The sequence below is a fragment of the Lethenteron reissneri genome, chromosome 11 (assembly GCF_015708825.2).
Source record: "Lethenteron reissneri isolate LAM-NWPU_2019-01 chromosome 11, ASM1570882v1, whole genome shotgun sequence".
In the NCBI taxonomy this organism is placed as follows: domain Eukaryota; kingdom Metazoa; phylum Chordata; class Hyperoartia; order Petromyzontiformes; family Petromyzontidae; genus Lethenteron; species Lethenteron reissneri.
The window spans coordinates 6990806-7050847 of record NC_083789.1 but is presented as its reverse complement, the minus strand read 5'-3'; the positions used below and the strand labels follow the sequence as shown (position 1 = coordinate 7050847).

The following is a 60042-nucleotide window of genomic DNA, read 5'->3' as shown; positions in this document are numbered from 1 at the left end:
TGAAACGTCTGCGGTGAGGTGGAAGGCAGGTAGTATGTACGGATGTATGTATGTATTAGGAGTACGTTGAACTTCTTTCGCACCGTACGTAGCCGACCGTGCTCATGGGAGGTGCTGTTGTTCACACACCGGGGATCAAACAGCGAACCGCTCTGCTAAGAGCTTCGGCTTGGCCACGTCACCGCCGCCAATGCCACCTTACAACAATCCTCGACTCAATCTACATCAGTGGTTCTGAAACCCTTAAGTGCAAGCCTTGCACCCCTTTGGTTCTCAATTGTAACAAAAACAATTACGATGTTAATAAATACACAAGGTTTGATTAAACAAAGTAGTTGTACTTACTTACTGCTTACTTTGTGTTTCGATGATTTATCTTCGAAATAAAATCTGCCCACGTCTCGCACCCCCAGGTTAAGAACCACTGATCGACAGAGTGGTCCAGATGTCTTGTGACACCCCCCCCCCCCACCCCATTGGACTCTATAAAACGTATTATATTTTAAAAGTAAGGTTTATTTAAAACAGAAATTAATACTCAAGGTAGAAACCATCACACTTTACAGGCCTACCTACAAGTCAACACGCAGATCACAAACTACCAGTCGACACGTTCATCTGTAGGCAGGAGGATAATAGAACACGACGTCTGAAACGCTCTTCCTTCCCATACTATGAGGCCACTGGAGCTCTGCAATTTAAAATTGAAATTTAAAACTCATTTCTTTAGAACTGCTATTTGTGTTGAGTTTGTTGTCCTTCCCCCACACCTCCGATTAACACGGTTGGGTACGTACGGTGCGAAAGAAGTTCAACACACGGTACATACAGTATTTCGGGCCGTATCTACGGTTGTCCACCTCACCATAGTCCACTTAAGCTCACGGTGATGTTGGAGGGTTTGGAGCCGATGGTGACCGTGATCTCCTCGCTGTAGTTGAGTCCCAGCCGCGTTTCCCAGAGCACCGCACTGGTACCGCAGCCACAGTCATGCGAAATAATCCCACGGCTTAAACCCCTCGCTAAATATTTTACAGGTCGCTGGTAAGTGGCGCGTGATTATTAGTAGCCCACAAACCGTAGCGAGAGGAGGCATACTGGACGCGGTGTGCCGGGTTGCGCGAAAAAGACGTTTCCCGGGTCACCGAACCGGACTGACGGACATCCCTGCCAATGGCGGAGCCAGGATTTTCAGGTACGGGAGGCAACCCCTCCAGCAATGAAAAATGATAGAGGAGTTGTTAGTAAGTAAGGACTTGTCCCTTGCTTTTTATTCGACGCGTGTGCGGCGATGGCGCAGCCATCGATCGAGGGTCGAATTCGAACCGCGTGGTGTGATCGGCATCGTGCTCGCTGAAGGTGTTGATGCCTTCAGGGAAGTCGTGTACTATCTACGCAACTGCGCACAATTCTGAGTCACTTATAACTGCTTTGCCGTTACTTAATGCCAATTATAGACTCAGACTATTGTCATCTCATAGAGTCCCTGGCAAGTAATAATATGCTACACAGTGGCAGTGGGGGTCGCAAAATGCCTATTTATTACTAATAAACCCCAATGATCCGATCGAAATTAGGGATTTCGAACGCATCATTGGGGGGGCACGTGCCACCCCCCCCCCCCCCCCCCCCCCCACTGGTGATCACTCCCCTCGCTCGAGCCAGGCGTCGATGGCCTCGAGGTTTCCCCGCGGGTCCTCGGCCCAGTCGCGGTACCAGCGCAGGCCCGCGATGGCCTCACGGTAGCGCGGCCCGGCGGCGGCGCGCCACTCGAGGAAGGCGTCGCGGTCGTAGCGGCGCGCGGTGCGCGTCACCGCCGGGTAGTCGATCAGCGAGCGGAGCGCCGCTTCAAGGCGAGAGGTCAGGTGGGGTCGCGACGCCGACAGGTCGAGCAGCTCCTCGGGGTCGGCGACGAGGTCGAAGAGCTGCGGCCGCGTCGCGGAAGAGGAGGGCCCCTCGCCGTAGGCCACGAGCTTCCAGCGCGACACGCGCAGCATATACGCCGACTCGTTGAGGTCGCTGCCGTGGAACTGGCTCAGCGCCCAGCGGTGGCCGCGGGACAGTTTGACGAGGTCACGGCGAGCGGAGGAGGTCGCCTCGTCGTCCTGCTCGTTTTCATCGGCGTCGTTTTGAAGGTTGCAGTTGGTTGCGTTATGAATGCGGTGCTGGCGACGATGAGGACGACGACGGCGATGTTGAGTTTGGTGTCGCTGTTGGTTGCCATCAGCGGCATGCTCACTACCAACGGTGATGGTATTTTGGGCAGCGTGATGGCGGTGATGACGGTGGTAATTATTTCGATGCCGTTGAAGAGATTGAGGTGCGTGAAAATTTCTATCACCGACGCCGTCATGAAAAACGCCACCGACATCATTATCACGAACGCCGTCACCGCCGCCCTTCCGTGCGCGTGCCGTGCGTCCCCGTCGCTCCAGCAGCTTGAGCAGAGACGTCCCATTGAGACGCGGGTCCACGGGCAGCCCCGCTATATCCATCATGGTCGGGTAGATGTCCACGAGGGACACCAACGTCTGCTCGAGGACTGACCTCGTCGTCCACTCACCACCGCCACGACTGCCAGCAACACCAACACCAGCACCACCAACACCAGCACCACCACCAACACCACCAACACCAGCACCACCACCACCAGCACCACCACCAGCACCACCAACACCAGCACCACCAACACCAGCACCACCAACACCAGCACCACCACCACCAACACCACCAACACCAGCACCACCACCACCAGCACCACCAACACCAGCACCACCAACACCAGCACCACCAACACCAGCACCACCAACACCAGCACCACCAACACCAACACCACCAACACCAGCACCACCAACACCAGCACCACCAGCACCACCAACACCAGCACCACCAACACCAGCACCACCAACATCAGCACCACCAACACCAACACCACCAACACCAGCACCACCAACACCAACACCACCAACACCAGCACCACCAACACCAGCACCACCACCACCAACACCACCAACACCAGCACCACCAACACCAGCACCACCAACACCAGCACCACCATGACCACCACCAGCAGCACCTTGACCACCAGCATAGCTGCAAGTGCCACCTCGACCACCACCGGTACTTTCGCCACCATCACGACCACCACGACCACCACCTTTACTGCCACCGCCACCGCCACGATCGCCACTACTGCCACCAGCACTACCGCTAAAACCACTGCCGCCATCACCACCACCATGCTCACCATCACCGTCATTGCCACCACCACCAGCAACACTACCGTCACCACAACCACCGCGACCACCACGATCGCCACCACGGTGCTGCGTCCGCGGCCGCACCCTGGGCCCGGCGATGACGAGCGGCACGCGCGCGCTGCCCTCGTACATGCTCATCTTGTAGTACTGCCGGTGCTCCAGCGCCAGCTCGCCGTGGTCGCACGTGAACGCCACGTAGGTGTCGCCGCGCAGGTGGAAGCCCGCGGCGCCCAGCGCGCGTACCACCGCACCCAGCATGGCGTCCGTCTCGGCGCACATGGCGTAGTAGGCGGCGCGCACCGCGATGACCTCGTCGTCGGCGAAGGGGCCCGAGCAGTTCTTGACGAAGGTGGCGTACGCGTCGGAGGGGTGGGTCTCGTCGGGTGGCAGCCAGCGCGGCACCACGACGGCGCCGCGGCGCACGCGGCGCAGCCAGAATGGCGACGTGCGGAAGGTGGAGGCGCCGGCGTTGGGGCCGGCGGACGGGGTCTTGTACGGGTGCGGCAGGTTGAGGCCCAGGTAGAGCGCGAAGGGAGCTGCGGAGGTGGAGGAGGAGGGAGTGGTGGAGGGGATGGAGGAGGGAGGGGGTTGGAGGAGGAGGTGGGGGTGGTGGAGGGGATGGAGGAGGAGGAGGAGGCGGGGGAAATGTCACCGGTTTCCAAAATGTTACGAGTTTGGAAATGTTGGTGGACTATATGTAACCAGCATACAATATACAAATATGGTACGGTCTAAATTGGAGTACAATAAATAAATGGCGTGTAGTGTACAATTCGCGTACTATGTACCATAAGTGTAAAATGTATTACCAGTGTACATTGTTCAAATATAGCATACGATGTATAATCAGTGCACAATTATCCAACAGCGTACAAAGTGCGATTAGTGCAGAATGTGCGCCCAATTACTGTTGTGCAACGTGTTCTCTGCATCGTTGTGTCGAATAATGACCACGTTCTTAAGATTTCCACCCCAATGCCACGCATTTAAACAATACATTTTGCTCAACCCCAACTCACATTATAGCCACGTCTTTATTTAATCCGTTCCCCAGCCCTCCCCATCATCTCCCCCCCGGGACAACCGAGAGAGTTGATGACTGTCCAAGGGTGGCACAGTCGGGTTTTTTACAATCGGGTTTAATTGTCTTTTCATATTAAACCCGATCATCTGAGATTGGGAGAAATCCGGTTTAATTGGTTCTAATTGCAGAACCGCACTTCGCCAACTTCTCAACGATGGGCTTCGTCCATTCCAAGCTAAGGAACTCACTGGCGCCCACGATTGTGGAGGAGAAGCTCGTGTTCATCAAGACCAACCTGCCCGCCGCATTCTACGACTACCCCGTGTCCGACGGCCCCGAGTACGATAGCAGCACCGACGAGGAAGCAGCCTAAGCCTTGGATCAGAGTTTCGTATACATTAAACCAGGTCTTAATTCCCCGAAATCGGGTTTAATTGTAATAAAGAAAATACCCGATGCCTGCCGCTGGAAAAATCGGGTTTTTTCCACCCGTGCGACTGTCACCGTCACCATCGTTAATTCTCGGCCAGCGCCGTCTCCAGCTGGATGCCCGAGGTGGTTCCCCACCGCCCGCCACGCGGGGGCTGGCGCCCACCTTTCCCGGGCGCCACGTCGCGGATCCAGCGGACCGCGCGGTCCGTGTTGTTCCAGTCGCGGAGCTGCACCCTCCGCGTGCGCTCGCCCCCCACGAGCTGCGCGCGGGGCCTCGGCTCCTGGCGCAGCAGCAGCCCCGGCACGCCGCGCGTCCACGCCTCCACGCGGTTGCTCAGCGAGTGTCCGCCCGACGTGAAGTCCGTCTTGCCGAACACGGCCGTGGTGTAGCCGGCCTCGGCACGCAGGCGGTCGAGCCACGTCGGGTAGCCTGGCGCGGGTCAGGGGTCACCGCCGCGACATCGTTTACCGTGACACGACAGCAAGGTGCAAGATACGGTGTTGACGTTGGGTTTCGCGATACGGTGTGCGCATCGCGTTGCTCCTGTCACCCTGCACTGCAGGTCGTGGTGGAGCTCTGCAGCAGCAGCTGCAGCTGTACGACTTGCAAGAGCCGCTCACTCCACCACTCACTCGCTCCACCACTCGCACCACCACTCACTCTCTAACGCTCGCTCGCTCCACCACTCACTCGCACCATCATTCGCACCAACACGCACTCTCTCCACCGCTCGCTCCACCACTCACTCACTCCCCTGTCCACTCTCTCCACCGGTCGCTCCACCACTCGCTCGCTCGACCGCTCGCTCCACCGCTGAGCCACGTGGCCGCTTCGCGTTGACGGCCAACGACGCGACATCCCCCCCACCCCCATGCACCTGGCGGCAGACACTTGTGGTTGTTCCACGCGGCGGTGACGTGGGTGTGAAGTCCGCTCCAGAGGGCGGCGCGGGACGGGCAACACACGGGCGAGTTGGTGTACGCCGTGGCGAAGGCCGCCCCGGCCGCCGCCAGGCGCGCAATCCACGGCAGCGGCACCGGCGACCGCGGCGCCGTCACGAGCCGCCCGTCCATAGAGTCGCAGACGACGAGCACAATGTTGGGCCGAGCTGGGGTGGAGGGAGACGAGGAGGAGGAGGAGGAGTTGGACGGAGACGAAGACGATGATGGCGCCGGACGAGACGCCAGCACCAGCGTGAGCGCGAGCGTGGCAGCAGCGCCGGCCGCTGTGAACATCGCTGGGCTGCACGGCTGCAATCGAGAGAGGATTGGTGGGCAGCGTCGAGTGACCGGGTGAGGTTTCCACCGATGGATGATCCTCACGCCGGGTGCTTCAACATGCTCGAGAGGAGGTCGCTGATTTCGGATCAACTCGAATGCGTAGAAGAGAAGCAATGTTGTTAAATGGATGTCACCACGTAAACCAGGGGTGGGGAACGTCCGGCCCGCGGGCCTCATGAGACCCACGAAATCATTTGGTGTGGCCCTGCCAAGGCAACCGCAGGCGGGACTCGAAATTCAATAAATCTCGGAGCAAACCTGGAAAATCAGTTGCGAGTAGCAACAACATCATAAATACCAGCTAACATCACACGCCTCGCCAATGAGAAGCAGTTCCAGCCATCGCATTAGGAGTGAGTTAATTAAATGTTTGACCAAATATAACAGGCTAATTTTTAAGTTGATAATTTTGTATGGCCCGCGAATTATGTTATAAATATCCAAATGGCCCTTGGTGGAAAAAAGGTTCCCCACCCCTGACTTAAAATAATGCATTGAGTAGTTTAACAACTTATTGGGTGATCCTGCTGTTGCGTTGGCAGTGATACACAAGCACAAACTCTCAACACATTCCTTCATAACACCGTGGCCTTAAGCCAACAAATATATAATCATCGACGTTTCTAGTATTGGCCCTTCTTTATGTGCCTTTATATATTAACTGGCATAACGACGGATCGCACATTAATAGTTGCAGGGGACACCCCTACGAACAGGACAAATTGTCCTGGAGCCGCAAAGGGCTCGTTGGGCAAGAGGAGCGATCAACGGAGATGCGCAAAAGTGAAGCTTGAAAACACGTGATTCTGTGAGAGAAACAAAAAATAGGTTGGGAAAACAAAAATGAGACTGAAAGAATCGGGGGACACAAACACAAGCTGCGATCGACGATGTCGTCGCAAGCAGTGGGCGCGTGGAACCAGCGGCAAACATAAATAAATCGGCGTAGTGTAGATTGGCAACTCACAAAATGTCAGCCTTTTAAGAGGAACATGGAACCATAATGCATATATAATAACATTGGTGGAGGATTTTTCTGCGGATCTCAAACTGTGTTGCCGACGAAGAGGAGGTCGTTTCAGATGTCACACCTGAAGGAGGAGGAGGATCAATTGTCCTTCACAGGGTGTGAACATGGGGAAAGCTTCTGGGACACGTGGGGCGTACAACAACTGCAGATATCATCAAAACGGAGTGGGACCCGATCTGCAAATGTTTGCAACATACCTGGAGGCCCAAGTCACCCACGTGTTTACACGGGAACTAAAAACCCGCATTCATGGAATGATGGCTGCATCGGCTATACTTCTTATGGCCACGGAGGTAGTTCACACTTGAATTAGAGACTCGTTCGCATCTTCTCCCTGTGTGTAACCACGAATGTTTCAGGAAGGTAACTGGGATCAGAAATAATGGTAACATTCAGAGGCCGACCCAACACGTTATAGGCAAGAGCTACATTGTAGAGGATATTTGGCCTACTCTTCCTCGCTGGGCCAGACATCGTATCTGGGAAGACACACTTTACTCCACCAACACGCACGAGACACCTGCCGATCGACTCACTGTGGTGTGCCCATTTATATACTGCCGGGTGGACAGAGGCGGGAAGAGGGAAAAAACAAACTTGACCCTCGTTCTAACTTAAGGTGTTTTCTTGTTCATGTTTTTTGCGGTTGCGGTTGCACCCGATTCAAGAGCCGAATGGCTCACAGGGCTATACCTAATACATGAAAATTAACCCGTAAAAAAAAAAAGTTTTTCACTATAAATCCTTTATATGCGTGGCGGCTAGAGTCCTCTCGTCCTCTGGCTTGAGATGGCTGCCGCCTATGGGTCAGATGATTGCCTGCCACCATTAAGCAATTGGTAATTAAATATAATTTTTTTTTCCTAAAAAGTGTAAAAAAATTTAAAAAAATTTCACGAAAATAAATTGTCACGCACGAGTCTGTGTGCAAAATGTCAGCTCGATTGGATCACGGGAAGTGGGTTAAAAACGACCGAAAGATTTGCACGGTCGTAAGCGCGCAAGCAAGCAAGTGAACTTAATATAAAGGATTTAAAAACTGAAACTGTGGCGCCAAGAGATCGAATGGGCAAATGCTAAAACCGTTCCAGCACGCACAGCTCTGCGTTGATGCAAACATGCACGTGCGGTGCGTGGTCATTTTAATGAAAACCCCGTACGCGAAACTAGAGAAGACAACGATATACCCACGCCTGGGAAAGTCGCCTGAACGGACTATTGGGGCAAGTGCACACAGCACAAGGGTGGCACAGTCGGGTTTTTTTACAATCGGGTTAAATTGTCTTTTTATATTAAACCCGATCGTCTGAGATTGGGAGAAATCCGGTTTAACTGGTTCTAATTGCAGAACCGCACTTCGCCAACTTCTCAACGATGAGCTTCATCCATTTCAAGCTTAGGAACTCACTGGCGCCCACGATTGTGGAGGAGAAGCTCGTGTTCATCAAGACCAACCTGCCCGCCGCATTCTACGACTACACCGTGCCCGACGCCCCCCCCCCCCCCCCCGAGTACGATAGCAGCATGGAGGAGGAAGCAGCCTAAGCCTTGGATCAGAGTTTCGTATTCATTAAACCAGGTTTCAATTCCCCGAAATCGGGTTTAATTATATTAAAGAAAAAACCCGATGCCTGCCGCTGGAAAAATCGGGGGTTTTCCACCCATGACACAGCATTCTCACGCTCTCACGAATGCGTTGCGTGCATTCAATAGCCGTCGATGTCCACCAGGCGGCAGGGACGTCACCACGATGCTCGTGCCAGGAGAGGTGCACCTTGAGGCGTTGTTTGCATGCACAGGTATGTGCACAAAGACAAACATCCCCCGTGTAGCCTTCAGAGACCGTTGGGGCAAGTGCGTTAGCGAGTTGCACCTATAAAGACCGGCACGGCGCACGAGGGGGTGGGTGGCCAGCACCACGCCCGGCCGCCTTTGTCTCCCCAGTGGTGATTTACACACCGCACCAGGTACTCATTTGAGGCTGAGTCGACCTAGGGGAAGGCCCAGGGCCAGTTCAGATACATACACGCATATATGACGAATACGTACACATGCAGAAGCACGTACAAAGCACAGTGTGCACAGAGACAGAGGCGTGCTGGGAATGAAGTGCCATGAGCGAGCACCTGTGAAAGCCAAGACTGCTCACGACAGCGTGGTGGCGTGTGGGCCAGGACCACGCCCGGCCGCCTTTGTCTTCCCAGTGCCGATGAGTTGACCACGAAGCGAACGACCAGCACATGCGCATATATGGGACAGGCACATAACCACAAATATGTGGTTTAAAAAAAACACATACAGTACGGTACAGATATATAATGAATAACTTTTATACAAACGTTTGAACACCAGACATTCGGGAACGACAGCTTGGCATTCGCCAAAGCGCATGTGCCAGGCTAGGTGCACAATTCGAGTGCCACGTGAAGTGTGAAAGGCTCGTTGGCATGAGCATTTATGCAAACAAACATAATGATCCCCCGTGTAGCCTATACAGACTTTAGGGGCAAGTGCTGTTAGCGAGCACATATCAAGGTCGGCACTGTGGAACACGAGGTGGTGGGTGGTCAGTGCCACGCCCGGCCGCCTTTGTCTCCCCAGTGGCGATGTTTACACATTTGAGGCCGAGTCGACCTAAGGGAGGGCCCAGCACCGGTTCAGATATAATCGTCACTGATGTCGATGGCCGTGAGCCAGGTTCGTAGCGCTACATTACCGCTCCCCACAACACGTAAACTATTGTGTGTGTGTGTAAATGTGTGTGTGTAAATGTGTGTGGATGTGTAAATGTGTGTGTAAATGTGTGTGTGTGTAAATGTGTGTATGCGGGCGTGGTGCTGGCCACCCACCCTCTCGTATGCCGTGCCGGCCTTTGACAGCACTTGCCCCAACAGCCTGTTAAGGTTCATACGGGGGATATGTGTCTTTGTGTGTGTGTATGTGTGTGTGTATGTGTGTGTAAATGTGTTTAAAGTTTAGAGATGTGAGAGAGAGTGCACGCGTATCTCGCGCTCTCACCGCGAACAGAGTGCAGCTTTCTTCTCGAGATCAAATCTCTCTCCCTCCCTCTCCTCTCGCTCTCCTCTCGCTCTCAGATACACAGAGATACACACACGGGCTGGTGCGTCACAACCACACAGACACACACAAATACAAAGATCCCCCGTAAAGCCTGAACAGACTGATGGGGCAAGTGCTGTGAGCGAGCAGCACTGTGGCACACGAGGGGGCGGGTGGCCAGCAACCACGCCCGGCCGCCTTCGTCTCTCTTTGTTGCGATGTTTACACACCGCACCGGGTACTCATTTGAGGCTGAGTCGGCCTAGGGGAGGCCCAGGACCCGTTCAGATAATCGTCACTGGTGTCGGCTGTTGTATCCTAACCCTTCTTCCATAATTGAGAGTAATAATATTTGATGATTTTTATATATTATCTTTTTATTTTTTTTAATGAGTGAAACACACCAAAGCGCACCAAACTGCAAAACACCAGGTGTTGTTAAGTAATGAACGAGAGGAGGGCTAGGATGACAGAATTGCAACCTTGCTTCAAGGCAAAGGCAGTGAAAGGAAGTAGAGGCGCCTTTGTCTAAGTCATAACCACAGAAAGCCAGGAATCATCACTGATTGTGTGTTAGGGATTCCGAGCTAATTAGAACACGTGCACACAGAAAGGGAGGTAGAAGCACGCCTTGTTCTCCTGCAGCTGAGGAAACAAAGATAAACCCAAAAGGGCCTTGAGTTAACGTCAGCTGGACTGCAACAACCACGGCGAGCAGAGATAGGGTGGGGCAAAGACTGCGGGCTATGAATGCAACTTCGTGTCAGTAAAGCCCTGACAAACAAGTTAAGTTAAAGACATCACAATACATAATATCGCATATAACATCAATGTTAACGCTATTCACCGTAAACTATATTCCGCTTATATAACCATGCAGGCACCAAGGAATACGAATTCCTAGGATCAAGAAACTTACCCCTTAACCTAAGATATCGGAAATAAATTAATAGTAATAAGTATATGCATGAAAAGACAAAGTAAAACTTATGGAAACGCCAGGATAACGGGATGAATCACCACCAGGTCGAATATGAATACATAATAAAAAAAAAACGATGTTAAACCCAGGGTCGGAGAGAAAGGGAGATCCCGGCCGTCTTTGTATCCCCGCAGCGCGGGATAGGAGTGTGTATACGCTCGGGGAAACACCCCCACTTGAGTCAAGCACCACGATGGGAAACGACAGACCTTAGGTTACATACAGAATCATAACTGTGAAATAGTAAGGGACAAATGTTAACTTAAAACTTTTAACCATTTCTTTGTGCGCCGGGTCGGAGAGAGCGTTGCCCCTCCCTCCAGGTGGTGCGAACAAAGACGCCTATGAGACATTTGTGACGTCTGTGTTTTGGGTTCATGGGGAAGGCCAGACAGGAGATAATGTTGCGCCCAGACAGAGAGACGACCTCGAGGCAATTTGTAACATCTGATTGTTTGCTCGTGGGTTCATGGAGGGAGTGGGACAACGGAATACCGTGAGTAATGCACACAAGGACATACGGACGTACGGACACACACATGGACACACCTGCCTACGGACAGATCCTGACACAGCAAAAATCGGAAAGAAGCCCCGCCTTGTGGGCGGGATCCAGGGGGATTTTTCGGCATAAAGTAAAGGATCCTGAGCATTGGAAATCAGTGCGACGAGAGGGTCCACTCAGGAGCGCGACCGGGAGAGTCGGCTCAGGAGGAGTGCGACCAGTGGGTCCACTCAGGAGTGCGACCAGCGGGTCCACTCAGGAGTGCGACCAGAGGGTCGACTCAGGAGCGAGGGCGACCAGCGGGTCGACCCAGGAGCGAGCTCGACCGGGAGGGTCGACTCAGGAGCGAGCTGCGACCAGCGGGTCGGCTCGACTCATCTTCAGCTCGTCAACCTCTGCCGAACCGGGGGTCTCTGCTGCCACCGGAGTGGTGAGCATCGCGATTCGGCGACAACCCAGAGCTGCACGCTGCGAGCGAGTTGTGGGCGCCACCTACCGACCGGGTTCCGAACTGCGACAGCGTATCAACAGCCATCCGAACCAATTCGCCACGGGATCGACTGATACGTATGACGCGCACCGCCCCCTCACCACACGACCACCAGGCGTCTGTTTGACCTAAAGAATCGACTCCGAACACTGACTATTCAAGACAACTCTTACCACTCAAAAACACTCGAACCCATAAGCCATCCGTGGCTGGAAAGCATCACAACGAGACCGAGTGATGGCCCTCCGTCGTTTATAAGAGTATTCTTAATTTTTATCTTTAATATTTAGTGGGCTGTACTCTTAATCGCATAAATTCCCAACAGATCCATCAATACGAACTGATTCTTGGCACCTCCTTCCGCCGAGCCACGCTCACGTGGGGAGTGGTGGCCCACCGGATCCTTATCAGGTGATCTGGTCCCCAATTAGTAAACTTGGTATAAGATAACGAGCTTCGGAAAAGGAGCACCGTCGCAGGCCCTTACTCCGAGCCGTTCTGTTGTCAGATAACCTGCCGATGTATCTGTTGAGATTGGTGCCTTTAAGAATAATAACTGTTTTTGATTGTGTTTTTTTTTTATCGCCGTATAATCTTTCAAGTATCTTTCAGTCATAATCGCCGCACGTACTCGCATCCTCTACAGAATATTCAACTGTCCCGTGACCCAAGGTGTTAACAACGTGATAAGGGTTGCGTATGGTCAATAAGGAGTGTGGTACTGTATGAACAATATTGAGTATAATCATTCATTAACATTAAGGTTTTCTTAGCATAGTATTTGCATATTTCAACGACTCTCTCTCTCTCACTAACAACCATCGCGTTATGAACAATATTGAGTATAATCATTCATTAACATTAAGGTTTTCTTAGCATAGTATTTGCGTGTTTTAACGACTCTCTCTCTCACTAACAACCATCGCGTTATGCGGGATCCATGTGCAGTTGTCAAAGTGAAATCAGACAATCGTTGATGATACTGTATTGATGCCGTGTTGACGTTCCGGGATTGAGAGTTCGCATATTATATCATAGTTAAGGTTGAATTAGTAATAAATTGATCAATACAGAAGTGGTTGTGTGATTCTTTCCTGAAATCTATGCATAAGATCTGCTTCTGCGTTGAGATTTGAACTTGGTGACCTTAATAAACACACTAATACATACTCAGTAAATGTTAAAGCGATAACGGGGTGAACCGGGGACCTAAAAATATAACCACGAATAAAAACTCTGGGAATGTTAAAGCGAGAATGAGACGAACCTAGACAACGATGCCGAGTTAATCTAAGTTAATCTTGCATACTTACACCACACCTGCATAACTGCATACGATTAATTGCCTTATTCCGATCGATAACCCACCCTCGTCACCGAGGCGGGGTCTGGTTATCATAACGACTTGTATTATCATAATTACACCCACTCGCATAATTAATCCGATTACCTCTCGAATTGGCATAATTAAAATGTGCGTAATTACATAAATTAACATATTTCCGGATAATTACACATTTGGCCAGATTTCATTTAATAATTATTATTTTCACTGAATATTCATAACACACAGGTACAACATAATAATTTCACCCACGCACGCATACAACATAACAAATTTTCTTAACCCAACATATACAACATAATGGGGGCTCGTCTTCCGGGATCTCTCGCAGACAGTTATGCATGAATTCAGGAACGAATCACTGATGTGTTAATCAAAGTGTTGTGAACTAACGTTGCCTTGTGATTGTAAACGGGGGTATACAAACAAAACGCGCTCTGAAGGGAAATACCAGAGTAGCAGAGTATAACAAAGACAGCTGGGCTGAGATTATTTGCTCGAGTTGAACTGACGCATCCTGTGATACAATTGTTTATATGCACTCTGAAAAGAAATATTAAGGTAACTCTTGCCATACTAAGATGCTAGGATTAAGAATAATATTTGAATGGGTTACGGGATACGGGGAGGTCGTATTTAAACGTACCGACCAATCTGTTACAAAGCAGTACAGTCAGAGAGACATATGGGAAGGGAGCTGTATCGATAACACGAACACACCTCGGGGGAAACTAATTGACTGGATAAAAAGTAACGAAGGCAAACACGATGCAAAAACTGCAGAGAAGGCAGGACAGGACTCATACCTTCTCACACAGGCGTACAGACAGGGATTGTGGAATGAGGGAAAATTTGGAAAGGAAACGGGAGAGAAATCGTCTCTAATAAACGACGAGAAATGTCCTCACACCCTCGAGAGGGAGGAGAAATCAAAGCTCGCGACACCAGCGAAACTCACAGACGTTGAGCCACAGAATAAATATGGAAGTAACATCAAATCACTCTCTTGGGTACGTGGACAGAGTCCAGGGATTGATCGCACAAAAGTTAAAGTAAAATCGCCAGGACATGGTACACTAAGGGCAGAGGCAAAAACTGAAGGGAAATGGCAACACGAGCGACACGGCCCTGGGCGCGCACACAGAAAATGCACACCACTTAAACACAGGAGACACAGCACAGACCAAAGTGACAGATTGCCTGATGATAACTTGTTTGATGATGACGCTGTCAGCAATCAACTTTCGGAATACCTGTTCACCAGTAAAACCCTTAAGTTGATGGACAAGGCTCTAGTCAGAATTCCCGATTTTGACCCCCACAATAAGACTATGGATATCCACACACATATCGCGACAGTGGAAGAGGAGGCAATGATTAGAGGGCTGAGGAGACGGGATGAAAAAGCGAGTTTGTTGAAACGGACCTTACATAAAGAATCTATTCCATGGGTAAAGTCACTACCACACAAGGTTAGAAATGATTTTAAACAATTGAGCCTGGCAGTGATTCGGAAGTTTGGAGAATATTCGACACTCACTGAGGGGTTTTATGCTGTAAAATCGATGACCCAGGGCATGGACCAAGATCCACGTGACTACCTCGTCCAATTTAAAAGAGCGTATTACGCAGGCGATGTGAATCAATACCACGAAGGGGATAAAATGTTCAAAATTATGTTTTTTGAATCCTTGAGCCCAGAGATTACAGAAAGGGTGAGAATGGTTTTGAATCCAGAAACCGCATCCTTACGCCGCATAGAGAGCAAGGCGTACATGGCATGGTTATACAGAGCTAAGAATCATAATTCGGATCCAGAACACAGGGAGAGGGATGAGGAACCCAGCCTCTCAGAGAGGAATAAAAATCACCGAGCAGTCCCACCATGCAGAGAGCAGCAGAAACGCACGCACACATGGCAAAATAACCCAGAGAGAGGTTGGCACGAGAATGAGAGCGGCACAAAGCCGAACATTCAGGAGAATCGCAGGAGGGGGAGGTTCAGAATAGAACCATACCAACACCCCATGCCCCGACATGCGCAAGGTCAAGATTACCCACAGGGATGGCGAAGTAACAATCCAGGAAAAATTTGGCACCCAAATGGGAAAAACACTGGGCCAAGGGTGCAGGAGAATCGTAGGAGGGAGAGGTTCAGAGCAGAACCATATCAACACCCCATCCCACGACACACGCAAGGTTCAAATTACGCACAGAGATGGGAAGATAACCACCTAGCGGGAAGGTGTTACACATACCGCGGAGGTATGGATGCGAACATTCACGAGAATCGCAGGATGGGAGGTCAAACACAATCGATCCAATTCCGACCAATTCCTCCACCGGCTATACCAGGAGGGAATAGAGGAATAACACAGAATACGGTCCAAATACGTGATGAACCATCCACAGTGATTGAGAGCGGGCAGCCCATACGCGCCACACCCGCCGAGGTGTTAAACCCGGCGCTCAATGTGAAATACAGGCAGGCTGCAAGTGACAGGGCGGGCAAGAACGTGGACAGTGCTCCCGTAAATGACGCGCGGATCGAATACAAGGACAGGGTTGCATTGAAGCGTGATCGGACAGTACAAAAACAGACAGCAGGGACACGCCCTGAGGAGCGCAGGCATGAGCCTTTGAATGGAAAATATCCAAGGGAAACCAAAAATTATGTGGATCGGAGTGCTAAAATGGAGACGAATGTCCATGACGTACCGGGAATGGTGTTGAAATCCAACACACTAGTAAAAACAAAGAGGGCAACATTACGAGGGACAGAATTAAATCGACACACTGACTCGGCAAATGTGCATGTAATCGCAGAGAGAGCGAATGCCTCGAACCAAGTGTCAAAGTGGGTCGTGTGCGCGAATTCTGGTTATGTGCAGCACAATTTTTCACCACACACTCCCACGACACAGAGAGTCAGAGAGGAAACTACAAAAACGAACCCGAAAACCGTGATCGAATTATCGAAGTGATAAGTGGTGAACGAGGCAACATGAGGAAGGTAACGCATAAATGCGTTCGAAACCGCTACCTAGCGTTTCCCAGGATTTAACAAAAACAAAAATGAATATTCGTCGGAGTCATGATGTATCAGAACCGATGTAACGCAATATCGATGTTTAACGCTTGTTTAATTTTCTTTGCTCAATTCAAATATAACCATGTTAAGTTGTGACACGTACGCACGCGTTGTAAGGAATAGCAGCAAAACTTGAGGACAATCGATGGTTCATGATGGAAGAAGGGTATACATATTTTTTTTAAAAATAACCCGTGGCCATTTGACCACTGGTCATTTTTAAAAGGGCGGAATGTTGTATCCTAACCCTTCTTCCATAATTGAGAGTAATAATATTTGATGATTTTTATATATTATCTTTTTATTTTTTTTAATGAGTGAAACACACCAAAGCGCACCAAACTGCAAAACACCAGGTGTTGTTAAGTAATGAACGAGAGGAGGGCTAGGATGACAGAATTGCAACCTTGCTTCAAGGCAAAGGCAGTGAAAGGAAGTAGAGGCGCCTTTGTCTAAGTCATAACCACAGAAAGCCAGGAATCATCACTGATTGTGTGTTAGGGATTCCGAGCTAATTAGAACACGTGCACACAGAAAGGGAGGTAGAAGCACGCCTTGTTCTCCTGCAGCTGAGGAAACAAAGATAAACCCAAAAGGGCCTTGAGTTAACGTCAGCTGGACTGCAACAACCACGGCGAGCAGAGATAGGGTGGGGCAAAGACTGCGGGCTATGAATGCAACTTCGTGTCAGTAAAGCCCTGACAAACAAGTTAAGTTAAAGACATCACAATACATAATATCGCATATAACATCAATGTTAACGCTATTCACCGTAAACTATATTCCGCTTATATAACCATGCAGGCACCAAGGAATACGAATTCCTAGGATCAAGAAACTTACCCCTTAACCTAAGATATCGGAAATAAATTAATAGTAATAAGTATATGCATGAAAAGACAAAGTAAAACTTATGGAAACGCCAGGATAACGGGATGAATCACCACCAGGTCGAATATGAATACATAATAAAAAAAAAACGATGTTAAACCCAGGGTCGGAGAGAAAGGGAGATCCCGGCCGTCTTTGTATCCCCGCAGCGCGGGATAGGAGTGTGTATACGCTCGGGGAAACACCCCCACTTGAGTCAAGCACCACGATGGGAAACGACAGACCTTAGGTTACATACAGAATCATAACTGTGAAATAGTAAGGGACAAATGTTAACTTAAAACTTTTAACCATTTCTTTGTGCGCCGGGTCGGAGAGAGCGTTGCCCCTCCCTCCAGGTGGTGCGAACAAAGACGCCTATGAGACATTTGTGACGTCTGTGTTTTGGGTTCATGGGGAAGGCCAGACAGGAGATAATGTTGCGCCCAGACAGAGAGACGACCTCGAGGCAATTTGTAACATCTGATTGTTTGCTCGTGGGTTCATGGAGGGAGTGGGACAACGGAATACCGTGAGTAATGCACACAAGGACATACGGACGTACGGACACACACATGGACACACCTGCCTACGGACAGATCCTGACACAGCAAAAATCGGAAAGAAGCCCCGCCTTGTGGGCGGGATCCAGGGGGATTTTTCGGCATAAAGTAAAGGATCCTGAGCATTGGAAATCAGTGCGACGAGAGGGTCCACTCAGGAGCGCGACCGGGAGAGTCGGCTCAGGAGGAGTGCGACCAGTGGGTCCACTCAGGAGTGCGACCAGCGGGTCCACTCAGGAGTGCGACCAGAGGGTCGACTCAGGAGCGAGGGCGACCAGCGGGTCGACCCAGGAGCGAGCTCGACCGGGAGGGTCGACTCAGGAGCGAGCTGCGACCAGCGGGTCGGCTCGACTCATCTTCAGCTCGTCAACCTCTGCCGAACCGGGGGTCTCTGCTGCCACCGGAGTGGTGAGCATCGCGATTCGGCGACAACCCAGAGCTGCACGCTGCGAGCGAGTTGTGGGCGCCACCTACCGACCGGGTTCCGAACTGCGACAGCGTATCAACAGCCATCCGAACCAATTCGCCACGGGATCGACTGATACGTATGACGCGCACCGCCCCCTCACCACACGACCACCAGGCGTCTGTTTGACCTAAAGAATCGACTCTGAACACTGACTATTCAAGACAACTCTTACCACTCAAAAACACTCGAACCCATAAGCCATCCGTGGCTGGAAAGCATCACAACGAGACCGAGTGATGGCCCTCCGTCGTTTATAAGAGTATTCTTAATTTTTATCTTTAATATTTAGTGGGCTGTACTCTTAATCGCATAAATTCCCAACAGATCCATCAATACGAACTGATTCTTGGCACCTCCTTCCGCCGAGCCACGCTCACGTGGGGAGTGGTGGCCCACCGGATCCTTATCAGGTGATCTGGTCCCCAATTAGTAAACTTGGTATAAGATAACGAGCTTCGGAAAAGGAGCACCGTCGCAGGCCCTTACTCCGAGCCGTTCTGTTGTCAGATAACCTGCCGATGTATCTGTTGAGATTGGTGCCTTTAAGAATAATAACTGTTTTTGATTGTGTTTTTTTTTTATCGCCGTATAATCTTTCAAGTATCTTTCAGTCATAATCGCCGCACGTACTCGCATCCTCTACAGAATATTCAACTGTCCCGTGACCCAAGGTGTTAACAACTTGATAAGGGTTGCGTATGGTCAATAAGGAGTGTGGTACTGTATGAACAATATTGAGTATAATCATTCATTAACATTAAGGTTTTCTTAGCATAGTATTTGCATATTTCAACGACTCTCTCTCTCTCACTAACAACCATCGCGTTATGAACAATATTGAGTATAATCATTCATTAACATTAAGGTTTTCTTAGCATAGTATTTGCGTGTTTTAACGACTCTCTCTCTCACTAACAACCATCGCGTTATGCGGGATCCATGTGCAGTTGTCAAAGTGAAATCAGACAATCGTTGATGATACTGTATTGATGCCGTGTTGACGTTCCGGGATTGAGAGTTCGCATATTATATCATAGTTAAGGTTGAATTAGTAATAAATTGATCAATACAGAAGTGGTTGTGTGATTCTTTCCTGAAATCTATGCATAAGATCTGCTTCTGCGTTGAGATTTGAACTTGGTGACCTTAATAAACACACTAATACATACTCAGTAAATGTTAAAGCGATAACGGGGTGAACCGGGGACCTAAAAATATAACCACGAATAAAAACTCTGGGAATGTTAAAGCGAGAATGAGACGAACCTAGACAACGATGCCGAGTTAATCTAAGTTAATCTTGCATACTTACACCACACCTGCATAACTGCATACGATTAATTGCCTTATTCCGATCGATAACCCACCCTCGTCACCGAGGCGGGGTCTGGTTATCATAACGACTTGTATTATCATAATTACACCCACTCGCATAATTAATCCGATTACCTCTCGAATTGGCATAATTAAAATGTGCGTAATTACATAAATTAACATATTTCCGGATAATTACACATTTGGCCAGATTTCATTTAATAATTATTATTTTCACTGAATATTCATAACACACAGGTACAACATAATAATTTCACCCACGCACGCATACAACATAACAAATTTTCTTAACCCAACATATACAACACGGCCGTGAGCGGGCCGCCGGGTTCATAGCGCATTGCGCTAACCGCTACACCACCGCTCCCCACCACTATACAGACACACCCACGCACACACAAAGACAAAGATCCCCCATATAGCCTCAACAGACTGTTGGGGCAAGTGCTGTTAGCGAGCACCTATGAAGGCCGGGACTGTGGCACACGAGGGGGTGGGTGGCCAGCACCACGCCCGGTCGCCTTTGTCTCCCTAGTGGCGATTTTTTTACACACCGCACCAGGTACTCATTTGAGGCTGAGTTGACCGAGGAGAGACCCACAACAACCGCCATTCGCCACTAAGTGGCTGTGACGTCACCACGGCGCTCGTGCCAGGCTATGTGCACGTTTAGGCCACGTGAAGTGTCGAATGCCCGCTGGCAGGAGGTCACGGGACAGACCCATGTGCCATGGGTTGACTGACTGAGATAACTGGCCTGTGGCCGCTACTGTGCCAACTTCCTGCGTTTTATCCGCCCGGCGAACCACTCGTTGTTGTGAGCGTCGCTCCTCTGCCCTCCGTTGTTGCTGGAGGGCGATTTCCTCCAACTGCCCAGTAGCAGCAGCAGCGTCCTTCACGAGCCTCCTCCACAGAGGCCGATCTTGACACCGCAACGGCGAGTCCACTCAGCTTCACATCCATCTGTACCGCATCAGCTCCATCTCTTCTCGAGCCCGTGTCGTTCAACCCCCTCCCCTATACGGCCAAACAGAAGCTGCTTGGACACGCGGTGGCTGGGCATGCAGGCGACGTGACCCAGTCAACGCAAGCCTCCTCTGCTGGAGGAGCTCACCAATGATGGGATTCTGTGTCCAGATATTTCAAGTATCTAGGAGCCTCTCACACACAGAGACACACAGAGACACACAAAGACACGCACACAGGGTGGTGCCTCACATACACACACACAGACACGCACATGGTGGAAATGAATAAACAAGACTTGGCCTGTTCCCCGTTTATTTAAATGGAAAATGTCAAATGCCACCGAGAGGGGGAGAGAGAGAGACGTGGGGATGTGCACATACGCAACAAAGTAAAAGTTGCCCCCCACCCATATAGCCTACATAGACCTTTCGGGCAAGTGCTATTAGCGAGCACTTTAAGATGTTTTCTTGTTCATGTTTTTGTTTCATGTTTAAGTTTTTTGTTTGTTGCGGTTGCACCCGATTCAAGAGCCGAATGGCTCACAGGGCTACACCAAATAAATACAACTGAAACCTTTGTCTCCCGATTGGCGATGTTTACGCATCGTACCAGATACTTATTTGAGGCTGAATCGACCTAGGGGCAGCCCAGGACCGGTTTAGATATTGGCTGTCACTGGGAATCTTAGCGCAGTGCGTTAACCGCTGCGCCACCGCTCCCCCATACTCAGCACACAACAATGACACACACACATGAGCGCACACAATGACACACACACAACGAAAACACACAACAATAAACTCGTGCTTCTAAAAGGCCACACAAATTAGACGCGATGTGTGGCTCTTTGACTTGCTAAAGCGATTTGTAAAAAAAAAAAAATCCAGAAATCCAAAATGTTTTTCAGTCGGGAATGCGAGGGTCAGGGTGGAGTGGTGGCGCAGTGGTTAGCGCACTCCACTTTTGAACCCGGCGATAGTGAGTTCGATAACGCGAGTGGCGAGTGGTATCTGAACCCTTACTGTGTGACGACCTTCAACCTGCATTGACCAGCGTGGTGAAGTATGGTCAAACACGTCCCACGACCGACGCGGTGTGGAGAGGCCTTTATCCAGCAGTGGCTTGATTACTCGGCACTATCACTGGGTGAGTGTAACGCGAAAATATGCCGTCGCCAATCTTTAAAAAAATAAACACGTACCACACACATATATCATACACACACACGTACACACAAACACAGTAACACACACATACAAAGATCCCCTTATAGCCTGATCAGACTGGTGAAGGCCGGCACGTGGCACACGAGGGGGTGAGTGGCCAGCAACCACGCCCGGCCGCCTTTGTCTCCCCAGTGGCGATGTTCTCACATCGCACCAGGTACTCATTTTGAGGCTGATGATCACGGCAATGGAAATGATTATAAATATAATCATTGACGATTGAGAGCTCATCCTCGTTCATATTTTTAAGTTAAAATGTGATTCTCTTTTTTGTTTAAATCACGGCTGCGACAACCTCCAATCTAAAATTGATGACGACGAGGGACGGGACAGAAATCACGAACGCGCGCGCGCGCTGTGCGGCTGATGGGAGGGGGGTGGAGAGAAAAACAAAAATCGATTGCGTAAAAACAGCTCCGCACACCCTGCAGAGTTGGACCCCTGCCAAAGGGGTCGGTTTCACCACCTCGGCTTTTTTGGCCGCTGAGTTAGGACTCCAATAATGTGTGACTGTTCGTCGAGGTGGCAAAGAGGGGGGTTGTCTGTGGGAGGTAGTTGGGTCTGGCGGCAGCGGGAGCGTACTGGTGGTGGCTACTGAGATGACCAACGCTGATTTATATAATTAGGGGTGGGGGGGGGGGTCAGTGAGGGCCGGGAGCAGTGAGGCTACGGCTGCTCACTAAGATGACCGACGGAGATTCATTCGTCTGGTGGGCACTTTCTGTTTGTTCGTAGCGGTTTTCTGCTCGAACACATTTTTTTGGGGTTGCTTGTATTGTCTTATTCTTCACCTTCTCTCACTCTGCTCAACACGTTTACGGCTGTCCGTGTCTGTATACTTGTGGGGGGTGGGGTAGTAGTAGGAGGAGGAGGAGGGGAGGAGGGGTCAGGTAAGGATTTCAACGTTAGAAGGTGTTCATTATGTATCCCGTAATTGGTGGCGGTCGAGAGCGTAGTGCGCGCAACGTGAGCCGCCCGCGTGATTAGCCGTGACGCGCGTGGCAGTGTGGCAATGTGTGCAACGATGTTGACGTTGGCCGCAGGGCCCTCCTCGTCTCTCGATATTTTACGAAACGCCGCTCGACTCGAGGTTGGCTTGGAATTTGGGAGAATTATATTATCGGTCGTAAGGCGCCACAGTGAACATGAATTATGATTATTATTTTTATTATCATAGCCGCTACATTGCTGTAGTTTTGCGAACACGTGTGTACTTATTCGGAGGTCAGGATAAGGCGAGATGGATCTGGCCTGGTCGAAATAATAAAAAACAGCGTTCCGGACTATTCCGGCTGAGATTAAGAATTATATATATATGCGGGCGGTAGGTTGTTTGACCATACTTCACCACGCTGGTCAGTGTGGATTGGTGAAGGGAGCACAGTTTGTCTCACCTCACACTGCGTACTGGTTTGGGATTTATTATCCAAGTAGAGCTTCTCAGGCCATCATTCAGCAGTGGATCGATCATGACCGATGATCCAAAATTATACAGGGGGTGGGGGGGTCAATCACATTCGCCTTCTTCGTGATTCGATCCCAGAATGTTTTTTTCTTCAAATAGTTGGTGAATGTAGCTGCCTCTCGCGGCTGGGGAAGATCACGTGGCATCCATTATACATACAAAATATGTATACAGATGTAGTGACATTGAATGAGTCACTGTAGCGCGTGGCGCTGGGAGATTGGTAGACAATGGAATTATGGGTAGCAGCGCGTTCTACCAGTTGGACCCGTGGGCCAAGCCCGGAGCCTTCTGGGGGATCCAGAAGGGGGCGTGGCCGAGGGCGGAGCCTGGCCACGCTGGGGAGAATAAAAGGCGAGTTCCGACTCACAGTCGGGGCTGCTGCCATCGGGAATGGAACTCGCCGTGTTGCCGTCGTCGCGGTCTTCGCTTCTTCAAGCTGTGGGTCTGGAAGCATGTTGGCTGTCCCGACCCGGTGTCCCGACCTGGTATGGAGTTATCCCCTATGGCTGTGATAACGCCTCCTACTAGTGTCTCTAAATTAGTACACTACACATGTGTAGCGTCCTCCTCGGTGTGTGTGTGTGGTGCACACACTCAGTCGGAGACGAGGTAGTTGCAGTAGGCATCGTCTCTCTCTCTCTCATTATTCCGTTATACCAACTCCGGCCTCCTCTCCCATGACCACGCTGCCATACAGCCCGGCCTAGACATCGACGGCGTCGACCGAGACGGCCAACAACTGTCCGGCCACGCAATGATCAGGCGAAGGCGGCGACGACGACGGTGAAGACGAGACGAGTCCACTCCCAGAACCGGCAGTCCGGAGCTCTCGGGCTCTCCGCTGCTTTTATTCCCTTCTCGAACCCACCAGAGGGTTCCAGGGGGCTTCCCGATGAGGTCTTCCGTGACCCTTGCCCCAGTTCCTCCGCCCTGCCGGCACACACACCGTGTATTTGCTCGGCGGCGTGTGCACTCACTGTCCACCGCAGTTGCCGCTGCTGGACGGCAGTCGGCGCTGTATCGCTACACATGTACCACTACGTGCACTTGTTCGACCTCCACGCGTTATTAGCGCTCATGTTTGGATCTCGCCCCGAGGCCCCACGAGGACCCTCTATAATAGCGGCACTTGTTGTTGTTGGTATTGTTGTTGTTGTTGTCAGGTCGCACAGGTGGCTTGCTCGGGGGTAGAGCGAGCGGCTCGCAATCAAAAGGTTGAGATTTCATATCCTGGTTGGAGGGTTGACTCAGCCCATCATTCTTCCGAGGGGGGGTCGATAAAATCACGAAATAGGTACCACTTTCTGGGGAAGTCAACAGTGGTTGGTTGACATACTGGTTCCCGTCATAGGAATATGAAATCGGCACTAGTTCAGGGCTATAAACATGAGATGAGCACCACATCGACGCTCATGTGAGCAGGAAATCACATGTGGATATGAACACTGGACGGCTCTCCCGCTCATGGGTGCGATGTCTCGGCTCGTAGTGGCCTACGGGCGACTTTTTGATTCGTAGGTAATCAGTCATTATGGTCATTATCATCACCACGATCATCATCATCACAACAATCATCAGGGCAGTGACGCGACCTAATGGTAGCGCGCTCGCCGCTTGTTCACAGTTCAATGCCATCGGCCGCCCTGATCAAATCGGAGCAATACTACACGCCGTCTGCTTCACATTGGACGTTAAAGATCTCTTGACGTCATTCGTAAAAGTAGGCCATTTGTGTGCCGGCGTCAGGGTCCAAATTTGCCAAATTCGAAAATGACACCGCAAATTACTCCATTGGGTATTCTACACAAAGACAAAGATCCCCCGTGTAGCCTTAACAGACTGTTGTGGCAAGTGCTGTTAGCGAGCACCTATGAAGGCCGGCACGGCACACGAGGGGGTTGGTGGCCAACACCACGCCCGGCCGAGTAGTGATGTTTTATACACCGCACCAGGTCGAAGACCTGTTCGTCACTGTTGTTGGCCGTGAGCGGGAATCGAACTCGGGTCGCCGGGTTCGTAGCGCAGTGAGCTGACCGCTATACCACCGCTCCCCATGCACACACACATACACACAGCAGCAAACATCGCCCCCTACTGGCAGATTAATGCCCCATGTCACTCTTGCAAATTGGACTCACCCTGGTTTCTTGAGTTCTCGCCACCTGGTTAAAAAACAATAAACTTGGGCTTGATAATTTTTAACCACTGTCACCTTTTCACCATCGTCACCACCACCACCACCAGCCTGAACAGTCATCACGGTCGTCTTTACCACCACCACGACAATTATCATGTTAAGCACCATCGTGTATTCATCATCATCATCATCATCGTGAATTCCGAATCGAGGGTCAACAAGTGGTGAAGTCACTGAAAATCAACATTGCTGCGTTTAATTATATACGGGCGAACTGGGCCTCGTCATAGGAACGTGGCGTTTCCACGAGCTGACTCGAGACCGAGCGTTAACACCAGAACCTCGTGGCTCGTGCAAGGGCGCAACTCATCTTGTACACGTGACACGCACTAAAATAACCTAAATCACACACATAAGCAATTCTGCAAAGATCAAGTTACAAAGACATTCATAACAAGGACACATTCCAGTGCGTATAACCTTTATATCGGGACAAGTGCTCTTCGTTAGCGAGCACCTATTAAGGCTATAATACTACGCCTGGCCGCCTTTGTATATAGAGTGCTGATGTTTATATACACAACAGCAAATCGTTTAAGGCTCAATCGACCTAAGTCCGATGCGATGAAGCTTGTGGTATGCCCAGGACCCGTGCTGATATCACCCGCCACTAATTGTTGGCCGTGGCCGGGAATTTAATTCGTAGCGCAGTGCGCTAACCACTGCGTCTCCGCTCCAACCCGCACGCAAAGACAAAGATCCCCCGTGTAGCCTTAACAGACTGTTGGGGCAAGTGCTGTTAGCGAGCACCCATGAGAGCCGGCACGGCACACGAGGGGGTGGGTGGCCAGCACCACGCCCGGCCGCCTTTGTCTCCCTAGTGGCGATGTTTACACACCACGTACTCATTTGAGGTTGAGTCGACCTAGGGGAGGCCCATGACCTGTTCAGATTATCGTCACTGGTGTTGGCCGTGAGCGAGAATCGAACTCGGGTCACCGGATTTGTAGCGCAGTGCACTAATCGCTGCACTACCGCTCCCCACTCACGCATACTCTCACACACGTACACACACACGCATACTCACACACACGTACACACACACGCATACTCTCACACACACGCACACACTCACACACACACACGTACACACTCACGCATACTCTCACACACGTACACACACACTCACACACGTACACACTCACGCACACACTCACACGTACACACACACACGTACACACACTCACGCTTACACACACAGGTACACACTCACACACACACGTACACACACACGCACACACACACGTACACACTCACACACACTCACACACACTCACACGTACACACTCACACGTACACACTCACACACACGTACACACTCACACCCGCATACAGCAGCAGCAGCAGTGCGCGTGTGGGGGGTGGCTCCGCTCGGTGCTGCATGCGGCAGCAGCGCGACGCGTCACTGCACCAACCTCGACCGCCTCTCTCGCCTCCTCCTCCTCTGCTGCTGCTGGGGGTGAATGCGGTCAGCGGTGGAGGAGGAGGGGGGTGCGTGGACCGTGGAGGAGGGGAGGGGGGGGGCTGGTGGTGAGTTTGCAAGGAAAGTGCAGGGAGAGTGAAAAAGAGCGAGGGTGGGGAGTGATGGAGATGTGGTGGGGAGAGAGAAACACGCAGCAGAGATGCAGAACATTTCTGGGGAGGGGAGGGGGGATGCAGGGATGGGAGATGCAGGGCGGCAAGGGGAGATTGAGCAGGGAGGCCTGGGAGCCAGGCAGAAAGAGAATGAACTATGGAATGGGCAGGGGTGAGATGCAGGGAGGCCTGGGAGCCAGGCAGAAAGAGAATGAACTATGGAATGGGCAGGGCTGAGATGCAGGGAGGCCTGGGAGCCAGGCAGAAAGAGAATGAACTATGGAATGAGCAGGGCTGAGATGCAGGGAGGCCTGGGAGCCAGGCAGAAAGAGAATGAACTATGGAATGGGCAGGGCTGAGATGCAGGGAGGCCTGGGAGCCAGGCAGAAAGAGAATGAACTATGGAATGGGCAGGGCTGAGATGCAGGGAGGCTGCGGGGTGATGCCAATGGGGGTAGTTGCACGACGTCTCGCAGGAGGCAAAGATTGAGCAGGGAGGCCTGGGAGCCTGGCAGAAAGACACTGAACTATGGAATGGGCAGGGGTGAGATGCAGGGAGGCTGCGGGGTGATACCAATGGGGGTAGTTGCACGACGTCTCGCAGGAGGCAAAGATTGAGCAGGGAGGCGTGCAGGGAAGTTGGGAATTGGAGATGGGAAAATTAAGCGGGGGCAGGGAGTGCGAGCGATGGGAAAAGAGACGCGTTGAATAGCTGGCAAGGCGACATGCGGGGAGGCAGAAAGACGCATGAGTGTATTGGTCAGGGAGAGCCCTGCTGAGGCTGATCTGGTGAGATAGGAAGAGATTTTGACAAATATTAAAGAGGGTGAGATGTAGGGATGTAGCGATTTATGGAGATGTGTTACGTGGAAAGCGAGATCTCAACGTTGCCAGATATACAAGTACGGAGGATGGGCAGGGAGGCAGGGGATCACGTGGAAAGATCAGGCAGGGTGAGACGCAGGGGGATGGAGAGATCCAGAGCCAGGCCAAGCAGGGTGGGGCGATGGGAGGGAGGAGGGGGGAGATAGTGGGAGACTTGGCACAGGGAAGGATGGAGAGATGTAGGGAGAGATGGAGGGAGGAGGAGGAGAGGGGGGGGGAGGAGAGGGGGAGGAGGAGGTTCGAGCCCAGGATATAGACGCTCAACTCGAGGCCGCTGCAGCAGAAGGAGGAACCTCGCCTTGGCACCATGGAGACCTGCACAGTCATGGAGAACCCGGTGAGACTCCGAACCTGGGCGCACGCATTCATCCCGCCAGACAAACTCCACTCTTCATCACCAGCTACCACCACGCATCGCCATAGCACGGCGCAAAGAGACAAGCGCTTTCGCCACCGATATTGTTCATAATTCCGGCAAATGGCCTGATGAAGCTGGTTGTAATCACCAGCGAAACGTCGTAGTCGAATGGTAAATGTAGTGGGTTTACTCTGCAACACACGGCCGTGCTGATTGGTTTTTTACCCTTCTATCTGGCAACAAAAAAAAAACAATTATCATATTTTTACTGGCAAATGAGGTTCCCATGGTAGTCACTATTCCTCACGTTTTGTTTTCGTGACGGACCTTGCTAATTGGCTGTGTCGGGTGGTGGTGGGGTTAACGACACATTTATATTTACGCAATCTCACCCCTTATTACGAGGCAAGCGCTGTTCGCGATCAGCTACTGAGGGCCGCACGACAACGCAACTGCAGGGGTAGTGTGACTAGGCATGACGACCGACCGCCTTTGTATCCCCCAGTGCTGATGTTGAGACACTGCCGCCAGGCAAAGCGCTCACTTGCAATGCTGGGTGGACTTAAGGGAGATAGAGGCCGAGGACTGGGTCGGGAAATCGAACCCAGACACCCGCATAGAGCCCCTCCGATTAGCACGGTGGGCTACGTACGGTGCGAAAGAAGTTCAACGGTCATACACAGACGCTTGCTGGTACAAGACTTGCCGGCTTTAATAGGTGCTCGCAAACAGCGCTTTCCTCTGCGGTCTATGAAGTGCAACACACACACAAAGATAAATGCATACTCACATTTCTATTCTATACAGTATTCAATTGCTGTTGCAATATTGATTGTACATTTTCATGCATATACAGAACGTATTTTAAACACGAAATTTAATGGAAGATGTTTATTATTTTGTAAGTTAGACCTCTTGGGTCAATGATACAATTCATACAGAGCATCTGCGTATTAGCTATTAGTAATACGTGTACGTGTGTATGATAATATTGACATTAAACAAATATAACGTATTATCTGGATTGCGTGACGCTCTAATTCCCCTTTTATTTTAAAGCAAAAGTCGTGCGGCGTCTTACAATCCGGCAGCTTTGTGTGAGAGCGATGTCATTTGTGTAACTTTATTGATACCTGGCACAGGTGATTACGAACGACATCGTGTTTCAGCACAAATATGAAATAAGATTTCCACAAATTTTTGTTAACGTATAAATCAAGTTTCACTTGATAATGGCTCTCATCTGGCTAACATACATCAGTGACAGTAGTGATTATGGGGGGGTGGGGGGCTTAATGGTAGCTGGAGCTATCCGGGGCCGAGTTCCAGAAAATATTTCCCCTCTCCCCTCCCGCCAACGCTGTCGGAGAGGGGAGGTGGCGGCATTCCGGATCGAGCCCAGATCGTGATGATTGCAAAACTTCAGACGTTGCTGAAGTCAATTCTAGCCACTTTCGGTACTTGCGCTGTGATCGGTGATGGAAATTCCATGTTTCTATGGCGGGATCAAGTATGTCCTTTACCTTATTCTCCGCCACCCCCTGTATTTTAAAGATAAAAGTTGAATGTGCGTTGTATAATCAAACTGCTTGTGTAATATCACATTCGTATAACTTTCTTGACAGCGCGCACACGTTTGGGTTAAAGGGGTTGTTTTCCGGTGCATCCGATAAATCCCGTGGATACGGCCGTCGTGAAACACGGCGAGACGCGCCGATGCTGTTGTGTGAACGAGCCTAGGATCCGTCGCTCACCCCCACACTCCTCACCCATCATCTCGGCTCACCTACCCCACGCCGCCCCACCTGTAAACCCCCTTCTTCCACCTCCCCCCCCTCTGGCCGCCAGATCCTGCCCGTGTCGCTCCCGATTCGTCTGTACCCGGGCTACGTGATCAGCGTGGAGGGCCGCGTGCCGGAGGACTCGGAACGGTTCGTATCGTTCGTGACTAATTCATCGATTGATCGGATATCGTTTTTGTATTGTTTGATCGCGATTGTCTTCGATAACGTCAACCGTCAGCTGTCGGTGGCGACCTTTCAGCGGAACCGTTCATTTTGCCGCAACGGATCGATGAGTGGCCGTGCAATCCACGATGTCATCCTCCCCTGCTCGCCTTGTCCAAAGCGGTGACGCCACGCGTCACGATCTCACACCCACGCCCTCGTCGGGAATGCGCACAGGGCATGATGCGGTGCAACATCCCATCCGATATATGCTCTGGAATCTCAGACTCGTGCACGATCCGATCTTGGACCGATCGCGTCTAATGCATCCTGTCCTGATTCTCAGAAGCGCACGCCAATCCCATTCACTCTGGTGCGACGGGATCCGATTCCGATTCGATATGATCCCATCTGGTTCTCAGACTCGTAAATACATGTATTCAATTTCATCTGATACAAATCCAATCACAGGTAATTGGATCTCATCGGATTATTAGATATGTACACGCTCTGATTAACTCTAAATTTATTTAATCTCTTCTAATTGTCAGAAATGTACGCCATCCAATTAAATCAGATCATTAAGCTCCTGCAACGATTTTATCCATCCATTGTGATTTGATCTCATAAAAATTGTATCCCATTCCGATCCCCAGGCTCGTGCACGATCCGATACAAATCGTATCCGATCAAGCAACAGATCTGCGAAACCTGTTACAAATTCCATGAGACCGGGCCGGGTCCCATCTCAAACTCGCGATCATCTTTTTTTCTTTCGATGCGAGTCCAGACCCGATGCCACTCCTCGTGTTCCACACAAACCGCGCAGGTGCGAATTAATTCACCCGCGCGTGACTTCTCGCAGGGACCCATTAGCTTCAACTTGTTAATTAAAGACGCCGGGAGACAACTGGGCCAGGGTCAACGACGCGGTCCTGGGTCGCATGGCACCCCCTCGTGATACGCGGGGCGCGGCGCGAGGCCCGTTACGGCGAACCCGAAACCACCCGCGCCGATCCAGCGCTTCATTAGATGCCAGGGTTGGTGGGTCACGGAAAGAGTTGCCAAACTCCTCCCTTTGACCGGGCCTGGCTGGGCTGCGTGCGAAGCGGCCACGGGGGGTGAACGAGGCGACACGGCAAGTAGTGGGATCGTGAGCCCGTTGTGTGTAGGCGACCTCTTTGTGAGTGCCCTCTCCTCGTATGTATAGCAATGCGTGGTGGGGTTTTCTCCGGGTACTTCGACTTAACTCCTACACTGAAAAAAATAATCGTAATAATAATGATAGATTGTTGTTATTATTTCAAACAATCGGCCAACATACCCAGGGTAACAAGACCCTCCTTAAAACGAGTCTTGAAACTCAAGCGATGCTTTCCTGGATAAATGCCATTCTTAGGACTGCATTACTAATTATAATAATCATGTTACATGCGTGAGGCCTTCATCCAGCAGTGGATTGACCGTGGCTAACAATGGCGATGATGACATGCGCGTGCACTGTAACATCTTCTGGTGTCCGTCAATTTCAATGCTGCCCGAGGACTTGCGCACGCCTTGCGAATCGTGGTGGTTATTTCGAACATACTTCACAATGCGGTTCAGTGCGGGGTTGGTGAAGGGTGGTGGTGGTGGGGGGGTTACATTTTGGCATGTGAAGGAACACAGGAGTAGAGTACAATTATTCGTTTTGCCACACTATCCACTGTTGCCAATAACGTACTGTAACAATACACAGTACACGTGAGTAATTATTGATTAGCGTAGCGTTCTTGACGCAAGCATGGCGGTTTTACTCTGACCACAGGATGAAGGATTCACGTTTATTGAGCATCTCACGTTCAGGCCACGTTCAGAACGTTTGACAGCTTGCCATTCATCTGCAATAATACACGACGGGTATGTGGAGCGGTGGCGCAATGGTTAGCGCGCTGCGCTATGAACCCGGCGACATTTGAGTTCGATTCCCAGCCGTGGCGAGTGATCTCTGTGAACCGGTCCTGTTCTGGGGTTCCCCATCCTACTTTTTCACCAACGCACTCTGCCCAGCGTGGTGAAGTATGGTCAATCAAACCCCTCTTCCCCCGTGACCGACACGGGCGGAGGCCTTCATCCAGCAGTGGATTGGCACGCGACTAGACGCAGTTCGCTCCCCGCCTTGGCAGCGCTGCTCAAAGCGCAATTAACAACGCACTGCACACACCCGTCAACGAGCCTGTGGTCTTAAAAGGCTAAATATATGCGGCATATAACAGGCGACGCTTCAAGCAAACGGCGCTTTTTAAACCGTGCCACATTAGATCGTTCCACGTCGTTTGGTTCGAGTCGAGTGCTTATTCTGTACCCACTCCGCCCTAGACCAAGGGGAGTGGGCAACCGAAATAGCGAGAAGAGACAATTTTTTGTTTGTTTCGAATATGGTAATAGAAGAAGAAGAAGAAAAAAAATCCAAACTCGATATTTCAAGATCCGTGCTGCGTGTGAATACGAGACGGTGGGTCCCTTGGTAAAGTAACGTCACGGAGCGGTCCTTGGAGAGAGCTCGCACGCGGCGCCCGAGTCGCAGGTTGACCGAGACGTGCCCTGGACGAAATCTTGGTGAAGTATAATAAGTTCAAGTTCATTGATTAGGTATAGCCCTGTGAGCCATTCGGCTCTTGAATCGGGTGCAACCGCAACAAACAAAAAATAAAAACATGAACAAGAAAACATCTTAACGTGAATATCTGACTAAGTGCAAACAGAAAATCCAAGAAAAGACAGCTAAATATTGCAGAAAAAACACCGTACACCAACGCTGTGTGCAAAAATCCCAGTGGGATGCAAGTCAAACAACAACAACAACAACCACAAGACAACTGAGATTAAGGCCATCACTCTAACTCTGTACTACAACAAACAAATATGGCTAAACCAATACACTTTTCGAAATCACCAAAATAAAGCTATGAAAGCAATGAAAAAGCAATCATAGGAACTGTGACGGAATTTTCACAATAAATGGCATAAACAACATGTACTACCAAAACCCTGCAGCCATAGCTGGCTGCATGAGTCACTCCACAACAGCAGGAGCATCAATCGGAGTATTATAAGTACAGTCAAATAACCCCCACGACGCGCGTGGCGTAGAGCAAAACTGCCACGATTTACGACGATGGACGGGCCATCGCTCACCGCCACAAATGGCAAAGAGATCATCAACTCTGAGCACTGGTGACTAACAAGGGGCGAAATCGCTCTGACTGACGCCTCTCTGTCTCGCTGCTTGCATCGGTCACAGCAATTGCTCACGGCGTATCTAAAGGGCGATCTCGGGACGAGAGATAGTACCGCGATGCAGTTCCTCGGGAACTCTTGATGGCCTGTTGCGCTATGCGCAAAAGGGCTGTTATTGTGTTTTATTTTGTATTTGCTGGGTGGGGGGCAGAACCGGCCCTAGACCTTGGGGGGCCCTAAGCAAAATTTGGTTGGAGGCCCCTTTGATGTATGATTTTTTTCACCCACTAGCTAGCAGTGACTCTAGGGAGCCCTCTGCTGGCCACGGGGCCCTTTGCAATTGCAAGGGTCGCTTAGTGGCTGGGCCGGCTCTGGTGGGGGCAGGACGAGTGGTGATGGTTCGATCCCGTGTGTCCCCCCGTGTGCCCCCCCCCCGCACCCCGTGCCGGATTATCCTCGTAGCAAAAGAAGCTACTACACATGTCGTAGCTACGGGCCCCACACTTTCAAGGGCCCCGCGCTAAATGTTTTCAAGCTATCAATTCCGGTTCAGTGACTCTGTACTTGCTCTATTACTATAGTCCTATACCGCCTTCAACTTTTACGAACGACTGGGTGTTTAAGGTCAGCGATTTGTCGTATTATCTGACTGTATAGCAAACGAAAACATCCAATTACTTTACTATGCAAGTAAAAAAATGTGTGTTTTAATATTTACGTGTTTTTTATTTATGTAGAGCCCCGCAGCAGCTTAATCCGGCACTGCCCCCCCCACCCCCACGCGCCTGCCCCAGGTTCGCTGTGAACCTGTGCGCCGCTGAGGACGTGGCTCTGCACGTGAACCCCCGGTGGGGTGCCGACTCGGGCTCCCAGTGCCTCCTGGTGCTCAATTCGCGCGCGGGCGGCGCGTGGGGACGCGAAGAGCGACTCGCGGCCGCCCCGTGGTGCCGCGAGACCGACTTCAAGTTGTCCATCGCCGTGGACGACGAGGGCTACAAGGTGAGCGGTGGAGCCGTGGGGGGTAATGGAGCGCTCTGAACGCAAGGCTGCGGGCATGGATACCGTGCAGGAGGAACAACAATCAATGTGTCCATCGATGTTGCATGGTTACGCTGTGAGGGGATGTATATAGTGGTGATTGTAGCCTAGCGCAGTGTTCCTCAATAATTTTCAGAGGGGGGTGGGGGGTCGGGCACTTTCGCCGATAAGACATCATCAGTGTGAGGACCGCCACACATTGGACATCATTTCTGGGTTTGACATCAGCACGATGATGATGATGGGGTGATGTTCTCACGTGTTGTGTACTGTCGGGGGCTGCACGTCAGGGGCCGCACTAAAGGTCACCAGGGGCTGCCAGTGCCCCGCGGGCCTTGCAATGAAGACCACGGGCCTAGCGGGTTTCAAGCCATTCAGGGGGGAGGGGGTGGGGGGTTGGGTGGACGCAGGCTGCGGCATGTATACCGTGCAGGTGAAGTTTCTCGAGCTGATGTTGGGCACTGGGGCCAGTGGTCTTGATTGGGTTGGGGTAGGAGGGGGGGCACCCTAACACACTCTTACACTCTCTCAAACAAATATAAAGAATCCCCGTATAGCCTTAACATACTTTGGGCCAAGTGCAGTTAGCTCGCAGCTATGAAGGCCGGCACTGCACACGAGGGGGTGGGTGGCCAGCATCCACGCCCAAGTGGCGATCTTTACACACCGCACCAGGTACTCATTTGAGGCTGAGTCGACCTAGGACCGATTCAGATAATCGATGGGTGCAGCGCGCGAACCCGCTACACTACTACTCCCCCCTCTCATACCCCCTCTCACATTCCCTCTCACACACCACACGTTCTCCCACTCGACACGCACACACGCACACTGCCTGTCACCCTCCCGACCTCTCCCACACGCAGGTCCTGCTGTGCGACTCGTCTCCCGTGCTGGAGTTCGCTCACCGCTGCGCCCTCCAGACCGTCGACCGCCTCGAGTTGAAACCCACGGCCCACGTGTCGCTCCTGCGAGTGCTCGCCCCCGCCTGTACGGACGTGAGTATAATATGGACACATTTTTATTTTTTTTAACCAACTAAGGTCCACTTGAGCTACCTATAGAGCTCTTTTTTCAGGAGCGACCTGGGCCACAAATGATAGCTCGACGAAGTGGCGGAATGGACAGTAGCCCAAATGCTCGAAATGCATGTTGATTGTAAATGTGGAGGGGGAAAAAAATTGGAGGACCCGGAGGAAAAATCTACGCAGCCAAGGGGAGAACATGCAAACTCCAAATATACAAGCGTCAGCTTCGGGATTGAACCTACGACCTCCTGTATACTTGGCGAGGTAGTTAACGTCTCGCCACCGTGGCACCCACCCACCGCCACTACTCACTCATCCCGGCCTCTCTGTTTCTCGTTTAGTGGGGGTGCCGGTGTATTTGAAATCACGGCGAATATCGGAATTCCACGGGACAGCCACTTGACAGTTTCGAAACGCGGCAACTTTTTTCGCTTTCCTCTCGGAGAGAGAGAGAAATTGCTCAAGAGGTGCGAGGAGGTGAGCTGGAAGGCAACAGCCACGCCGGTGAAGCCGGTGAAGCCGGTGTCCACAATTGGCCAAGCTCTGCGGTCCTGTGTATATGAAGGTGTTTTCGGCCAATTAGTGAGTATTTATACGTGGGCAAAAACCGGAAAACCCGGAAAGAACCCGCGCGCGATGGGGCAAGACTCAAACCAATAAAGTGTACTCACGAAACTGGCGAGGTCCTCATTTGCCGTACTGCCCTCCGTTGGCGAGCCAGGGTCTGGAACCTCGACGCCCTTGGGAAGGGAAATTCGCAGCATCTGTGCGATGATCCAGCAACACTCGCTGCCTTTACAGTGCTGGGTGACAGGCCGCACGGTGTATATAGTCACCACCGCCCGGACTTTTATAACTTTGTCTCTTTTAGAGATAAACGTGTTTGCACGCGAGAATGCTTGGGGTTAACACGCGTCATCTCTGCTTGTCTCCCTGTGTCCCCCGGTGTCTCTCCCTGTCTCCGTGTGTCTCTCTCCTCATCTCCCTGTGTGTCTCTGTGTCTCTCTGTATCTTGCTCTATTTGTGTGTCTCTCTGTGTGTCTCTCCTCATCTCCCTGTGTCTCGCTCTATTTTTCTGTCTCTTTCCCCGTCTCCGTGTGTCTCCCCGTGTGTCTCACGATGCCAGGAGGAACTCCCTCCGCCAGTGACTCCGGACAGCGGCGATTTATCGGTAACGGGATTGAACCGGGACTCTAAACATTTCATTACATTTTTCTTGGGTCTTTTGGTAAAGTCACGTAGATAGGTTCAAAGAAAATAATCAAATATAACACAAAACTACGACATTTCGATCGCAAGGCAAGCGGTCGTCTCCCTTTTCTTGAAGTCGACCGCTCGTGTTGCAATCGAAACGTCGTAGTTTTCTGTTATTTTTTATTATTTTCTTTGAACCTATCTACGTGACTTTACCGAAAGACCCAAGAATATGAATTCTTGCAGTCACGAAAGCTTTAAGTCAAGATTGTATTACATTGACACAGTTTATCTTGCATTGAACTGCATTGCTCTTCATAAACACACACAAATACAAAGACCCCCGTATAGCCTTTAACAGACTATTGGGGCAAGGGCGCAAGTGATCTTAAGTGAGCACCTATGAAGGTCGGCACGACGCACCCTGGGACGATGTGGCTAGCACCACGCCCGGCCGCCTTTGTCTCGCCAGTGGCGATGTTTTACACATCGCACCAGGTACTCATTTGAGGCTGAGTCGACCTAGAGGAGGCCCAGGATCGGTACAGATAATCGTCACTGGTGTTGGCCGTGAGCGAGAATTGAACTTTGGTCGCCGGGTTCGTAGCACAGCGCGATAACCGCTGCACTACCGCTCCTTCACCCACCTACTCACTCACCCACCCACCCACCCGCCCATTCACCACATTGCAGGTCACTTACACTGCTCTTCAGTGTCCCTGCACTTGCACTGCTCCACTGTAAAATTCCATCCCAACATCATGAGCATCATCGTCTCTTTTGCAATAAATAATAACAATAATAACCGTGCTTAATTCAAGAAACGTGCTCATCCGTATCCGTCACGACTTTGAACGGTGCCGTTTATCTGCCGGCCCGCTTTTGGGCCCCGTGCTCGACAAACTGTTGCATCTCTCCGTTTCGCCCGCAGCTGCAGGATGCCGTGTCGAACCTGACTGTGGCTGACACGCCCGAGGAAGGAGGACCCGAAGCCAAGGAGGAGGAAGCCGGCGTCAAGCAGGAGGAGGAACCTGCGAAGGAGGAAGAGGCACCCGCGGTGGAGGAGAAGGGATCCGCGCCAGAGGAAGGTGGAGCTGGGCAGGAGGCAGAACAGGAGCCGGTGCCCGAGGAGGAGAAACCCGGACCGGAGGCAGCGCCAGAGGAACAGGGACCTGGCGAGCAGGGGGGCGAGGGAAGTGGAGCCGCAGAGGGAGACCTGGGCGAGGAGGCTGGAGGGGAGGTCGCTGCGGATGCGGAGGGAGAGAAGAGCGCGGATGCTGCTGCTGCTGTAGAGTTGGTGGGTCACGTGGAGAGCTGTGAGCACCTACTCGTTGCAGCTCCGTGTGTCGACGCAACTCTCTCGGCCTCGTGCCTTAAATCAAACTGTGAACTATTTTTTTTATTTTACCGTATTGGGTTAGGCCCACTGAGCTGTATAGAGTTTTTTTTTTTACAGAAGCGATCTTTATAGATGTCTTGCTTAGCGCGTCACGTGGAACTCAACGCGAGCCCGGTACACAGCACCGATCACAAAACAAGAAGAGGGTTGGGGGGGGGGGGCGGATTAAGATGTTGTAGTTCCCTGGGCTACAGGCACTGTGAGGCCCCCAGTAATATTTTTCAAAGGAAAACAAAGTTCAAGAAAAATGAAAATTTATTTTCACAAGACTAACAACAAATAAAATTCAGCATTCACAAATGAAATAACTTTTCACTCTAATCTCCGGAGGCCTCTCCAGCCGGCGCAGGCCCCTGGGCTGAAGCCCCCGCGACTCGATCCGGCCCTGGGAGGAGGGCAAACATTCCGCGAGCAAAATCGCGAGATCGGCGCGGCTGTGCTTGGTGCAGAGGGCTGCCGCATTGGGCTTTCTGCAGCACGCAGGCGGGGAGAGCCTCTAGCAGAGAAGTGAAAGTTCACAATGGGGGAGGGAACGCTAAGGTGGGGGGGGGATATAGCTGACGTCAAAGGGAGACGGGAAAAAGGAGCGGAGGGGGAGGGAACGAGGTGGATGGGTGGGTGGGGGTTGGAGGGGAAAAAAAAACCACGTGGGACGGGTTTAACAATCATCGGGTGCGCGCAGCGTGGAACGAGTTATTTTTTTAGTATTTGTCGGGGGGGGGGGTCTGGTCACTCGTTCCGTGTCGGGGGGGGGCGGTCTGGTCACTCGTTTTCTTCCTCTCCCCCGCAGAGCGTCCCGCACGACGGCGTCATCGACGGAGGCCTCCACCCGGGATGGAGCCTCACCCTGGAAGGCTCCGTGCCGGCTGAAGCCAACAGGTGCACCGACGGAGCCCCCGGCGTTCCCACGCATGACCCTCCCCACCCCCCAATTCCCCGCTCGTCTGTAGTGGCCTTTGACTTTTACCGGGGCTTGCAGGGCGACGCACAGCTTGTGCCTTGCAGCAGGAATCCCCTGGGTTCGATTCTTGACTCGGGCGCGCCTCTGCGTGGACTTAGGACGTTCTCCCCTTTTCTGCAGATTGTGTGAGTGAGTGTGTGTATACTCTTTGGTTCTTTCGGTAAAGTCGCGTAGGTATAAAATAAAATAAATCACGACGTTTCGGGCACAATACAAGCGTCCATCATCATGCTTTCCCATCTGATGACGGACGTCGTGATTTATTTTATTTTCTACCTACGTGACTTTAGCGAAAGAACCAAAGAGTATGGATTCCTGCAGCCACGGAAGCTTCAAATCAAGAGTATATGTATGTAAATATGTTGAACTTCTTTCGCACCGTATGTGGCCAACCGTGCTAATCGGAGGTACGGGAGAAGAACAACAAACTAAACACAAAAAGTAGTTCTCAAGAAATACGTTTTGAAACTAGATTTAAAAGTTGCACAGCTCCAAGGGCTTCCAAATATCGCAAGCAAGAGAATTGCAGACGGCTGCAGACGGCTGCAGCAAGCGCATCTGAAAGTGCGCGATGCAGTGACCGTCATTGTTCTGTGGTGTGTGAATGAGGGCTGTTGTGTGAGTGTGCTTGAGTTTGTATCTTCTCCCCCCTCATCTGCGTGGATTTCCTCCGTGTTCTCCGGTTTCTTCCCATAGCTGCAAGATTCACAGTTTAAATGATATTGGCCAGAGCATCCATCCCATTGCTGAAAATGTAACCTGCGTAGAACTCGACACAGCGACATCGCCCCCTACTGCGAAAACCTGGCAGGACCCTCCGGAAAAAAGAGTTGAGACTCAGTGAAGCTTCCCGTGTATCCGTATCCCCATGTTGCCATGTCCCTGTGTCCCCATGTCTCTGTGTCCCCATATCTTTGCATCTCCATGTCCCCGTGTCTGCGTGTCTCCGTGACTCTGTATCCCCATGTCTCTGTCTGTGTCCCCATGTCTCTGTGTCCCCATGTCTCTGTGTCCCCATGTCCCTGTGTCTCCGCATCTCCGTGTCCCCGTGTCTGCGTGTCTGCGTGACTCCGTGTCCCGGTGTCTCTCCCCCAGGTTTGCCGTGAACCTCATTGGGGAAGGCGGACAGGACATCGCTCTGCACGTGAACCCGCGGTTCAGCGCCGACGGAGGAGGAGCCCTTGTGCGGAATGCCAAGATTGGGGGTGCGTGGGGGGCCGAGGAGCGAGAGGGGGTCAACCCCTTCACTCGTGGGGAGACATTCACGGTGAGCACGATGCCACTGTCCTATATCACTGCCTCTCTCAGGTCTCTCTTGCTCTGTCTGGGGCGCCGCGGTGGCGAGGTGTTGTCTCCCTCGCCTGGTATGCAGGAGGTCGTGGGTTCGGTCCCGACCCTCTGACGCCAGCTGCTGTATATTTGGAGTTTGCATGTCTCTCTCCTCGTGATCGCGTGGATTTTTCTCTGGGTCCTCCAGTTTTTCCCTCCACATTTAGAATCAACAAACGTGCATTTAGAGTATTTGGCTGCTCTACATTTTCACGTGATGATAAGCCACTTCGTTGAGCTGTCATTTGTGGCCAGGTCGCTTCTGAAAAAGAGCTGTATAGCTCAGCGGGCTTTATCTGGTGAATAAAAAATAATTTATAAATTTTGAATAGTTTTGGTTTAGTCGGAATCTCTGTTTGTCTGTGTGTCTGCCTCTCCGTCTTCCCATTCTCTCTATCTATCCTGAATCTATGCCTGTCTGACCACCTGCCTGTCTATCTGCCGCTCTGTCTGTCTGTCTACAGCTGGAGTTGAGCTGCGGGGAGTCGAACCTTGCCTTGAAGGTTGGGGGCGAGCCCGTGTGCGAATTCGCGCACCGCGTGGGCGAGCTCGCCAGCATCACGGCGTTCCACGTGGAGGGCGACGTGACGCTCACAGCCGCGCGGCAGGGCGACCTCTAGGGCTCCCATCCCGCCCTGCACCTACAATCCCAAAACCTGAATTTCGACCCAAACCCGAACCGCCAACTCCAACACAATCCAAATGCCTTTCAACTCGTATCCAGAGCCCCGCCACCACTAACCCCCACCCCCCACCCCGCTCTCTCTTTATTTGGACTTCCAACCAGGGCCTTAATTTCACGTGTCCCGGGTTGGCGACCGAGAAATAATTGATGCACCCAGCACACCACATCCAGTATACCTCTTGTTACACCCGTGGGCATTATCGCAAACGAGATGCTGCATATGAAGGGATTATCCGGGTAAAATGTTTTAAGTGACAAGCAACACGAGGCCTTCGCTCGTCCCCCAGCGACCCAGAAATTAAGCCCTGCCTCCAATCATAGCAAGGGCATTCTGATCATTTCTTGATAAACAGACCCAAAGAGCCTTTTCCCTAAAACCTTGGATCGTCAACCCTCACTAGACCCTTCCTATCCCTCCCTGGTTCTCTAACCCTGACCCACAAATCATCACCACGCAGCTTTTTGCCTCCGGCCCATAATTCCCGAATGCCCCCCCCCCCGTCCCCTCCATGAAAGTCCAATTTGAATGTCGGATCCTATCACTGTTCAAGAAGACGATGATCCCTTTAGCGAAGCATGAGTGCCCCCTGAACCTGCGGTCACTGCGAAACAACTGACTGGGTTACCACCACCGTGGAGATGGAGCGACGAATTAATTGGTGCAAAATGGATCGTTGCACCGTTAGCGTCGCAGGGGACGGTGACGGCTTGGGGGAGGCCTTCATCCAGCAGTAGAGTGAGCATGGCTGATGATGATGAGTTAATGTGGTTGAGGACCTCCCCAATTTTGTACTGCACATGTGGGGTTGTTGTGGTTGACCATACTTCACCATGCTGGTCATCGCGGGTTGGTAAAGGTGGGGCACATTGGCGTTGATGCATAGCTACGCGGGACAACAATTTAATTTGCCGAACTGCCCTCTGCCGCCAACCGCGTGGCCCCCGTGGCAGCCTATAGCACCTGTTATGCACGGTGGTGGTCGCCCATTCAAGCGCCGGCACTATCCAGGCTCAGCCATGCTTAGCTTCGGAGATCTGACGAGATCGGGCGCATTCCGGAGTGACCTGGTCATCAGCCGAGTGGGTGGATGTTGCTGCTGTGCTTGGCAACCACGGTGAGACAAATATGGAGACTCGATTTGTCGCAGCGTCTCGTTTTCACGCCAGTGTGGTTTGCGACGATACCCCGAATGACAACAACAGATGCTCTGTGTTCACCTGGGAATGCCTCGCCGAGTCTCGAGAGGCGTTGTCAGGAGGGTCCTGCCGCACTGGGATCTTTGGATAATTCCTTTAATGAGAGTTTGGCTTCGTGCGGGAGGAAACCAACCGGAGAAAACCCCATCACAAATACGAGGGCACAACACTCAAAAGCTCCACACAGAAACGGATTCTCGAATCCGTTTCTGTGCTACTATCTCTTGGCCGCCTCACAACCCAAGCTGACAACACCTGGTGTTCTCAGGCAGAGTCTCTCATCCCCGTACAAACCAGGCTGAGTCACAGCTTAGCTTCCAAACAAGTAACGAGTATCTGGCGCACGCGTGGTTTGTAAGACGCTCCGGCAAGTAAGACTCATCCTCGCCATCCTCGTGCCTGGTGTCAATAAACTCGCACAAATCTGGTCACACACATGAAGACAAAGATCACGGAGGGGTTAGTGCGTCTCATAACACTGGTCAACACACTTTTTCTGGCATAAGGTATTCCAACGGTTTCTAATGTAATTTTGGGGTGCCGATTCCAAATCTGGCATCAGTTTTTGTCTATCACATCAGGTTTTTGAGATATCAAATAGTGCATTTTCAATAAAAACTGCAGAAGAAAAATATTAAATAAATGTGGATATCTACATAAAATGATATTATAAACACACTATCCTAAAAATGCAGCACCATATTTTAACACTAAAGCAGTCACTGACTCGCAACAACTTGCAATCATAAGTGACAGAGTTAATTTCGGGTAAAATCAATGAAAATGGGGTATGCCGATAGCATAAAAATGAGATGCGATAGAGCAAATCTGAGATCAGATTTGGAATCAGCACCCTGCCATTAGTCTAAAACAGCTGCAAAAGTCCAGGCCAGAATTTTTTTTGTGTTGACCAGTGAATCGGGAGAATGCGGCACACGCGATGGGTTTTCTCCGGGCATTCGTGTTTTCTCCAAAGTTGAACAAAAAAATGATACCCCGGCAAGAAATTGCCCCAAAACTTCTCAAGTAGTTTATTCTCATAGAAACCCCCCCCCCACCCCCCCCCCGAGTCTCTTCAACGAGGTGGTTCCTGCGATTGTGCTACAAAGCAGTTGTTACACAGTGCCGGGACGAGCACGTGTTCTCGTGTAAAGGGATGACGTCTCGAACTGTCACATTGAATGGCAATGAGCTGTGATCGCCTTTGGTGATGAGAGAATGGCAGCTTGATTGCTTGAATAAACCCATTACAGTGATCCCGCTCCAAGTGTCCGTGAGAATGGATGCTGACACAGCAGCATTGATGAGCTCGTTAAACGTCACACACACCCACACTGATCACTTAGCACCCAGTGTCACGGGCAAGAGTGTCGAATGGATAAATATGCATCACAGATTAAGGTACGGATCGTGTGTGTGTGTGTACCTGGTGAGGTGGTCTAAACATCGCCACTAGGGAAACAAAGGCGGCCGGGCGTGGTGCTGGCCACCCACCCCCTCGTGTGCTGTCATAGGCGCTCGCTAACAGCACTTGCCCCAACAGTCTGTTAAGGCTACACGGGGGATCTGCGTCTTTGTATGTGTCACACGTGACGAACAGAGCGCCGAGTCAAACGCTAGGCAGAGATATTGTGCGCGTGAGTGTCTGTTGAGAGGAGCGGTGGCGCAGAGGTTAGCGCACTGCGTTCCGAAACCGGCGAGTCGAATTCGATTCCCATTGACGATTATCTGAATCGACGCTTTGCCTTCCCCTAGGTAGACTCAGCCTCAAGTGAGTACTTGATGCGTTGTGCAAACATCGCCACTGGGGAGACAAAGGCGGCTGGGCGTGGTTCCCGCCACCCACCCCCCTCGTGTTCTGTCCCGGCCTTTATAGATGCTACTCGCTAAGGGGCCGCCCATAAATGACGTCACGCACCTAGAGGGGGGGGTCAGACATTTGTAATGATGTGTGACGAGGGGGGGGGGGGCGTTGAGAAATGTGACGTCACATCAAAATGCGCAACTTTAAATAAATATAGAACTATGTTCTTGGTTCTTTCGGTAAAGTCACGTAGAAGGGAAAAAATAAAATAATAAAAATATAAAACAATAAAATTCTCACGATGTTTCGACTGCAACACAAGCAATCATCATCAGGTGAGCAATCATCATCAGGTGATGATTGCTTGTGTTGCAGTCGAAACGTCGTGAGAATTTGATTGTTTTATATTTGTATTATTTTATTGTTTCCATTCTACGTGACTTTACCGAAAGAACCATGACTATGAATCCCTGCAGTCACGAAAGCTTTAAATCAAAATATAGAATTGTTATAACACTCATACAACATCAGAGTGCAGCGCCACATTCAATACGCACTACAATGACAATAGTTTAAAGCGATTATTTGAAGCATGGTTTATTTTCAAAATGGAAATATGGTTTTGGGGGGGGGGGCAGAGCTTTGTGACGTCATATTTGAGGGGGGGTCTGACTTTTTGTGACGCCGTGTGACGAGGGGAGGGTGTCTAAAATCGTCCAAAATCGCGTGACGTCATTTATGGACGGCCCCTAAGAGCACTTTCCCCAACAGTCTGTTAAGGCTATACGAGGGAGAACTTTGTCCGTGCATAGTCGTGCATTTAGCGGACATTTGAACTGATGAGCTGAGTGAATAACGACGCGTTCCCGTGGCGGCTGCTTGTTGTTGGCCTGAGCAAAAGAAAAAAACTCCACGTGGCTTCTCTCACTGCCCCCACCTTAGCCCACCCAACACACGCCGTGAGCGAGTTCCGAGTCGGCTGGCATCGCCACCATCGGCACCTCGTGCCATCGTTACCGCGCGCCCACTCAGCCGCGCTCTAAACACGAAGCCAACACAGACACTGATTGAACTCGCGTCTCCAGGAGATGCCACACCGAGTCCCAAGACTCGTCGATATTATGCACTACAGGACTAGGGAAAGAATAAATGTCGGGCAGGTCACCGGCATTTGTTCAAGCAAGCGTGACTGCTGAAGAGCCACTGAATGTCGAAACAGGTCCCAAAGTTGGCTCGCATCGCTGCTGCTCAGATGCACTCCCAGAAGGCCGTGCAGTCGATGGGATGTGTTAATAATTTGTTTTCTTTTTCATGAATTATTTTTTTTTATGCGGAGAGACAGATACGGGGTAAAGGTTAAGATATTTGTTTTTATTAACATTCTCCAGAACGAATGTTGAGTTCGTGTTTATTATACGGTACTGTATTCAATTCACGTGTGGGGTTTCCACGCCAATTATTAATTACAACCACCACCTGAAGGAGTCGCATTACAACTGGAAATGGCGCGGACAGAAATGTCCCATGCAGACCTCGCTTTGCGCGGCCCCGTAGTACGCTGATTCGATGAGCGTTCACATATCCAGGGACGTATATTGGAGCGTTAAGCGAGGCCTGCCTGTAAGTGTATTCTGCCGCTTCCTCCAGCAGAGAGAGACATTTCCCAACACTCTCTCCGTGGGCCACGGGCTCAGAGGAAAACAAGAACATTATTTTACTAATAGGGGGTTTCCCCTTTTTTCTGGCAACAAAACTGACACCTTTTGCAAGGAATCATGCTTACATTAACCACAATACTTGCAGTCAAATGCAAACAAAAAACAATACTCTGATAATTTATGCATTGTCTTTGAAACTGATTGGTCCACACCAGAGACAGCTTTCTTTAGAGCCTAGTCTCATATGAGACAATGCATAAATTATCATAGTATTGTTTTTTGTTTGCATTTGACTGCAAGTATTGTGGTTAATGTAAGCATGATTCCTTGCAAAAGGTGTCAGTTTTGTTGCCAGAAAAAAGGGGAAAACCCCTATTAGTATATTTTGGTACTGGCAAAGGAGGCCCCATGATGAAACATGATTTTACTTGTGGGATGACAACACGTGGATTGTACCAACATCTGTAAATCGCCAACGATCGGTGAACGATGCCATAACGTTCACTTCACGTGATCCACCTTTAATGATATCCAGGTGCTACTAAACTGGCATCGCGAAAATATTCGCCACTTCTATTGGTAACTGAAGTGCTGAGCCTACGACCCGAGGCCTCTCCCGCCCACCGCAGGTCCAAGGAGGGCGATGGAGAGCTGTCCCACGCTCCTCTTGAGACCCTGAACACGAGGAGATGTCACTTGTTTACGCTTACCAGAGAAAATACGTTGAATGAATATTGTAACATTTTAAATGCACCCACCCCCCACACACTCTTGGGGAGTTTTTTGTTAGCTCTCCCTCTGTTGACACCCCGACTCTCGCATGCTTACGAAATCTACACACCGTCCAACGACTAATCAACCTCGTTACACGCTGCACGGGCCTGCTGATTGCTTAACAATAGGGTCCACGTGACCTTAGGAAGCGCTGATTTTAAGAGCGCGCACGCTTGCGGCATACACACGAACACAAAGACAAAGATCCCCCGTATAGCCTTAACACACTGTAGGGGCAAGTGCTGTTAACGAGCACCTGTGAAGGCCAGCATGGCACACGAGGGGGTGGGTGGCCAGCACCACGCCCGACCGCCTTTGTCTCCCCAGTAGCAATGTTTTACACATCGCACCAGGTACTAATTTGAGGCTGAGTCGACCTAGGGGATGCCCAGGATCGGTTCAGATAATCGTCACTTGGTGTTGGCCGTTTCGTAGAGCAGCGCGCTAACCGTTGCATCACCGCTCCTCGTGAACACGATATACGTACACACAAATATAGAGACAATATGAGAGGTGGTGGGAGTTGAGGGATGGGAGGGGGGAGGGCGCGGGGTATAAAAGCAGGGAATCTGGTTCAACAGGAGGAATAGTTGACCACCCCCCACCACCCACCAGCAACCAAGAGCAGCCAACCACGTGTTCAGGAGGAACATTGTTGGATCATGATGGAGGCACTCAGAAGCGTGGTGAACCCGGTGAGATCATCTTCCCCGGTGTCTATCTGTACACATGCACACATATAAACAAGACAAAGAGCCCCCGTATAGCCTCGACATAATTTTGGGGCAAGTGTTGTTTGCAAACACGAGACTACCATACACACATCTCGATACACATCACGTGGACTTGCACACCATGCGTGCATTTGTTCTAAGCAAGCACTTGTTAAAGCCGTGACGGCACACGATGGTGGTGAACGCCACGTCCAGCCGTCTTTGTCTCTCCAATAACGGATGTGTGTGTCCACCGCATATAATGCTCGCTTAAGGCTGAGCCGACCTTCAGGGAAGCCCAGGTATATTTCTAGATAACGTGCCACTAATGTTAGCCGTGCTCCGGAATCGAACTTGGATGACCGCAGTTTGTGTGTGAATATTTGCACAACTACAAAGATAAAGAATGTCCTTGTAGCCTGTTTTGAGACTTTTGGGGCAAGTGCTGTTTGTGAGTAGCACCTATCAAGGCCGGGACACGAGGGGGTGGGTGGCCAGCAACACGCCCGACCGCCTTTGTCTCCCCATTGGCCGTGTTTTATATACCGCACCAGGTACTCGTTTGAGGCTGAATCTACCAAGGGAGAGGCCCGGGGCCGGTTTAAATAAACATCATTGGTGTTGGTGGTCGTGAGCGGGAATTTAACTCGGATGGCCGAGTTCGCAGTGCTAACCACTACTCTACCACTCACCACGCACTACAACAACAACAATTCGTCATGAAGTGGCGGTGACTTTACTAAGGCGCTTGTGCCAGGCTAGGTGCACTTTAAGGCTACGTGGAGTGTCGAACGCCGGCTGGCAGGAGGTTACGGGACAGACCCAGGTGCCATGGGTTGACTGAAATGGCTGGCCGATGCACCACCTGTGCCTCCCCCTCCCCCCATTGTGCCAACGTGCTGTGTTGTTGTGAGCGTCGCTCCTCTGCCCTCTTGTTGCTGGAGGGCGACTGCCTCCAACTGCCGAGTATCAGCAGCAGCAGCAGCGTCCTTCACGAGCCTCCTTCATAGAGGGCGCACCGCTGGTAGCAGTCCTTGGCAAGTCCACTCGGCTCGGCATCCTCTCGTACCACATCCCTTCTCTCTAGCCCGTGCCGCGACCGTTCACGCGATACACTGCCCCACGACAGACACGCCGCACGACACGCGGACTTCGATTCTAGGAAGTGAATCTGTGCTTGAGTCGTCTTTAGAACCCGGGTTAAAGGTGCAGCCTCGTAATTGCCTTCTCACGCCACGGCTGTCGGAGAGGGGCGTTTGGCTAACTGGTCCATGCGGACCACACGTCCTCATAATGCAACTTTTAATAATATTTGCATTTACTTGGTCGTAATACTGTTTGATAATTTGAAGGGTTTGTTTAACACGTAAGCTGGCGCCACCAATATTATTCATAATAAAGGTTGTTGGGTTCGATCGCGTAAAGTATAAATGCGTCGTAACCCCTCCACCACCCGACACGGCCAGTAAGGTTTGTCACGTAAACAACGCGCCAATTAGTTTACTATTTCATCCCAGCGGTGTGTTGGGGAGTAAATCCACAACGATTATCATTTGAGTCGTACGACGTTTCGCTGGTGATTACATCCAGGTTGCCAGAATAGGATGTGTTGACCTGTAGTCAATAGCTACTAACCCGTATAACTAATCGGATAACAATAAAAAAAAACAACTGTACTTATTGGTTTATTTGGTAAAGTCACGCAGGTTTAAAATAAATCACGACGTTTCGGGCGCAACACAAGCGTCCATCATCAGGTGGCAAAGCATGGTCTGCTGCTGAGGCAGACTGTTTTGAAAGGTTTGAAAATGGGTGTAGCCCAAGGGTCATAAAGAAGTGAGCTACATCCATTTCAAACCTTTTTAAAACAGTCTGCCTCTGCAGCAAACCATGCTTTTCCACCTGATGACGGACGCTTGTGTTGCGCCCGAAACGTCGTGATTTATTTTATTTTTCTACCTACGCGACTTTACCGAAAGAACCAAAGAGTATGGATTCCTACAGTCACGAAAGCTTCAAATTACAAAGAAGCTGGTTGGGTATTCCCGCGAGAGCCTCGTGATACATTCTGTTTGCCAGCAAAGAGCTGTCGGGGTCAAGGGAGGGATGAGTTCTCGATTGCAAGGGCGACCTGGGTGACCAGCCTGCTGCCAGTAGGCGGCGATGGTTGCTGCTTAGGTCTCATCTCTATTGAGTACAGAAATCCCTCGATTTACGAACTTTCGTTTTACGAATTTCCGCCGTTAACAAAAACTACATTTCACCGCGGCACGAGATCGTCAAACAAGAAGGTACCCCGGGAGGCTGCGACACGGCATCCCCCGACAGTGCTGATGTAACGCATCCCCCCCCCCCCTTCCAGTCATTCCAACATTCGGATATTTTGAGTTTCCCCGAAAAGGTTATTTATTATTATTACATTTTCTTATTCTTTGGGTCGGTAAAGTCACGTAGATGGGTTCAAAGAAAATGACAAAACTACGACGTTTCGATCGCAACACGCGCGGTCGTCATCATTATTTTGTTCTTTTCTTGGAACCTAATCTACGTGGCTTTACCGAAAGACCCAAAGAATATGAATTCCTGCAGTCACGAAAGCTTTAAGTCACTATTAATCAATCGTTTTAATATTTATGTCCTTTATTATTATGTTCGCATTGTGAAATGTGATTTATAGGTGTGTGTTCTTTTAGGTAAGGAGTAGAGATGGAATGACTGTCCGAAACCCATCTCTAATTTTCGGTCTTAAGGGGGTAACGCCGTTCTGATTTGCGAAATTTCGTTTGACGAGCGTCTGTTGAAGAACGCATCCCTTTCCCAAATCTAGGAATGCCATCACTGTAACTTGCAAATTTTGCAAATGCCGACCCTCACGCCGGCGACGCGTGATGGCCAACTCCTGAGAGCGACGTCGGGGGATGTTTAACGTCCACTTTGAAGCAGATGGCGCTTGGTATGATAACGGTCGATAAGTCCCCCTTGTTGGCATTATTCGGGGTGGCCGCTGTATTCGAACCGTGACCCTCTGCAACACGAGGGAGAACGTGCATGCTGTCTGTTAGGCCGCGTCACGGGAATCGCTGCCGAACGAACCCTCAAAATATACCGGAGGAATCCGATAAGCTATACAGCTCTTTTTCACAGATGTCCAGTTGGAGGCGGGTTGGAAAGTTACAACAAACAATACAAAACACGATAGAAGTGCAACGTATAGGAGAGGTAAGCAAATCACTAAACAATTAAAATTTAACTTTCTAATTCTTGGTTCTTTCGGTAAAGTCACGTAAAAGGGAAAAATTAAATAATAAAAATAAAACAATAAAATACGTGACTTTACCGAAAGAACCAAGAATATGAATCCCTGCAGTCACGAAAGTTTTAAATCGAAATTTTACTTTCTAATTTACCAGGTAAAGCCCACTAGCTTTTCCGAAGTGATCTGTCCACAAATGATTGCTGAACGAAGTGGCTTGTGTGAATGTATAGCAGTCAAATCATTTAACCGCATGTTTCTAAATGCGGGGGGGGGGGGGGGAAACAAGAAGACCTGGATAAAAAATGCACGCGATCACGGGGAGGGACGTGCAAACCCAAAATGTACAGGTGTCAGGGTTGGGTTCGAACCCCTGACCCTCCTGCACAGCAGGCGAGGAAGACAACGTCACGCCACCGTGGCGACCATTGCCGTGTTCGTCTCCCTACGCCATCCACCCGCCACGCTCACCCCGATCTCACACCGCGTCCCACACTGACTCACCTGTCTCGCCCGTGCCCACCCCCCACGCAGACCCTGCCCTACTCTCTACCGGTTCGTCTGCACCCCGGCCACGTGGTCTACATCGAGGGCCGCGTGCCTAAAGACTCGGAAGGGTTCGTCTCATCGCAAATTAAATTATGATCACAATCGAGTTTTCACTACAACCACGAAGGCTACGATATTATAGGTGTTAGGCGAGTGCTAGTGGCCTGGGTAGTTGGGTGTGAGGCTGGTATGCGTATTTTGAACTTCTTCTACACCGTACAGAGTCAGCCGTGCTAATTGGAGGTGCAGAGTTTCTAGTGGCTGGGTAGTTGGGGTTTGAGCTCGTGATAGTGGTTGGGTTAGTACTAGTGGCTGGCTGGCTAGTTGAGTGTTGGGAGACCACGTGTTCTGTTCGCCAGCTGCCTGCTCTCGTCGGCAGTCTTGGTGCTTGCTCTCCGCGTCGGTGGCTCGTCCAATAAAAACGTCTCAAAGTGGAATTTGCACGCGGGTTTTACATCGATTCGTGATTCCCCTTCCCACAGAAAAGTACACGTACCCCGCTCGGGGCAGCGAGCTCAATCTCCCCCTTCCTCTAAACTAAAGAGCACAGCTTTTGGGACTTGTGTCCACGGAGTTTCTGTACCCCCCCCCCCCCCGTTTCCCCTTCTATATTGCGATTTGTGCTCTGTATCGGGCTCCTGTTGAAATATAATGCATTGATTGGTAATGTAAACTCTGTCGATGGGGTTTATTTTCGTCCCCCCACTATAAAAGTGTTTAAATTTCGATTTAAAGCTTTCGTGACTGCAGGGATTCATCTTCTTGGTTCTTTCGGTAAAGTCACGTAGAAGGGAAATAGTAAAATAATAAAAATAAAACATAATAAAATAAAACGTCGTGAGATTTATTTAATTATGTTTTATATTTATTATTTCCCTTCTATGTGACTTTACCGAAAGAACCAAGAATATAACATTGTCACATGCTCCCAATTTCCCCTCCACCCCGGCGCTTCCCTTCACGCCGCTCCCCCTCCAGGTTCACGGTGAACCTCTGCGGCAGGAACGCCGTCGCGCTGCGGGCGGACCTCCGCTTCGACGCCAAGCCGCTCGCCGGCTCCCGGTGTCAACTCGCCCTCAACGCCAAAATAAACGCCGCCTGGGGCCAGGAGGAGCAGCGTGCAGGGCTGCCGCTGTTCCGCGAGGTCGACTTTCAACTGTCCATCTCCATCAAGGAGGAGGGGTACCAGGTGAGCGAATCGTTATTTTTTGAGAGGTATTTTATTTACCAGAGTAGAGCATGCCTGATTGTGTGTGAACTTATTTTGCACTGTACGTAGCCAACCATGCTGATTGGAGGTGTGGGGGAAGGATAACAAGTTAAACACAAACAGTTCGAAAGAAATTCGTTTTCAATTTAGATTTAAAAGTGCGCGGTTTCCAGTGGCTTCTTCAAATCGGAAGGAAGAGCGTTCCAGACGGCCACAGAAGCGCATCTGAAAGTGCGCGATGCAGTTGACCGTCTTTGTTAGATGGCTGAGACAAAAGCCGCTGCGAGGCTGACCGGAGATCACGTGATGGTTTATGCTCCTTGATAAGATCGGCAAGGTATGATGATGATAATTGTGGACTAAAGATTAAATATTAATCCGTGAAATTGATGCGTTCGACGCACAAGCTGCCGTGTATAATCGGGGCTTAAATTGACACCCGGATGATTTCCCGGGTCGCCGATGAGCTGGAGGAGGTGGGAATGCCGCCACCTACTGAGAGTTTTTGTTTGAAGTTGAGCCCGGCTGGGCCAGGGATGGGACATGGCACCACCCCAGAGCAACCGGACAGCGCACGGACTTAAATATTTCTTGAACTGTCGTTTTAATAACAATTACATATATTTGATTACTCACAATATGTATTCAATTAAAAATAATTTAAATCACTTTTTTTCTTAAATATATTATAAAAAATTCCCATACTATCTGGATGCGCTTGTTGCTGACAAATTCCATGCCGCAGCCTCAGCTCTGGCCGTGTGTGCGGGGAGCGGTGGCACTGGTTAAGCGAACAAGGCGACCCGCCGAGTTCCATTCCCGCTCACGGCCAACACCAGGTGACGATTATCTGAACTGGTCCTGGGTCTTCCGTAGGTTGACTCGGCCTTAAATGAGGACCTGGTACAGACGTGTCAATATCAACACTTGGCGGAGACCTAAGGTGGCCGGGCGTGGTGCTGGCCACCCACCCACCCCCTCGTGTGCCGTGTCGGCCTTCATAGGTGTCACTCGCTAACAGCAGCTTCTTATTGGTTCTTTCGGTAAAGTCACATAGAATGGAAATAATAAAATAATAAAAATAAAACATTATAAAATAATTATTCCCGACAGACCTGTTCTTCACTTGAGGACGGCTGCTTGCATTGTGGCCGAAACGTCGTGAGAATTATTTTATGATGTTTAAATTTTTTTATTTCATTATTTCCATTCTACGTGACTTTACCGAAAGAACCAAGAAGATGAATCCCTGCAGTCACGAAAGCTTTAAATCGAAATGTAACAGCAGCCTGTTAAGGCTATGGCCGGTGTTCAGGGGTGGGAATCTGTGTCGTCCTTGACCTTTGCTTACAGCGTGTGTGCGGCGTGTGCAGGTGATGTGCAACGATAGCTCTGTGGTGCACTTTGCCCACCGCTTCGAGCTGCACTGGGTGGACCGCCTCGTGCTGCACCCCACCGCCTACATCTTCAAGCTGAGAATCCTCGCGCCCCTCGGCACCAACGTACGCGGCGGCACCACCGTGTGGCGTCCGTTCGTAGATTCCTCCACCCACCATCGGCAGCGGCGCACGCACACACACACTGCTTGTGGCCTTAGAAGGAAGTGTGTGTTTAATAGGCGGCACCTCTGGCAGTGGCCCTAAGTCGTGGGCCCCCCCCCCCCCCATCTTCACATGCTGTGAAGAATTTCCCATTGCCCAAATCGTTGCCTATTACTATACACTTTTTCTTCTCGGGTCAAAGTGTTTGAAGAATGCGAGTTTTTGTTATGCGGCTGTACGTCACTGGAGGGGACCCTGTGGCTGGTCCGTGGGCTGTGTCGGCCTGCGGCTTTATTTTGCATGTCTGCACAACCACATGAGGCCCGCCGATTTGGAAAGGTGTGCACCTTAGCGGCACCAATTGGGTACGAGAGGGCAATCCATTCATAGGTAGCCAGTGTTAAACGAAGCCACTTCGTGTCCTACCCCCTCGGCTACAGCTGATGTGCACCTCCTAACTTAACTACCCTCAACCCCCCCCCCCCCAAACATGTCTTGAGTGTCTTAATGTCGCCCTCCCTTCCTGCTTGCAAAATGATGGCTGCCTGCCCATCCCATCCCACCCCCCCTGTTTCACAAAGACCATCAAGTATGGATCCGATATCGTTGGAGGTCTTTTCCCGGGGAAGACCATCGTTATCGACGGCTGCGTGCCCCCGAAGGCGAAAAGGTAGATTTTCTTTTTTAACCAGGCGCCCTGCGGCACGTTGCAGCCCATGCAGACGGACAGCCCCCACCTCTCCCCCCTCCCACCTTCCGATTGAGAGTCGCGCGCCCGTCCCCAGCTCTCTCAGCGACTTCTCCTCTCGCCAGGTTCGCGCTCAACCTGCTGCAGTGCAGAACGGGCAACGTCGCACTGCAGGTGAACCCGCGCTTTGACGACGAGGAAGAAGGCGAGGTGGTGGTGAGAAACGCGCGCATCAACGGCAGGTGGGGTGAGGAGGAGCGCTTCTCTCGGGTGGCCTTCCCGTTCGCTCAAGGGCAGGCCTTCTTGGTGAGTTGTGCGGCTGTCCAGAGCACAGGCGGTGCAACTGCACAATCCAAAGTCGGGGGGCCCAGGCGTCGGGTCGGGGTGTGAAATGGTGGCAAAGTTTGGACAGTTGGACAGGGAAACGCCCCCAACCTCCCCCCCCCCCCCGCTGCCCAATTTACTTAGACTGCACTGTCGTCGCGAGAATCCATTTGTAAATTCCGAACGGCCATTCTGACAACAAAAATGTGAATATTTCTTTTAGGACTTGTCACCAAAAAAAACCTACAAGTCGCCTTCACGTTTTTTGCGCGCTGTCCCCCCACCCCCACATCGCCGAGATTGCTTTTAATTGACACGTCGATGCCTGTGACTTGCCGCGACCTGCGCTGTGTGCGTGCTCCAGTGCGTGCGTGTGCTCTCTGCCTGCAGCTAGAGGTGATCTGCGAGGAGGCCTACTTTGTGGTCAAGGTCAACCACGCCGTGGTCTTCACGTTCTCTCATCGCATTAAAGCCCTGGCGAGCATCACATGCTTCTTCGTCTACGGGGACGTGTCTGTCCACTAGGGCTCGCGGTGCCAATCTGCCCTGACCACCCATCCCTCCCCGAACCTCCAACTCCACCCTGGCCACCCATCCCACCCCGAACCTCCAACTCCACCCTGACCACCCATCCCTCCCCTCACATCAAACTCCACCCTGGTCTCCCATCCCTCTTTCCAGAGCAGATTCCGTTGTATGCCACGGGCTCGCGTGAGGTTGGATTGCAGAGCTCGTGCTATGAATGGAGCTCTTGGCGTGTATGAATATTTTTTTTGAGGCTGGTATTCGGCGATAAGCCGATTTGATTGAAGATCGCACTTGATTTTATTTCTCTCTCGTCTCGTCTGCTACTGCTACCACGATGGGCATTGGAGAAGTCTTATTTTCTACTGCTATTGTCAACAACAAAGTCGTTATTGTACGTCTCCTAACTTTTTCTCGATTATTGTTGTTACTATTAGGCATGACCACAAGCATCTCATCGGCAGTTTGTGTCATCTCTGCTGCCACTGATCATTACTGCATCCACCGCTGCTCGGGTTTCCTGTTTCCTGCCCCCCCCCCCGCTACTGCTCATCGGTCATTCATAAATCCATGTGATGTGAACCCGTCTCCTGGTGCCTCGGCTTCAATCAGGGGCCACTGGTGCAGTCTCCCACTCGTTTCTCCGGTACCGCTGCTGCAACGGTCGCTGCTTATCCAGAGCAGACTTCCACCTCCCCGTTAATAGAAAGCCTGCCCGGACAGTTCTGCCTCTCGGCCCCCCACTGCAGGGCAGCCACCTTTGTAGCAGGACAGAGACCCCCTTGAGCCCTCGCGTCTCTACCCCCTTGCACAGCTTGGAACTGGGAACGCCATTTTGCCCACGTGAGTTTTCTCGCCATCCCTCGTACAAGCGTGAAAGTAAATCTCGTCCGTCCAACTAATCGCCAACGACCTTGTGACCTCCGCAAATGAAATGCAAGGAAAAATTATGAGGGGGGGGGGGGTGGAGAAACGAAAGTGACCAGAGGGTTGGGATTTGCCTCCCTAAAATGTGGCTCTAATTGTGTGTCTAGCCTGGCGCGCGATTGCAAATAAAAAAAAATATTAATACAATTTTGGAGAGACTGGCAGTGGCACAGAACTGTGAACCAGGCTGACGGTGGGAGGGGGGGGATAAAAAACACGTGACGGTAAATGAATGAATGAGACGAGTCGTGAACCAAATGGTGGCCGCCACCCATCGCTGACAACATCGATTCGCTGGGGACGTGAATCATTGAAGCCGGGGGAGCTTCTTTTCGTTCTATTTTTGGCCGCATTCCGCTTCCTCTGCCAGCGATATTCGATAAGAAATTGAGTAACCCCTGGTTACCCGCCAAGAGTTATTAGGATTCGGCTCCAAACGGAACTTTATCTCGATGGGCCCAGCCGTTGGCCATGGCTGACCGATGTCCAGCCACGCACCCACAGCTTCACCATTTCCCCGCCATCGGAAACCAAAGTAGCACAGACGATGTCTGCAAATGAGGCCGGGCAGTGAGGAGGGAAATGTATGGTTACGGCCACAGAACGTTCCAGTGGGTTGACGACATCGTTCCTCGTGTCGTGTCCCGATTCCAACCCGCTCAAGCTTTTGTGAAAATCTGGAATGTGTCCCTTTTCCCCCAATCTAAAATGTTCTGACCGCACGATCGAGTCTTGATGCCCCCCGCCTCCCCCCAAAGGGCGCGGCTGGTCCAATGAAAAGTAACGAAAAATAATCCTCGCCATCAACAGTTGTGATGCTCTATGGCGAGGGGGGTAGAGTCACGGATACCCGGTCATCTAATGGGGAAAAATACAAATGAACGGGAAAGGGAAGACGGCAGAGAAAGCGTGTGAATTAAGAGGAAATGTATTGCTAAAATGGGACCAAAGATGCTGCATAAGGGCACGGTAATAGACCAGGTGTCAATAACCAATTTTTTTCGGGTTCTCTAAACTCAAAATTTCCACAATGCATTTGAGTACGAGGCGGGTGGTCTTTAACGTCACGAAGCGGTCAAAGAGCCGCGTGCACGTTGCCGGCCGCTGTAGGATCGGGCAATGTTGGCGGTTACTGCAGAGGATGCATTGCAAGGGCAATGCAGAGATTGTGAGACGCCACCCGGGACGAGGCGACATAGACTGAGAGGCGAGATGAGCGGGAAGGAAGGGATGCCGGGATGGAAGTCCCCCCAAGGCAGACGAGAGGGCACTGCTCAAGATGAGCAGCAGGGAGACGAGCGCAAGAAGGGGGAGGACGTAGGGTGGGGGGAGTACCGGACCAAGATGTCGGGATGAGAGGGTGATGAGAGGTGGAGGGAATACATGGAGAAGAGGAAGGAGCTAGCAGAAGCGTGCTGCGTGGAGTGGGGGGGGGTGTAGCGATTCGGAATGACGGTGGCCAGACAAGTCAAGTTTTGGGAGGCTTTATGTGAAACAAGAGGGGGCAGATGTTAATCGTGGTATCGCTATATATGGGTGTTTTTTAATTTTTAAAGCAGTTATTAGTGACTGGGAAAAACACCCATCGGCTCCCCTACATTTAACGAAAAACAAACCATGAGCGTCTACAGCCCGGGTGTGACCCTCATAATTCGTACTGGTGTCTGCCAGAGGTCGCAAACGGGTTTTGATTCCTTACCCGTACCCGGCCGCACCAGGGTCGCAAACGGCTACCCGTACCCGTACCTAATTGGTACTGGTGTCTGCTCGGTGGCTCAACCACCACGCCCGTGGTAGTGAATACCCCGAGAAGTTACCCGGCCGCATTGGGGGTAGCGCTGAAACGACTGCGATTACCGCTAACGAGATTACCGCTAACGACCTGGCGACGCTCGAGTTTACGTGTAAGAGTCATGAACTCGCCAAATCACACGTGCATTCATTCGGCCCACAGTGATGCATTCATTGCTACAATCGCCCTTATGTGAGGCTTGGAGTGTGGTACACCTGTGGGGGGGAGGGGGTCTTTGCAATAATAGCACTCCTGAAAAATGACAATTAGCGCAACACATTAGCAATGGGTGTGGCGAGTTTTACCAGACCGAGTGCCGAGTATGATGTTCATTGCCTCTGGTGGGCAAACACAACATTAACTCGCGCACACGCCAGGCAACTTCCGACCATTGCAAAAATGTTCCTTCCAGCGGCGACAAGTGGCTACTTGAACGCGCTTAAAGTTAACGCTCTAAGGCAGGCTGAATCTGCCGATGGGATGCTGAAAATCGAGACCTCTCCATAGTTGTATTGTGCAGTCGATGCCGCTGAATGTGTGCGCTCCCAGAAGGCCGTGTGGCTGACGGGATGTGGGGAAAATACTTTATGAAATCCTTTATATTAAGTTCGCTTGCTTGCGCGCTTACGACCGTGCAAATCTTTCGGTCGTTTTTTAACCCACTTCCCGTGATCCAATCGAGCTGACATTTTCCACACAGACTCGTTGTGCGTGACAATTAATTTTCGTGAATTTTTTTTTCCAAAATTTGACACTTTTTAGGAACAACAAATTATATGTAATTACCAATTGCTTAATGGCGCACAACCAATCATCTGACCCATAGGTGGCAGCCATCTCAAGCCAGAGGACGAGAGGACTCTAGCCGCCACGCATATAAAGGATTTATAGGGAAAAACTTTGTTTTTACGGGTTAATTTTTAAAGTAGTTTTTTACGGTGGATCTCAAATGATGTTGCAAGATTCCCTTCACCGCGGGTGTCGTGGAGGTTGCTATGGCCCTGGCTCGCCACGAGAGGGCGGTACAGCAAAAACACAATTAGACTGTGGATACCTGTTACATCTGTTTTGGATAGAGCAGAGGTCGGCCAGCAACGTAACAAGAAGAGCCATTTCTTCTTCTTATTATTACATGCTTTTATTTCACTCACTTCGTCTGTTGTATCCTCAAAAAAGAAATCTTGTAACTCAATTTTTACACACTTCCCAATGTGCTATCGACTGAAAACTTCGTATAGGTATGTCATACTGGTGACAATACGATATTCTATCAAGAAATATATATTTTAAACAATCTTTTTAACGGCTCTAATTGTCCCCGTTTCCGGCTCTAATTGTCGACGCTCAACTCACGTTGCCTGTAAATCACCACGTGGTCCCTTACTTCGCGGCAAGCCTCGGGGAGCCACGCCGAGGGGCGGGGGATGTGGAAGGAGGGGAGGGGCGATGGGGGAAGGGGGCAGGGGGAGGGGCAGCTCGGACAGTACATTTCATTAAAGCGTGTTTAAAAAAAAGTATTTTTTTATTTTCGACCAATTCGGTAACAACAAAAAAACACCCCTCAATAATTCAAGAGCCGCAATGCGTCTGAACGCGAGGCGGTGGTCCTGAATAAATATCGCCACGGTGCAGTCCTTAATGAGCCGTCCGCATTGCGGCATCGGAGCCTCAGGTTTGCCGACCCCACCCCCCCCCCTGGGATTGAGTGCTTCACCCTCGCACGCGTGGGTTTTCTCCGGTGCGCTCACCGTTCCCTCCCATATGTAAACGCTCGTCCATTGGCCGATAAGCGCCACGATATATTGGTGGAGGACAGCAGAGCTTGGGCAATTGTGGGCACCCGCTCGTGGCGTGGCTGCCGCCTTCCCACTCG

General features: G+C 50.9%; 3 protein-coding genes across 5 annotated transcripts; 2 read left to right on the top strand and 1 right to left on the bottom strand.

Moving 5' to 3' along the window:
- Positions 1–487: 487 nt before the first annotated feature.
- On the bottom strand, positions 488–13699 carry LOC133341380 (uncharacterized). Of its 3 annotated transcripts, XM_061549935.1 has the most exons (5): positions 10046–13699; positions 9154–9223; positions 5595–5967; positions 4880–5146; positions 488–3796 (listed from the first exon to the last, which is right to left on the bottom strand). In XM_061549935.1, exons 3-5 carry the CDS (start codon positions 5950–5952, stop codon positions 1644–1646), a joined length of 2778 nt encoding a protein of 925 aa, XP_061405919.1. In that variant the 5' UTR covers positions 5953–5967; positions 9154–9223; positions 10046–13699; the 3' UTR covers positions 488–1643. The 3 variants fall into 3 exon arrangements, with proteins under 3 accessions (XP_061405919.1, XP_061405920.1, XP_061405921.1); XM_061549936.1 differs by lacking the exon at positions 9154–9223; XM_061549937.1 differs by lacking the exon at positions 10046–13699 and having other exon boundaries at positions 9154–9479.
- A 14571-nt stretch (positions 13700–28270) lies between these two features.
- Positions 28271–43667, top strand: LOC133341379 (galectin-3-like). Its single transcript, XM_061549934.1, has 9 exons — positions 28271–28394; positions 30264–30346; positions 34375–34579; positions 35485–35616; positions 36773–36817; positions 37772–38137; positions 39030–39118; positions 40296–40467; positions 40994–43667. The coding sequence occupies exons 1-9, from the start codon at positions 28365–28367 to the stop codon at positions 41147–41149; spliced, it is 1278 nt and encodes a 425-aa protein (XP_061405918.1). The 5' UTR covers positions 28271–28364; the 3' UTR covers positions 41150–43667.
- Positions 43668–47312: 3645 nt separating this feature from the next.
- On the top strand, positions 47313–55965 carry LOC133341189 (galectin-8-like). The gene is made up of 7 exons (XM_061549643.1): positions 47313–47342; positions 51148–51230; positions 52141–52351; positions 53746–53874; positions 54495–54583; positions 54727–54907; positions 55316–55965. Exons 1-7 carry the CDS (start codon positions 47313–47315, stop codon positions 55448–55450), a joined length of 858 nt encoding a protein of 285 aa, XP_061405627.1. The 3' UTR covers positions 55451–55965.
- Positions 55966–60042: the final 4077 nt, after the last annotated feature.

What these genes read in the sequence shown, in the direction of transcription:
- LOC133341380 (XM_061549935.1), bottom strand. Translation starts at nt 5,952, where the DNA reads ATGTTCACAGCGGCCGGCGCTGCTGCCACGCTCGCGCTCACGCTGGTG. An exon ending in CCACAAGTGTCTGCCGCCAG is followed by an intron (nt 5,147 to 5,594) that starts GTGCATGGGGGT and finishes GACCCGCGCCAG; the next exon opens with GCTACCCGACGTGGCTCGAC. An exon ending in CGACGTGGCGCCCGGGAAAG is followed by an intron (nt 3,797 to 4,879) that starts GTGGGCGCCAGC and finishes CCACCTCCGCAG; the next exon opens with CTCCCTTCGCGCTCTACCTG.
- LOC133341379 (XM_061549934.1), top strand. Translation starts at nt 28,365, where the DNA reads ATGGAGACCTGCACAGTCATGGAGAACCCG. An exon ending in GTGCCGGAGGACTCGGAACG is followed by an intron (nt 30,347 to 34,374) that starts GTTCGTATCGTT and finishes CGCCTGCCCCAG; the next exon opens with GTTCGCTGTGAACCTGTGCG. An exon ending in CTCGTGGGGAGACATTCACG is followed by an intron (nt 40,468 to 40,993) that starts GTGAGCACGATG and finishes GTCTGTCTACAG; the next exon opens with CTGGAGTTGAGCTGCGGGGA.
- LOC133341189 (XM_061549643.1), top strand. Translation starts at nt 47,313, where the DNA reads ATGGAGGCACTCAGAAGCGTGGTGAACCCG. An exon ending in GTGCCTAAAGACTCGGAAGG is followed by an intron (nt 51,231 to 52,140) that starts GTTCGTCTCATC and finishes CTCCCCCTCCAG; the next exon opens with GTTCACGGTGAACCTCTGCG. An exon ending in GTGCCCCCGAAGGCGAAAAG is followed by an intron (nt 54,584 to 54,726) that starts GTAGATTTTCTT and finishes TCCTCTCGCCAG; the next exon opens with GTTCGCGCTCAACCTGCTGC.